Here is a 72,089-nt window from a genome sequence, read left to right as displayed (position 1 = left end):
GGCAATTATTCACACTGATTGGCTTGATAAGTAATGACTGGATTTGCACAAGCAACTTAAGTCGCACTATATCACCTCTTTGAGCTAATTCCTTCAATAAGGCGGTAAATAAATCTGAATATATAATATATATATATATATATATATATATATATATATATATATATATATATATATATATATATTTGGAAAGACAAAATACGAAAGATTTGGAAAGACAAAATACGAAAGTGCTAAACCCCTAAGAGAGAGGCTGCATTGGCTTCCAGTTGTACTCTGGTTCATAAAGTCATTCATGGAAATGCTCCGGCCTGCATGTCAGACCTTATTGATTTGCCATCCAAGAACGCTAAAAGATCAGCACGCATATTCCTGGGACTTCACTTCTTAAGCTGTAAAGGTCTAAAATACAAAACTAGTACATGCGTCCAGCTTTTTCTAGATTGGCACACAGCTGTGCAATGCATTGTCACTTCATCTGAAAACTATTCACGACCTAACCAACTTTCGAAAATCACTAAAGACTTTTCTTTTTAACAAGACTTACCATAATAATCAATAATAGGAATTCTAACACATCACTGCTTACTTGATATCCTGACTGTTTTCTGATTTACTGAATTGATTATATCCATTATGTTACACCTGTTCTTTATGTAACCAATTGTTTATCTACTCTTGAATGGCGCTTGCTATGATGTAATATTGTAAGCCACATTGAGCCTGCAAATAGGTGGGAAAATGTGGGATACAAATGCAACAATAAATAAATAAATATATATATATATATAATCCCAGGGATTACCCATATGATAATAGTCTTCCTTTCTATTTGATACATACACTTATAAAGTCAGATTTCCTATAGGCAGACACGCTGAAAAATGGATCTCTGCACACCCAAAACACGCAGCTACGCTAGCGCAGCCCATTTTTTGACGCACCTTAGTAAAAGGAACCCTTAGACGCCAATCTAATTATGCATAACTAGGTTCAGGCTTTAAGAAAGATGTTCTGCAAACTGAAGTACCTAAGAAGAATTTTTTCATTAGATCACTTCAAACTAATTGTACAAGCAACTTTTAGCTTATTGTAACTTATTTTGGGTCCTGTTTACAAAGGCATGATAGTGTTTTTAGCGTGCACTAAAAATTAGTTTGAGTTAGCTGTGTAGACGCCCATAGGAATACTATGGGCATCGATACAGCGCACACTAATTTTTATTGCATGCTAAAAATGCTAGCATGACCCTTGGCTGCTCAGGATTATGAACTAAGACTACAAACATCATGTAATACAGAGAAGGTGTTCCTCTTTTAAAATCATTGCATTGGCTTCCAGTTCAAGAATGAGCCCAGTTTAAGCTATATACTGTACTCTGGTGTACAGAATTCTTTCAGGTTTTCTTCCTAGCTATATGACTTTCTTTAATCAATTTTCCTCCATCAGGTACAACTTCTCAGATAAAGAGATTTCTCTTATTTTGCATTTTCCATCAGTGAAAAGAATTACATCAAAGAGAATATTTCAGTTCCTGTTTTCATACCAAGTGATGCTGTATTGGATCTCTCTTCCTACTGAAATTAGAAAGAAATTATACGGGCTTTAGGAAAAAATTACATTTTTATTCCAAAATTTTTCTTTTACAAAGATCTTGTTTGGCACTAACTGATAGGAAGAGTAGCTTTTGACACGGTTCCCCACAGGAGGCTCTTAAATAAACTAGACGGGCTGAAGATAGGACCCAAAGTGGTGAACTGAATTAGGAACTGGTTGACGGACAGATGCCAGAGGGTTGTGGTAAATGGAATTTGCTCAGAGGAGGGAAAGGTGAGTAGTGGAGTGCCTCAGGGATCGGTGCCGGGGCCGATTCTGTTCAATATATTTGTGAGTGACATTGCCGAAGGGTTAGAAGGTAAAGTTTGCCTATTTGCAGATGATACAAAGATCTGTAACAGAGTGGACACCCGGGAGGGAGTGGAAAACATGAAAAAGGATCTGAGGAAGCTAGAAGAATGGTCTACGGTTTGGCAATTAAAATTCAATGGGAAGAAATGCAAAGTGATGCACTTAGGGAATAGGAATCCACGGGAGACATATGTGTTAGGCAGTGAAAGTCTGATAGGTACAGACGGGGAGAGGGATCTTGGGGTGATAGTATCTGAGGATTTGAAGGCAACGAAACAGTGTGACAAGGCGGTGGCCATAGCTAGAAGGTTGTTAGGCTGTATAGAGAGAGGCGTGACCAGCAGAAGAAAGGGGGTGTTGATGCCCCTGTGTAAGTCGTTGGTGAGGCCCCATCTGGAGTATTGTGTTCAGTTTTGGAGGTCGTATCTTGCTAAGGATGTAAAAAGAATTGAAGCGGTGCAAAGAAAAGCTACGAGAATGGTATGGGATTTGCATTACAAGACGTATGAGGAGAGACTTGCGGACCTAAACATGTATACCCTGGAGGAAAGGAGAAACAGGGGTGATATGATACAGACGTTCAAATATTTGAAAGGTATTAATCCGCAAACGAACCTTTTCCAGAGACGGGAAGGTGGTAGAACGAGAGGACATGAAATGAGATTGAAGGGGGGCAGACTCAAGAAAAATGTCAGGAAGTATTTTTTCACGGAGAGAGTAGTGGATGCTTGGAATGCCCTCCCGCGGGAGGTGGTGGAAATGAAAACGGTAACGGAATTCAAACATGCGTGGGATAAACATAAAGGAATCCTGTTCAGAAAGAATGGATCCTCAGGAGCTTACCCGAGATTGGGTGGCAGAGCTGGTGGTGGGAGGCGGGGCTGGTGGTTGGGAGGCGGGGATAGTGTTGGGCAGACTTATACGGTCTGTACCAGAGCCGGTGGTGGGAGGCGGGGCTGGTGGTTGGGAGGCGGAGATAGTGCTGGGCAGACTTATACGGTCTGTGCCAGAGCTGGTGGTGGGAGGCGGGGCTGGTGGTTGGGAGGCGGGGATAGTGTTGGGCAGACTTATACGGTCTGTACCAGAGCCGGTGGTGGGAGGCGGGGCTGGTGGTTGGGAGGCGGAGATAGTGCTGGGCAGACTTATACGGTCTGTACCAGAGCCGGTGGTGGGAGGCGGGGCTGGTGGTTGGGAGGCGGAGATAGTGCTGGGCAGACTTATACGGTCTGTGCCAGAGCTGGTGGTGGGAGGCCGGACTGGTGGTTGAGAGGCAGGGATAGTGCTGGGCAGACTTATACGGTCTGTGCCAGAGCCGGTGGTGGGAGGCGGGGCTGGTGATTAGGAGGCGGGGATAGTGCTGGGCAGACTTATACGGTCTGTGCCCTGAAGAGGACAGGAACAAATCAAAGTAGGGTATACACAAAAAGTAGCACATATGAGTTTATCTTGTTGGGCAGACTGGATGGACCATGCAGGTCTTTTTCTGTGGTCATCTACTATGTATGTATATGATAGCAGTTAGGTGCAGGCATTTATACCAGTCATTCAGCGAATATAAGTGCTCATACATAATTGCTGATATAAAGGGTGAGGCCTAAAAAAAAAGTAACCCCCTATAGTTTCTTGCAATTTTCTCAGCAACCACTTTGAATTTTAACAAGAAATTTTATGTACGTATTTATTCATCATACTTACATGTTACTATTAAACAACATTTAATTATCTTAATCTATGTTGAAATTACTGATATTTTAGCGTTACTACCTAGCAATTTTTGCATGTTAAAAATGTTCAAGCTAAAACACAGTAAAATATCATTCAAACGATACAATTAACAATGTGTCAGAATTTCACAGTCACTGGAATGCTCAAAGTGGCCACCCTGACTTTAACCCAGGCCTTCAGATGCTTTGGGAAGTTCTTAACAGCCTTTTCGATCAGGCCCTGTGGTAGGCTGTCCCAGATCATCTGCAGTGCTTCCTTCAGATCCACAATTGCTTATAGCTTTGGGTGGAGCTTGTGCTAGGCCTCCAACATTGCTCCTCAAACATGTTAGTCCAGCAAATTTGTTTGTAAAAGTCTACATCACTGTGACATCATTAATAGTAAGCTGGTATCCCTTTTTTTTTTTTTTTAATTATGATAGTTTTACAGTACTAAGAGTTTTGAACTTGCAGATATCGCTGGGTGGTCATGCTATAAAGTCTGTAAATTTACTATGTTTAATCTCATTCCACTTGGCATATAAACTTAGATAGTAACAACAAATAAAACGTTAAAATTTCATGTTGAAATTCTAAGCAGTTGCTGAGAAAACAGCAAAATAACTCTAGGGGGGTTACTTTTTTTTGCCTCACCCTGTGGAATTCATGCATAGTGCACAGCATCCTGGCACCTAAATTTAGGTGAACTGTACAGATTTACTCCCTTCCAGTATAATTTTAATTATCCCATTTTGGTTGATCAGCCTAAATTCATCCAAATATAACTTAAATTGATTTTTTATCTTCAATAGCTATAACATGTAAATCACAGCTTCTAACTGACAACTTTTGACGTTATCTTCCATTTTTTATGTAGAGATTCTTGTTTATATACAATAAAAATCTACATATCACATTCTGTCACTTGCTGTGGCACCTGTGTTAACTTTCACGCAATAGTCAATGACTGCTTTCTGAAAAGTTCCGAGAGAAGAGGACATTTCTCTGGTAAGTGAACACTATTTTGCTTTGTGCTTTGGGAACTTAAAGATTGGGATTTAAAGGAGGAATTGTAGGTTAGTGATAGGCAAAATAAAAATATAAAAAGCAAATTTTATCAGCTAATCTCCATAGTCTTTTCCACTTAGTTTTAAAAACTTTGTACCACTGCATTAACAGATAGAACCTAGCAGGCACTGCAGGATCCTGGAAATTATAGACCAGTGAGACTGATGTCGGTGCCGGGCAAAATGGTAGAGACTATTATTAAGAACAAAATTACAGAGCATATTCAAAAGCATGGATTAATGAGACAAAGTCAACATGGATTTAGTAAAGGGAAATCTTGCCTCACCAATCTACTACATTTCTTTGAAGGGGTGAACAAACATGTGGATAAAGGTGAGCCAGTTGATATTGTGTATCTGGATTTTCAGAAGGCGTTTCACAAAGTACCTCATGAAAGACTCCAGAGGAAATTGGAGAGTCATGGGATAAGAGGTAGTGTTCTATTGTGGATTAAAAACTGGTTAAAAGATAGAAAACAGAGAGTGGGATTAAATGGTCAGTATTCTCAATGGAGAAGGGTAATTAGTGGGGTTCCCCAGGGGTCTGTGCTGGGACCGCTGCTTTTTAACATATTTATAAATGACCTAGAGATGGGAGTAACTAGTGAGGTAATTGCATTTGCTGATGACACAAAGTTATTCAAAGTCGTTAAATCGCGGGAGGATTGTGAAAAATTACGAGAGGACCTTAAGAGATTGGAGGACTGGGCATCTAAATGGCAGATGACGTTTAATGTGCGCAAGTGCAAAGTGCTACGTCATGCAAGGTTCCATGTTAGGAGTCACAGACCAAGAAAGGGATCTAGGTGTCGTCGTTGATGATATGTTGAAACCTTCTGCTCAGTGTGCTGCTGCGGCTAAGAAAGCAAATAGAATGTTAGGTATTATTAGGAAAGGAATGGAAAACAAAAATGAGGATGTTATAATGTCTTTGTATCGCTCCATAGTGCGACCACACCTTGAATATTGTGTTCAATTCTGGTTGCCGCATCTCAAAAAAGATATAGTGAAATTAGAAAAGGTGCAGAGAAGGGCGACGAAAATGATAAAGAGGATGGAACGACGTCCCTGTGAGGAAAGGCTAAAGCGGCTAGGGCTCTTCAGCTTGGAGAAAAGGTGGCTGAGGGGCGATATAATAGAGGTCTATAAAATAAAGATTGGAGTTGAACAGGTAGATGTGAAGCGTCTGTTTAGGCTTTCCAAAAATACTAGGACTATGGGGCATGCGATGAAGCTACAATGTAGTAAATTTAAAATGAATTGGAGAAAATGTTTCATCACTCAACATGTAATTAAACTCTGGAATTCATTGCCAGAGAATGTGGTAAAGGCGGTTAGCTTAACGGAGTTTTAAAAAGGTTTGGACGGCTTCTTAAAGGTAAAGTCCATAGACCATTACTAAATGGACTTGGGAAAAATCCACTATTTCTGGGATAAGCAGTATAAAATGTTTTGTACTTTTTTGGGATCTTGCCAAGTATTTTTGACCTGGATTGGCCACTGTTGCAAACAGGATGCTGGTCTTTCCCAGTATGGCAATACTTATGTGCTTATGCTGGTTACGATAACATGCTATTGAAAGCTATGAAAGTCTCTCCGTTGCTTTTACATCTTCATTGTTTACCAACAGAACAAAGTATTAAATTTAAAGTTGCCACCCTTATATTCAAATCTTTGAATGGATTGTGCTATACTAGTCTTGTTCAAAATTTGAATTTTTTTAGGTGTCTACAATGCTTCTCTGTTTTTTTTATTTATTTAAATATACATAAAACATAACAAGTATATAAAAATTATAGTCTGTGTATATACACAAAGAATTATGAAAAGTAAAGGATGACCATGCCACAGGCACAGCCACACACCAGTAAATCAGTATATTGCTCATAACCATACTTATTGTAATAGGTGCTTAAGTGATACATGCCCTTAATTGATGATAAATAACACATACAGGAATCACTGAGAAGATTCATTGAGGTAAGCATCTAAATGTGACTAGATTTTATATATATATATATGTACAACATTACCAAGTTTGTCTGCTAAAGAGAGTTCAAGTCTATGAATTAGTAAAACTGTCATCAAATATGTATTGAGAGTAGGGAATTATCTTTCTAATTGTTAAGTATAGACTTAATAGCAATAGCAAGTAAAATATTTAACAATTTAGAGTCTGAATGTGCCAGATCTGATTCAACTGCTAATGAGCCTAAAATTATTAGCTTTAATGACAAGGGATCCTGAATAGGGATAATGGATGTTACCCTTTCCCAAACCTGTTTCCAAAAAGGTGCTTCTCATTTTAAAACAACACTCGGATTGGGCTACTAGGAGGAATATTCATTGTAAATCAATTCTATTTTTTTATATATTTTATTATTTATTCATTTAACCAATCTTACAAGAAATTTCTTGCTTAGGAAAGTATCAATTAAGAATTTTTACATAAGAAAAGAAAAAGAAAAAGTAAATAAAATTTACAATTTCGTAGGTTACTAGATACTCAAGTCCATAAATGGAAATCCAAGATTTTGGAAAATCTAAGGGAGAAAATAATATGATAAGAACTATATAAAGGAAATTTCCTTCTCTGCTAAGAAGTTGTACAGTTTCATTAATGCTTCTCCATTTTGGCTGAGGCTATAAGTGATGATTCATGCTCAGGTTCAGTAAATACATATTTCTTTCCCCCAAGCCTTATTATGCACTTGCAGGGGTATCTTAAAAAGAAGGTACTCCCCAGGTGCAAAATTTCAGGCCTAAGGAGCAAAAATTGTTTCCTCCGTTGTCGTGTGTCTCTTTAGAGACATCAGGAAATAACATTACTCTTAAACCTAGAAAGGATTTCTCCTTATTCCGGAAAAACAATCAGAAAATCCAATTTTTGTCAGCTAATAATGCGACAGTCACCACCAAAGTAGCAGCTGTCGCTAGCTCAGTGTCAGAGGTCTCAAGCAAAAGAGAAACATCAATCGGTTTTTCAGTCTCTTGATTCAAGTTCTTCTCTGGGATATAGTACACTTGAGAAAAAGGTGGAAAATCCTTTTCTGAAATGTTCAAAACTTCACGGAAATAACGTTTTAACATCTCTAGAGGAAGGATATTTTGTATTCTAGGAAAATTGACAAATCTCAGGTTATGATTTTTAGTATAGTTATCAAACATCTCGACTTTTTGCCTGAGATTCGTTACATCTTTTATCACCGTAGTTTGTAGCGTTTCCAGCTTCATAATCCTCTGATCCATTTTTTCCATTTTATCATTTAACATTTTAATCTCTTCCTCTTTTTTTTTGCAAGTCAATTTCCATAGACTTTACTTTCGGTAAAAAGTCATTACTCTGCTTTAGGAAAATTTACCCCAGATTAGACATTAAATCCCATAGAACATCTAAGGTCACTTCTTTTGGCTTGACCGCTAACTCTTTAGGAAGTTCAAACCTTATTGAAGACTGTTCATGGCTCTCACTTGGTCCCTCAGCTCCTCTCCCCTCGTTCTGCGGCGACTCTACGGGAAAACTGCCCTCCATTCCTTCATCAGATGAAAGTGACGCTTCTCCCTGGCGTTCTTCTGGGCCCTTGCCGTCTTCCGTAAATCAATTCTAGAACATTCTTTTTCTTTTCAAGGTTCAAAAATTTGGAATAGTATTCCCAATCAAATTATACAAATTCAATCCTATTTACATTTTGAAACGCATTAGAAACCTAACCCCGAATATTCAAAGCTATTTAACTGGCCAGACACAGCCACTAACTGGCTAAATAGCATATCGGTGCCTAATCGCTAATATTCAGTGGGAGATAACTGGTTATCTCCCACTGAATATTGTCGGTTAGCACCTAGCACATAACTGGCAATTTTCCACGACTTATCCGGATAGGCACCAATATTCAGTGCCTAACCAGATAAGTTTAGCAGTCAAATAGGGCCACATAAATAGCTGTCCTATCTTTAAGTGCTAAAAAGGTAACAGGTTAGCGCTGAATATCGGCATAACAGGTTAACTTTTTGGCGGTTAAAAAAACCCCCAGATATTCAATGACGGTCACTGGAAACAGATCACCATTGAATATCCAGGTTTAATGCCGGTGGCAATCAGCAAAAACACTGCCATATTGGGCTCCTACTATTTCCTGATTGGATTACTATTTAATTAATAATTAGTATCATATTGGCTGTTGTTATATCTCTTCAGCCTGTAGAGGATTTCTTAGAGGTCCTTTTACTAAGGTACGCTGAAAATGGCTTGCAGTAGTGTAGGCGTGGGTTTTGGGCACGTGCAGAATCATTTTTCAGCGCACCTTTAAAAAACGTCTTTTTAAATTTTTGCCGAAAATGGAAGTGCGACAAAATGAAAATTGCCGCATGTCCATTTTGGGTCTGAGACCTTCCTGCCAGCTATTGACCTACACGCATCAAATACCACTTGGCACACGCCCAATATGCGCACCCGAAAATAAAAATTATTTTTCGGCCGCTCATATCAGATGCGCGCCAAAAATGTAATTACCACAGAAGCCACGTGGTAGACGGGTGATAACTCCATTTTGGTATGCGTTGGGCGTGCGTAGACTCTTACGCAGTTTAGTAAAAGGGCCCCTTAATCTGTACTCTGCCTTGAATCGTCATGTAACTGTGGATTATAAATTTGCTGAATGGAATATTGATACATAGAGAAAAATATCTTATAATTATTCAGAGTTTCATAATAGCTCCATTGTGAATCCAGTACTCACAAAGCAGGAGTGACTAGGGATCACTCCTGCTCTCAGTAGAATGCCAAGGACCCCAGTAAGAGCTCAGAAAGGAGAATAAGGGTGGGGCAGTGAGGAGGACTGACATAATGGGGGTAACATCAGGAGAGTATATATTTTGGGAGTGCTGTAATAGGAAGGGGCTGGATGTCTGAGTATGTCAAGAGGAAGGGATTGGATGTTGGAGGGGGTGTTCAGGGGGCTGGTTGCAGCCATTACCCTTAAACCTTTGAGCAAGCACTTATGCCTGCCTCGGGGCAGGTATTAAATGCCAACATCTAGACTTTTAATATTGATATGCATTCCCCCATGTAAAATGGAGAATGCATGTCAGTATTTCGGGCCTGCCCAAAACAGTCCCTCTATACTCTCTTCCCCTTCAAATCTGGATGTAGTATGGATCACCACATGTAAATGGTGGCTTTCTAATAATACTATTTGTATATTTAGGCAATCTACATATTTAGAAATGATTAGTTACATATGCAGATGCTTCCAAAATAAGGACCACTGAAGAAGACACTAAAGATTAAGGTGGCTATTCTATAAACTGGTGCCTAAATTAACATGCCATAAAGGAGTGTGCTTAGTGTCAATTCTATAACAGCATTAAGTCATTCCTAATCCATTATAGAATAATAATGCAAAGCCACTATGGCATGCCAAACCTTAGGTGGAACAACATATACCAGGTTAATGCCTAGGTTCATCTTCCAAGGCACGCAACTAATAGTTTTTTATAAGTTGTGCTTTGCTAGGTGGAACGTCCATGACATACTCATACTTCTCCTACGAGTACACCCCCTCAAAGTTACATGCCAAGGGGAAATTCTATAAATGGCACCCAAAATTAGGCACCAGAAAGATCCACACTAAGATAATATTCTGCATAGGGTGAACATCCTTTATAGAGCTTAATAGGAAAAGAAAGATTGGCGCTCAATCGTGATTTATCTATGCTCCCCTGCTTTGAGTAAGATTGTTTAGTTAATGGTCCCATCTGTGATTAATTTAATTTTCTATACTAATTATGACTTTACTACTTTTCTATACTATAAATATTAGAAGTCATATCTCTAATCTGTAAAATTTATGTACCTTACACAATGTAAATGTAAACATTTCTGTCAAAAATAGGGCAAAAAAACTACTTCCAGGTTAATTTGCTTGTGCATTTTGAAATAGTGCATATTGGTGGTCATTTACTAACAATGTTAGCTCATTCTATTTGCTGCAGAGCCAATAGGAATAAAATGGGTTCTGTAGCACATCAAGTGCGCAAATGCCTTATCACTTTGAACTGTTGGATTCGGTGCATATAGCAGATGACTAAGATGGAAAATATACAAAGCAGATCGTTGATGGATAAAAATGATTTTAATAATAAATTAGAATATGCATACAATAGCCCGACACAGGCCGTGTTTCGCCCTACTGGGCTGCTTCCTTGGACCCTTATAGCAGATGACTTCCTGTTTCACTTAAATATTATCCCCATCATTCTACGAGATGAATGCCTAAATGTATGTGCCATTTCTTTGTTCACGTTATAGAATACTAGCACTTACACACATGGATGTTGCAGATTCAAATGTAAGTGCTAGTTGGATGCTAAGCTGAATTCTAAAATCCTAGCACGCCACTTGCACAGCCTACAAATGCAAGGATGGCGTTCCTGTGGGCAAGGCATAGGTGTGGCAAGGACGTCTCCTACAATAATGCACACATGTTAAAAGATAGTGTCATTTATTTGCCTAAGTGCAATGTTTAGGCCCACTTATGCCTTTTGAATAATAAATCTGAGCACAAAGATCCAGTTATAGAATTCACACTTAGGGCTAGATTCATTACATGGCACTCAAAAAGTGGCACCAAAAACATCAGCACTCAACGCTATTCTATACTGGGCACTCAAAGATGCATGCCCATTATAGAAAAGCATTGAGTGCCAATTTTGGGCTCACCTGTTGAAACCAGGTGTACTTTTTGGTGCCCAATTTGGGGGGGCACATCCCCCGCATTCTATAACACTTCATGCAAATTTTAGGAATGCTCCTGACCCGCCCCTGCTCCTTCTATGGCCATGCCCCATTTTGGGCTGCACACTATCAGGCTCATTTTCGAAAGAGAAAGACGCCCATCTTTCGACACAAATTGGAAAATGGGTGTCCTTCTCACAGGGTCATCCAGGGTTGTCCAAAATCGGTATAATCGAAAGCCGATTTTGGACAACCCCAACTGCTTTCTGTCGCAGGGACGGCCAAAGTTCAAGGGGACGTATCGGAGGCATAACGAAGACGGGACTTGGGCATGCCTAACACATGAACGTCCTCGACCCATAATGGAAAAAAGAAGGGCGTCCCTGATGAGCACTTGGACGACTTTACCTGGTCCTGTTTTTCTTACAACCAAGGCACAAAAGGTGGCTGAAATGACCAGATGGCCACCAGAGAGAATTGGGGATGATCTCCCCTTACTCCCACAGTGGTTACTAACCCCTTCCCACCCTCAAAAAACATCTTTCAAAATATTTTTTGCCAGCCTCTATGCCAGCCTCAGATGTCATACTCAGGTCCATCACAGCAGTATGCAGGTTCCTGGAGCAGTGTTGGTGAGTGCAGTGCACTTCAGGCAGGCAGACCCAGGCCCAACCCTCTCCCTACCTGTTACGTTTGTGGAGGAAACATCGAGCCCTCCAAAACCCACCATAGACCCACTATACCCACATCTAGGTGCCCCCCTTCACTCATAAGGACTATGGTTGTGGTGTACAGTTGTGGGTAATGGGTTTTAGGGGGGGTTGGGGGGCTCAGCAGAAAAGGTAAGGGAGCTATGTTCCTGGGAGCATTTTATGAAGTCCACTGCAGTACCCCCTAGGGTGCCCGGTTGGTGACCTGGCATGTCAGGGGGACCGGTGCACTAGAAATGCTGGCTTCTCCCAAAACCAAAGGGTTTGCATTTGGTCATTTCTGAGATGGGCGTCCTTGGTTTCCATTATCACCGAAATCAGAAACGCCAAGTCTAGGGATGACCATCTCTAAGGACGACCTAAATTTCAAGATTTGGGCGTCCCCGACCGTATTATCGAAACGAAAGATGGACATCCATCTTGTTTCGATAATACTGGTTTCCCCACCCCTCCATCGGGATGTTTTTGTGAGGACATCCTCAACAAAACGTGGGCGTCCCTTTCAATAATGTCCCTCTATGGGATTTAGGCGCACATTGTCATAGGAAGATGTGCATGCAAACCCAAATTGGTGCCAATTAGCACCCAATTATTGACACTAATTGGATTGTGTGCCTATTTAGTTGGGTATACAAGTTAAATTGGCACCATATATAGAATCTAGGAGCTAATGCCCAGCATTTTGGTGCCTAACTTTTAGCACTCTTTATAGAATTTCCCCCTCCCCCCTTTTCAGATAGTGTACAAGTGCCTCCTAAGGTTCATTTTGAGTGAGCTTGCTATATTTCAGTATTAGTGGTGCTCTCCCCAGGAAAGGGTTTTTTTAATGTGATTTCTACATCTTATCTGAGATGAATATACCAGCCTGGTAGTGCACACTATGCTAGTCTACTGAACATGTTTCACAAATATCATCTTTATTGCAAGAGAATAAGGTGACAGGATCCACAAAATCCGACCAAATACAAAATCAATGCTTTAATTTACAAAAGATACGTATCAGACAGAGTTACACAATATCCCCTTAATTCTATAAAAGTCATCAAATGTTACACACGTAATTTAATTAAATAACGAGCTAGTTAGTGCCAATAATTGGCTTTTTAATAAGCAATTAGTGGCACTAATTAGATTTGGTATTTACGCATGATCTGAAAAGTGAGGTGCGGAAATGAGTCATGGGCATAACGGGTCATTCCTAAAATTAACGTGCATTGTTATAAAATAATGGGGATACGCACCTAATGGGTACATTTGTACCACATTTCAGTTGGTGCAAAGTTAGATGCAATTCCTGGGCATAAACACTATTCTATAAACCACACCTAAGTTTAAGCATTGCTGTGGAGGAGTAGCCTAGTGGTTAGTGCAGTGGCTTTTGAGCCTGCAGAACTGGGTTTGATTCCCACTACAGCTCCTTGTGACTCTAAGTAAGTCACTTATTTATACCTGGAGGAATGGAGAGTTAAGTACCTCTATATAGTATGTAAACCGTTTTGAATGTAGTTGCAAAAACCATAGGCAGTATATCAAATCCTCTTTCCATTTCATCAGCACTAATTCCTTTGACGTCATATATAGAATCTAGTCCTATGTCTCTGATAAATATATTAAACATCAAATCTTACCAAATGGACTTCATATTCGAAAGAAACTGGGAAGTTTTACTCAGAATGAAGTTTAATATTGCTGCTCGCTTATCTAAAAAATAAGTGTTCAGTGGATTTAATGGTTTTGTTTGCTGAAACCTTACAGAAACCACTATTGAAGTTACTAGGGAGGCAGAAGAGATTTACACATGCCTTCAGGCCATTTTCTCTTTTCCAGGAGAATCTTTCCACTTTACAAAAGACACTGGAACAATTTAGAATGAAGACAAAGCAAAATAAGATCAAGAAATTTCATTGGGACACATTAAATAGATCCTTTGGAATAATCTTTAAATGGTGAACAGACGCAAAGAGACAGAACCATAAAGAAGATCAATTTTGAGGGATTCTTGTATAGCAGTGATAGTTTGGGAAGAGAAGTGATGAAGGTAACAGAGGTCAATCCTCCAATTTTTGGCCTGGGAGGATGAAGTACCACTTTAGTAAGAACCTGGCCAACAACAAGGTGTCACCTTATTATCGAAGTTTGGTTGCTGTTGTCTGGATGCCATTTTTCCCACTGTCCCCGCACTCATGACATCATTTATTTTATTTATTTACTAGCCATTGAGCCCGTAAAAACGGGCTGGTATAGAGGTTTTCCTCCCCCCGCGGTCACCACCGCTCCCCTCCCCCCCCACGAAGTCGCCACCGCTCCCCCCCCCTCGAAGTCGTCACCACCGCCACCTGGTCCGGGCCCTCTCTTCACTTCTGAACTTACAGATCCATTCGCCGAACGCAGCAACGCACATCAGCTGAGCTGCCCCTTCTCTGCCTGTGTGTGTCCCGCCCTCGCTGACGTTACGTCACAGGAGGGCGGGGCCACAGGCAAAGAAGGAAGGGCTCACTGCAGCTCAGCTGATGTGCGTTGCTGCGTTCGGCGAATGGATCTGTAAGTTCAGAAGGGAAGAGAGGGCCCGGGTCGGGTGGAGGGGTGGCGGCGGCGACTCCGAGTGGGGGGGGGAGCGGTAGCAACGTCGGCGGCGCAGTTTCCCTCTCTGTCCCGCCCCCCCCCCCCCCCCGTCATCACGTATTGACGCGGGGGCGGGACAGAGAGGGAAGTCTCTACTGCGCATTTGCAGTGAGTACGGTCACTCGCCATTTATATGTTTGATTTGTTACATTTGTATCTCACATTTTCCCACCTATTTGTAGGCTCAATGTGGCTTATATAGTACTGGAGAGGTGTTTGCAGACTCCGGTGAGAACAAATACAAAGTGATGTTATGGTAAGATTAAGTTCATGTGGCATGGCCACATTGGGGAAACGTATATTGGAAGAGTTGAGTTTTGTCCATTACGTACTTTAGTTTTGTTGTGTTGCAGGGATCAGGCATTTACGTTGGATCGGTGGGGTATGCCTTTTTGAACAGGTTAGTTTTTAGTGATTTCCGTAAGTTTAGGTGGTCATATGTCATTTTCAAGGCTTTTGGTACTGCGTTCCACAATTGTGTGCTTATGTACGAAAAGCTGGATGCGTAAGTTGATTTGTATTTAAGTCCTTTGCAGCTTGGGTAGTGCAGATTTAGATATGATCGTGTTGATTCTGATGTGTTTCTAGTTGGTAAATCGATAAAGTCTGTCATGTATCCCGGGGCTTCACCGTAGATAATTTTGTGGACCAGGGTGCAGATTTTGAAGGCAATGCATTCTTTGATTGGGAGCCAGTGTAGTTTTTTGTGGAGGGGTTTTGCGCTTTCAAATCGCGTTTTTCCAAATATAAGCCTAGCTGTCATGGACCTGAGTATGACATTTGAGGCTGGAACAAAATATTTTTAAAGAGTTTTTTGAAGGTGGAATGGGGTTAGTGACCACTGGGGGAGTAAGGGGAGGTCATCCCCGATTCCGGTGGTCATCTGGTCAGTTTGGGCACCTTTTTGTGGCTTGGTCATAAGAAAAACAGGACCAGGTAAAGTCATCCAAGTGCCTGTCAGGGACGCCCTTTTTTTTCCATTATAGGTCGAGGACGCCCATGTATTAGGCATGCCCAAGTCCCACCTTTGCTATGCCTCTGACATTCCCCCTGTGAACTATGGTCGTCCCCGCGATGGAAAGCAGTTGGGGACGCCCAAAATCAGCTTTTGATTATGCCGATTTGGTCAACCCTGTGAGAAGGACGCCCATCTTCCGATTTGTGTCAAAAGATATGCATCCTTCTCTTTCGAAAATGAGCCTGATAGTGGAATTAGAAAAGGTACAGAGAAGGGCAACAAAAATGATAAAGAGGATGGGACAACTTCCCTATTAGTAAAAGTTATAGCGGCTAGGGCACTTCAGCTTGGAGAAAAGACGGCTGAGGGGAGATATGATAGAGGTCTATAAAATAATGAGTGGAGTGGAACAGGTAGACGTGAATCGCTTGTTTACTCTTTCCAAAAATACTAGGACTAAGGGGTAGCAATGACGCTAGAAAGTAGTAAATTTAAAATGAATCAGAGAAAATATTTCTTCACTTAACGTGTAATTAAATTCTGGAATTCGTTGCCAGAGAATGTAGTAAAAGCATTTGGCTTAGCGGGGTTTTAAAAAGGTTTGGATGGCTTCCTAATGGAAAAGTCCATAGACCATTATTAAAAAGGACTTGGGGGAAAATCCACTGCTTATTTCTAGAATAAGCAGCATAAAATGTATTGTACTGTTTTGGGATCTTGCCAGGTACTTGTGACCTGGATTGGCCACTGCTGGAAACAGTCTGTTCCAGTATGGGAATACTTATGTACTTATGCAACATATGCTATTAATGACCTCTTCACGTGGATTTATTTTCTTCCTTTAGCAATACTGGAAGCAAAGAAATCCATAGAAGTGTCAACAAAATCTTGTGTAAAATTTGTTCTAGTACTTTTGCCCAAAAGTCCTATAATTAAGTCTTAATTTTTGTCTTCTAGCAAATAAAATTGCTGAGCAACAGATGCACTTTTTATAAACTGTGCAAACAAACTGATTTCATTTTGCTTTTTTTTTTTTAATTTGTTTTAATCTCTTCCCCCCCCCCCCCCCCCCCCCCTGCTTTTGTCCAGAACATAAATCTGGCCCTTAATTCTATGCAACCTCTGCTTTAGCACTTCTCAAGCCAGAATGACTTCCAGTTTCATTAGTCTATTCTTATCTACCAAATCCTTCAAGATAAGAATAACTTTTAGAATTCATTTAATTCATTTGTGATCGACATGTAAGAAGAACAAATTCAGAAAGATAACTTAAGTAGAGGAGTGTTGTAGCTGTGTTAGTCCACTCTTAAGGTTATCAATAGAAATCAAACAAAATAAAACATGGAAAAGAAAATAAGATGATACCTTTTTTATTGGACATAACTTAATACATTTCTTGATTAGCTTTCGAAGGTTGCCCTTCTTCCTCAGATCGGAAATAAGCAAAAATAACTAAAACTGTGGTGAGTAAAGATATATATATTTTTTAAAACAGAAAACAAATACCTATTTTACTTTAAAGATGAAAGATGGTGCTAATCAATAAAACAATCATGCCATCAGACAAAAATAATTTTAGATTATACATAGTAGCGTCTACTGCAAAAAAAAAAAGTTTCTATAGATGCTGTGGAACTGCTGTTTATATAGGGACAACATTAAATAAACCTTGATTTCTCTGTGACCCCATGAAAGCGACAACAATGAAAATTGTCAATAAGATATTTCTTACATTTTATTTCCTTTGACAATAGCCATTCCATGTGATGTGATTAATATGGAGCATTCAAAAGAAATGTAACCTGGAAATCATAAGTAGTAATCAGTGCTCCACTGCAATGGGTTGCCATAGCAACAGCCCAGAAGCTGTGCACCAAAACCACTATGCTGTGTCTGAAAAATTGGTCCCTGCAATTGATGGAGATACAGATCTCAAAACAAAGGAGTCGGTTATTTGAAGCTGCTGAAAAATTAAGAATCCATACAACACGTGTGCATATGACTGGAGGAGTTTAAAAATTGACAAGCAAAATAGATTCCTTTTTTTTCCCCATGCTGATAATGCTGTAGAATGGTTTCAGGCTCAAACCATTCCCAGGGGCATGCCTCATAGTTGCTGTGCAAACATTTCCTGAATAAAAAAGAGATCTCAAGAATTCAGAAGGGTTTTTATTTAAAAATAAATCTGTCCGGCAGAAAGAATCACTGATATTGCAACAGTACACTGACTGTGAGCTTTGACCAAGTGAAAAAGATCCTACTGATTTTGAAAGGTTTACCAACCCATACTAAGGGTGCCCTAATTCAAGTTAGCTCAATCATATGGTAATGACTGAAAAGACAGCAATTAACTGAAATCAAACTAAAGGGCTCTTTTACCAGAAGGTGGTAGGCGTAGTGCCAGCTTGGTGTGTGGCAATTCGGCCTCACCCCATTTTAGGGGAGGGGAGAAAATTCTCCTGCTGCCACTAATCTGACCCTCAATGAAATAGGCAAACTACACCTATGAGACTGATCTACTACTACTACTACTACTACTTAGCATTTCTATAGCGCTACAAGGGTTACGCAGCGCTGTACAAGTTAAGACATGTGAAAGGACAGTCCCTGCTCAAGAGAGCTTACAATCTAAAGGTAATAAGCTATGTAGTCAGTGTAGGTATCATGAATGGGGAAGGTGGTTAGGCGCCAAAAGCAAGGGAGAAGAGATGGGCTTTGAGTAAGGACTTGAAGATAGGCAGGGAGGGCGCATGGCGTATGGGCTCGGGGAGTCTGTTCCAGGCATAAGGTGATGTGAGGCAGAAGGGGCGGAGTCTGGAGTTAGCGGTGGTGGAGAAGGGTGCAGATAGGAGTGATTTGTCCTGAGAGCGGAGGTTACGGGTGGGGACATAGGGGGAGAGGAGGGAAGAGAGGTAATGGGGGGCTGCAGATTGAGTGCATTTGAAGGTCATTAGGAGAAGCTTGAACTGTATACGGTAGCGGATCGGATCAATAAAACTGATCAATAAAACTCTGAGTAAAATTAGATTTTCAAGTATGCAATAAGTGTTCATTGGTTTCCAGTTAAATTCATTGCTTCTATGACAGGACACAGTACCAACAGTTGATGAATCTCCAGCTGTTTATTCAGCTCATGACATCTTCAGACAAAGGCTAAAATATGACTTGAAGATGTTTTGAATAAAGGGAACATAAGCAGCACACAAGCCAAGTTACTGCTCCTGCACTGGCATGATAGTGTGTGCTAATTCACATGCTAACCGCATACCATGTTTATAGGGTGGGAACTGACAGGTTATGGGTGGAGAATGGGCATGAACCCCTGTTCTATAAATGGTGCCCAAATTTGTGCACCCAAAAGTGCACATGATCCTGAGATCTCCATGCAAATAAATTAGTTAACAAACTGTTAATCAATAATAGGATGTTAACAGTTATTGGTGTTAATTGGCTATAATTTGGATTTGCATGCAGATCTGACTATGCATGATTCTATAAGGATCCATGCTCAAATCTTCTCATGTGAAACCTAAAAGCAGGTGTGGCTATGGGAGGGGCACGTTAGATCGGGGCATTCCAAAAAAATTACACACAGAGTTTGGGGGAACCATGCCTAAGTTGCACATCGGGATTTATACCAGGTTTCAGTTGGTGTAAGTCCTCATGCCCAAAGCTGGATGCCAGAATGTGCGCTGAACACCATTCTATAAAGAGCACTCAGCCTAGAACACCTGTTATAGAATAGCACTGAGCACAAATTTTCCTGGCACCTAATTTTTGGCATGATCAACAAGACTCTTCCAATGATACCAGGGAGAATAGCATATACATTTTATTCCATTCCATAAATGATGTTAAAAAATGATGACTCGACATGGCACCATGTTTCGGCAAAGTGCCTGCCTCAGGAGTCTTTATGTATATGATAGTCCACAAGTAGCAAAGAACGCTTCACAGAACAGCAACAAAAGGATGCAGTCTTTAAAAAGACTATCACTCAAAAAGGCACCAGAGTGGTATACTGCTTTGGCTGCGGAATAAACTGCTTAAAGCAAAGATTGCAATACATAAAAATGCTAAAGCTTTGTACTACTGTAATGGTTCAGTGATTCAGAAAGCAGTGATCTTCTTGATCACGCTACTCTTTTGTTTGACCAGGTCCATTCACAGTGGATCCTGTTACTTCACCTCGGTGGTTGACTTTTACCTAATTCTTGGCACCATTTACTGAATCCGGCCCAAACTGCACATGTGCTGTCACTCATGCAATTTGCGCAGATAGACTTCCTACGTCCTTAGCAGGAGGCAGTAGGTGCTCCCACACTAATTGCAAAATATTGCAGTTAAAAAAAATTCTGTGTGGTAAATGCAGAGGACATTCTGGGCATGCCATAAACAAATTACTGCACAGTTTTTGCACTTAACTGTGCATAACGTTTTGCACCTAATATGTGATAAGTTCAAAATCTTCACTGCCCTTTAGTAAACAGACCCCATAGAATGATAGTCTTGAGTCATTTTCTCACTCTGAGTGTGTAGAAAAGTCAATGCTAACCATTAAAGAGAACAAAAGTCATCAGTTAAACACATGTTGCCTGACTATCTCATTTTTGCCAGGCAAAATGGTGGAGACTATTACAAAGAACAAAAGTACTGAGCATATTCAAAAACATGGATTAATGAAAAAGCCAAAGCCAACTTGGATTTAGTGAAGGAAAATCTTTCCTCACCAATCTATTACATTTCTTTGAAGGCGTGAACAAACATGTGGATAAAGGTGAGCCGGTTGATATTGTGTATCTGTATTTTCAAAAGGCGTTTGACAAAGTACCTCATGAAAGACTCCTGAGGAAATTGGAACGTCATGAGATAGGAGGTAGTGTCATATTGTGGATTAAAAACTGATTAAAAGATAGAAAACAGACAGTTGTGTTAAATGGTCAGTATTCTTAATGGAGAAGGGCAGTGCTTTTTTTGTAGGAAAAAAGGTACCGGTACTCATCATAGGTGGAGCCACCACATATGGCTCCACCCCTATGGTAGCCACACCCTTGTTAGCCATACCCCTTATACCAACCATGGCGCATATAAACAGGCATCATTGAAAATATTATACCAGTATAGGAGAAAAAAATAACTTGAATTTTTTCATTATAAATAATTTCTGTAAGATGTTACAGCTTCAGTATACCCAGTGCAAAATAAGACAGCAGATGTAAATTCTCAAATTGGACATATTCCAAACACTAAAATGAAAATAAAATTATTTTTTTCTACCCTTGGTGACTTTGTTTTTCTGATCATGTCGGTCCCAGTCTCTGATTCTGCTGCTCTCTATCTGTTCCCTTAACTCTGTTTCCAGGGATTCCTTTCCATTTATTTCTTTACTTTCCTCCTTTCTTCTTCATTTCTTGCTCTACATCCATAGGTAAAAGCTGGGTCCTCCACAGACTTGACTGAAGGAGGTACAGAGTGGATCCAGTTTTTGCCTATTTTCTCCATCCATGTGCATTTTCTCCTCTTTTCCCTTTCCCTCATCTCCGTCAGTATGCATCTCCTTCCTATTCTTCCTTTCCCTCCATCCATATGCATCTCCTGTCCTTCCTCTCTCTTCCCTCTTATCCATCCATGTCCAGTATTTCTCCTTTCTCCTCTCCTCCATCCATGTACATCTCACTTCCTCTCTCTTCGCTTCCCTCCATCCATGTCCAGCATTTCAGCCCTCTTCCCTCCATCCATGTCCAGAATTTCTCATCTCCCCTAAATCCATATGCATCTCCTCCTCTGTCTTCCCTCCATCCATGTCCAGCATTTCTCCTCTCCCCCTCCCCTCAATCCATGTTCATCTCACTTCCTCTCTCTTTCCTCATCTCCATCCATGTCTAGCATTTCAACTCTCTCCCCTCCCCACCATCCATGTGCATCTCCTTCCTCTGTCTTCCCTTTCCTCCATCCAAGTCCAGCATTTCTCCTCCCTTCCCCTCCATCCGTGTGCATCTCCTTCCTCTGTCTTTCCTTCTCTCCAACATTTCTCTTCCCTGTCCTCCACTCCATCCATGTCCAGCATTACTCCTCTCTCCCCTCCCCTCCATCCATGTGCATCTCCTTCCTGTCTTCCCTCTCCTCCATCCATGTCCAGCATTTATCCTTCCCTCCCCTCCATCCATCCATCCATGTCCAGCAACTCTCCACTCTCCCCTGCCCTCCCCTCCCATCCATGTCCAGCAATATTCCTTTGCCCCTATTCTTCCCTCCCATCCATGTCCAGCGATTCTCCTCTTTCCCCTGCCCTCCCCTCCTATCCATGTCCAGTGATTCTCCTCTCCCCTGCCCTCCCATCCCATCCATGTCCAGCATTTCTCCTCTATTCCCTCCATCCATTTGCATCTCCTTCCTGTCTTCCCTCTCCTCCATCCATGTCCAACATTTCTCCTGCCCTCCCATCCATCCATCCATCCATGTCCAGCAACTCTCCTTTCTCCCCTGCCCTCCCATCCCATCCTGTCCATGTCCAGGATTCTCCTCTACCCTCTCCTCCCATCCATGTCCAGTAATTCTCCTCTCTCCCCTGCCCTCCCCTCCATGTCAGCGATTCTCCTTTGCCCCTATCTTTCCCTTCTATCCATGTTCACCGATTCTCTGCCCTCCCCTCCATGTCCAGCGATTCTCCTTTCCCCCTATCCTCCCCTTCCCTTCCATGTCCAGTGACTCGCCCCAGCCTCCACCTGCCCCTGAGATGGTTCCAACCCAAAACCCACCTGCCCGCTTCCCTGGCCTCTCTCAGCACAGCGTCCCGCTTTCCTCGCTTTTTTGCCCTCTCAGCATAGTATCCCGCCTTCCTCTCATGTAATTTCCTTTCCGCGAGGGTGGGACACTGTGCTGAGAGGGCAGGGAAGCAACAAAGGTGGGACGCTGTGCTGAGAGAGGGCAGGGAAGCGACGAGGAGGCGAGCCTGCCTGCTTGCTGGTTTCACTACTGCAGGTTCGCGCTGCAACTTCGGTAAATATTAGATTTGCAGAGGGCAGAACATAAAAACAGAAAAAAGGTTCCGGTACACCATACCGGTGCATACCGGCACAAAAAAAGCACTGAAGAAGGGTAAATAGTGGGGTTCACCATGAGTCTGTGTTGGAACTGCTGCTTTTTAACATATTTATAAATGATCTAGAGATGGGAGTAACTAGTGAGGTAATTAAATTTACTGACAACATAAAGTTATTCAAAGTTTTAAATCGCAAGAGGACTGTGAAAAAATTACAAGAGGACCCTACGAGACTGGGAAACTGGGCATCTGAATGGCACATGATGTTTAATGTGAGCAAGTGCAAAGTGATGCATGAGGGAAAGAGGAACCTGAATTATAGTTATGTAATGCTTGGTTCCATATTAGGGGTCACCGATCGGGAAAGGGATCTAGGCATCATTGTTGATGATACGTTGAAACCCTCTGCTCAGTGTGCAGCGGTGGCTAAGAACACAAATATTAGGTATTATTAGGAAAGGAATGGAAGACAAAAATGAGAATGTTATAATGCCTTTCTATCGCTCCATGGTGCGACCGCACCTTGAATATTGTGTTCCAATTCTGGTCACTGCATCTCAAAAAACATATAGTGGAATTAGAAAATGTACAGAGAAGGGCAACGAAATGATAAAGGGGATGGGATGACTTTCTTATGAGGAAAAGCTAAAGTGGCTAGGGCTCTTCAGCTTGGAGAAAAGACAGCTGAGAGCAGATATGATAGAGGTCTATTAAATAATGAGTGGTGTGGAATGGGTAGACGTGAATCACTTGTTTACTCTTTCCAAAAATACTAGGACTAGGGGGCACGCAATGAAGCAAGAAAGTAGTAAATTTAAAATGAATTGGAGAAAATATTTCTTCACGCAACGTGTAATTTAACTCTGGAATTTGTTGCCAGAGAATGTAGTAAAATTGGTTAGCTTAGTGGGGTTTAAAAAAGGTTTGGATGGCTTCCTAAAGGAAAAGTCCATAGATCATTATTAAAATGGACGTGGGAAAAATCAATTTCTAGAATAAGCAGCATAAAATGTATTGTACTGTTTTGGGATCTTGCCAGGTACTTGCGACCTGGATGGGCCACTGTTGGAAACAGGATGCTGGGCTTGATGGACCTTCGATCTATCCTATGGCAATACTTATATTAACAATACAGAGTGAGTGTAAGAATAACCATTTTTGGTTTATGTTAGAGCTCTCTCTTTGTATCAGTTTGTTCACTGTTAATAGCTGCTCTACTAAGATGTACTCTGAAGTTTGCTCTGTTCATATTCTATTCAAAATGGAACATTTTTTAAAACTAAAATGTATTTCTTAAATGAATTATTAATCAAAAATTAAATAAACAAAAGCTATCATTCCCAGTTGTAACTGAGTTATAGCTTCTTCTTCTTATTGCTGCTGCTGCTTCATTGTGCTTGTGAATCAGGATATGGCTGCCAGACTATTTCTGCCAGTGGTTAATGCTTCACGTTGCCCTATTTTGATAATGTTGTAATGTGTAGTAGCTCATCTAAATCAAATAATGGACTGAAAGCTGATCCTAAACTAAAACTAATCACGGTGCAAAATTAAAAATACAATGTATCAAACATAAACATTATAACATGGTGTAAAGCAAACCACTTCAAGGTAAAATCCCCCACATAAGGCTACTGAGATTGAAAATTCCCCAGGTAGGGCTACATTGAGGACAATTTCCCCAGATAAAGCTACTGAGATTTAAAATCCCACAGGTAGGGCTACATCAAAAAAAATTCCATGAGATAGGGCCACTGAGACTGAAAATGCTCCAAGTAGGACTATGTCAAGGACAGTTTTCATCCAACAGAGCTACTGAGATTGTTGGGTTCTATGCAGGTTTCTTGCACATTTTCTAGCTTTCCTGCATATTTTCTTCTCTGACAGTTTAGTTGCATTTTAATTCTCTGCTACAATTATATTTCTTGGAAAGGTCAATAGTGTGCTTTTGATTAACATCTAGGCTGCCTGTTTTGTTTTGTTTTTCAAGAAGGTAACTAGGAAATAATGTGAGATAGCACAGCAATTCTAGTCCAAAGCTTGAAAATTCCAGAGGAATTCAAGGAAGGAAGGATTAGGATCCAGATCATACAATAAAATAAATTGAAATATGTACTTAAAAACTTCCCCACAAATTTCCTACTATTTCCCAGCATCCCACTCAACTAGTTGATCAAATCATTAATACAAGTATTATATCTGACGGTGTGGATCTAGGACAGAAAGAAAGTGACATCACCATATCCAGTTCTATAATATGAGCTATGGACGCTATTATACTTCTTCAATGCATGATCTCTTGCTCTATTATCTATTTATAAATTATGGTGAGATAGGTGTAAAAAATGATGCTATAGAAAACTGAAAAGGGTAGTGTATATGGCAGAAAGCACATTGATCCTAGCTCTGGATACTGCTAGTGAAAAGAACATGCTACAAAATCATAAAGAGACTCCTTTACTAAAGCAAGGTTAGTTTTGCACATACTACACATTAAAAGCAAAATATTAATGGAGTCCTTTTACAAACATGCACTGGTGTTTTTAGCATGCACTAAAAATAAGCATGTGCTGAACGTTAGAGACACATATATTCCTATAGGCATCTCTCTAGAGTTTAGTGAGTCACCTAGACAGGATCTTAGATAGTGCTGGGGAGGTGCCAGCTGTCTTGGTACAAGTGGGTACCAGTGACATAGGAAAATGTGGGCGGGAAGTTCTAGAAGCTAAATTTAGGCTCCTAGGTAAAAAGAAAGAGATCTGTTTGCAGAAGCTCTGTGAACAGATATATGCCCTGATCTCCCCAGGTACTTTCTAGGAAGTATGCAAATAGTTTAGTTAGTTTTCTAATTGATCCATTTTTCAGTTACTTGTTACTGTTTGCTATTTTCCCTTTATTTGATTGTCCACTGTTACAAGTTTTGAGAATAAGCACAATTGTTTATTTGCCGTGTTTGTCTGGACTGATAAAGAATCCTTGTGGCTTGTGTGTTGGGTCTGTGAGTGCTTTCTGTGAACTCTAGGACCACTGGGAGTGTGGATCCAGTAACCTAGAAATCACTGGGGATAATCTGAGAGTGGGAGACGCGCCCATAGGCAGTTGTGACCCAGTCAGTGGGAGGAGGGTGCTAGTATAGAGCACAAGTGGCAGGTGTAGGCGGGCCTGAGCTGTGCTGGTGGCTAGGCATTTCATGACACTCCCCTGTCCATGCACAGGATCCAAAAGGCAGGCAGAGCTCCAAAGTCTCAATGCATGGTTGAGACGATGGTGCAGGGATGCGGGATTTTAGATTTGTTAGGAACTGGGCAACATTCTGGAAAGGGGAAGACTGTTCCGAAAGGATGGGCTCCATTTTAACCAGGATGCTGGTGCTAACTTTCAAAAAGGAGATAGAGCAGCTTTTAAACTAGAATGGGGGGGGGGGGCAACAACAGTCGTCCAAGAGTGCATGGTTCGGTGTGGAGTATCCTTGAAAGTTACTATTGAAACATGACATTTAGGGAATCCCAACAGAGAGGTTTCAACAATGCTGAAATTAAGCCAGGTGTGCTTAATGAAAGAGCAGGATAAAGGATGCTCATTATCCCCATCAACTTCTAAGCAACTTGTAGATCCAAGGAAAAACACAATTTGAAGTGCCTATATGCAAATGCTAGAAGCCTAAAAAATAAGATGGAAGAGTATATAGCACTAAATGATGTAGATATAATAGGCATCTCAGAGTCTTGGTGGAAAGAAGACAATCAATGGGACACTGTGTTAACAGGGTAAAAATTTTATCGCAATGGTAGAAGGGATCAAATTGGAGGGAGGTTGTGCTATATGTTAAAGAGGGAATTGAGTTAAATAAAATAAACATTTCACATGAAATAGATAGCAGTGTGGAATCATTATAGATAGAAATTCCATGTGTGAAGGGAAGGAGTATTTTTGTAGGGCTGTACTACCGTCTGCCAGGACAGAATGAACAGGCAGGTGAAGAAATATTTACAGAAATTAGGAAAGCTAGCAAATTGGGCAACACCAAAATAATGGGTGATTTCAGTTACCTTTTTGTTTAAAGAATCAGTAGAACTCAATATCAAAATTATATGCTTAGTTTTCTACTCTGTCCAATGAGTGGAAAAAAAAAGACTTCAGTAAATATCAGGGTCACTCCTATTTGCAAGGACCAAGTCTTCAGAATTGAAGGAGGCTCTGTTCCAGACCTGACATTTTGGCTGGGTCCTTTTATCCAGCATTTCTCCTGTTTCTCTCTCCATCTGACCAACCAGGGTCTCCCCCTTGCTCCCCTTCCTTCTCCCCAACAGCTTGTCTCTCCCCTGCCCTTTTCCATGTCCCCTCTTTCTCCCACCATCTTTCCATTCATCTTTCTCTCTGTACCCCTCTTCTATTCAGCATCCCAACTCTTCTTTCTTTCCATCCAGCTTCTCCCCTCTCACCTCCATCCAGCATGTCCCTTTCTCTCTCTCTCCCTTCCACCATCTTCCCTCGCTCTCCACCTTCTGTCCAGTGTCTCCCTCCTTTCATCCATCTCCTCTCTCTTCCTCCTTTCATCCAGTGTCTCCCCTTTTTCTGTACCCATCCAACATCTTTGATCTCTCTCCCCCCCCCCACCACCATGCAACATACACTGTGACACACTTTCTTCCTCCTCCCCTTCCAAACAAAATATTTTTCTATGCTCCTCCACCCCAGCATTTTTTGTTTCCACATACCTTTTATTATTATTATTACATTTGTACCCCGCGCTTTCCCACATGTTGCAGGTTCAATGCGGCTTACATAGTAAATACAATTACAGTCATGAAAAGAAACATACTAATTGTAGTAAAGGAGTAGTTGTAGGGTTTGATATAAATGCAAGCTAAGATGGGATAACAAACAGAAAGGAGATAGGGAAGGCTAAGAAGTAAGAAGGATGGTAAAGAAAGGTAGAGTGATGTCATTATGTGAGTGTTTGCTCTTTCCTATCAAAAAATGGAGTCAAAGCAGAGGAGAGCGCAACATCAAGTCCGAAACTGGAGATGATTTGGGAGTTGGTACACAATGAGGCAATATCGGATCACTAAAAGTATGCAAGGATACCTGCTTACAAACATCTATGGGGAAGCTCTGTGAAGATGCGCTTTTGTACTAGCCAAAGTCCGAAGACGAAGAGCCGTGCCATGAGGGATTTGCATTTTTCATGGGAGAGAGAAAAAAATACAAGCAGCTATCCATTGCGACAAAGTAAGTTTTGTGAATGAGTTGCCAGATAGCGTTAAAATTCCCCAGCCTAAAAACAGCGACATCCCCAATCCCCATCTTGCTCACCTTTGTGCTCTGCCTCTTCCTCCACATGTGGCACTAGTACTGCTTAGCTGGCCAGCCCGGGCCCTCTTTCTGCTTCCCCCCTCGCCCGCAGCAGCCTTCAGGCATGCACTGTTGGTCTGCCGGTCCTCAGCCCTCGGAACAGGAAATTGACGTCAGCGGGGGCAGAGAACGGCAGAGTCGACAGCGCATGCCTGAAGGCTGCTGCGGCTCCGAACTTCATTTTCTTCTTTTGCGGAGGCTGCTCACAGAGACGCAGCGGCGGCGGTAGTGGCGGAGCGGAGGATCATCTCAGACTTGGCAGGTGGGCGGGCGGGCCTGGGCCCACCCAGGCCCACCCGTAGCTACGCCCCTGCTCTGTTCAATCATGAGTCATAAAACAACTCCACTCAGATTCTGATAGACAATGACAAATATCTTCTACAGATACAGAATAAATTCAGTGAAGCTAAATATTGATGCCCACAATGTGGTACTTCTCTTGGATGTTCGCTATTGTAGCTCAGTTGCCACCAACATCCAGTGTTCTTTCTGAACTGCAACTCTATAAATCCCAACAGGGGATATCCTGTATCACCTTTCCAGGCTGCATCAGGGGAAAATCAAGGTGAATAACTCAATCTCCAAGAGTCCAACAATTCTCCACTCGAGCCAAACTTTCAGTGCTGCACTACTTCGGTACTTCTCAAAAAATGGTGGAGGGCTTGAAAAGACGCCCAAAAAATGTAAACCACCCAGCATCATATGTCAAAAACGCCTCAAGTTTCTGATTGGTTACAAAAAAGCTTTCCATTCTAAAACCACATTTAATCCCCATGGAATAACCGTATTTAATGTGAATATCCATCTCTGCTCTCGTTGTCTTAATATGCGACGGACATCTCCTCTGCATTCTGTTACAGTCCGTGTTTCGGCCAAAAAGGCCTTCCTCAGGGGTCTAGAACAAAAATATAAGATGTATATAAATAAAAACATAAAGAAACATATTTCATACATAGTGCTTTGTGTAATGAAAGTGACATTAAAAATAAAAAAAATTATGTATAATCGCAAGTCATTTATGCGAATGTATCATAAGAACATGTATGTGAATCATAGAAATGTGACATTTAAAATAATCTAGACAACAAATAAAAACAAGTTTATATAATAAAGGCAAGAGGACTTATAAAAGTAATGTTATAGCCAAAAGTGTATGTGGCCTAGTGGTTAGGGTGGTGGACTTTGGTCCTGAGGAACTGAGTTCAATTCCCACTTCAGGCACAGGCAGCTCCTTGTGACTCTGGGCATGTCACTTAACCCTCCATTGCCCCATGTAAGCCACATTGAGCCTACCATAAGTGGGAAAGCACAGGGTACAAATGCAACAAAAAAAATTGGGAATATAAATGCATCATAAAAATCCATGTTTTTGAAAATGTATATGCTAATAAATTGACACTAAAAATTAAAAATTACAAGCAGATATATAAAGGCAATATCTAAAATCTCAAACAAAGGCACTAGAAATGAAAAAATTGAAAAATTACAAACAGATATATGAAGGTGATAACACACTTAGTTAATAAATGGTAACATCATATACGATAGACATTTCATAGATGTCATTCAAAGTATATCATACCTTCAAATTGGCATATATGGATAATCCTTCCAAAAGGTTTTTATGAAATGAGACGATCTGGACAAAACACATGCTAAAAATGGAAAAATATGAAAAAATAAATGAATGAATATGAATCAGAATTGGGAAAAAATGAAATGAAAAAATGGATGATGATCATGTTATGATAAAAATTACAAATAACAGATGATGACAGATGCAGTGTAAAAACTAAAAATAAAAATGGAAAAAAGAAAACCTACGATGCTAAACGGCAAAATATCAATATAATACAAAAATATGATATAATAATATATATATATGTTTGTCACGAGTATTTTAATATAATGCACTGTAAATGTAAACTACAATAAAAGAGTATAAGTTGAACAAAAATGTCCGACCATCGAGGCATAATTGAAAATCAGTTGGAAAGTAAAGCGTAACGCAAGACAATATGTAAATTACATTGCTGGAAGCACATGAAGTTCCGGTAAACAAACCAAAAGTACGCCCAGTGTGTACGTCTTTAAATTCAGCAGTATCCCACATAATGTGGCATACTGAACATTGTCCACATGCCCCGTGATGTCCTCTGCTTCTCTCTTCCATCTGCTCTCTATTCCATACCTCAGCTACACTCAGTTTATCATTAAGATTGCTGTTCCTCTTGTAAGCAAAAATCACTCTCATCTGTCTAAAGCAAAGATGAACATCCAATATCGAAGTGTGTTTCTTAACTGCTTTGATTATTTTATAGGTGTGGGCATTATAACGAGTTACAAATGTTAAGACATTTTCATCTTTTGGATCTTCATTCTTTAAGGCTATGTTCCCTGTAATTATAAAGGGCTGTCTTTCTTGCATTTTTTACCAAATTGTTAGGATATCCTCTCGTTACGAGTTTTTCATCTCTGAGCGCCCATTATAGAATAGCATGGAGTGTCGATTTTTTTTTCAGCGCCAATTTTTGAGTGCCATTTACTGAATCTGGCCCCTGTTGTCTAACTTGCTGTAGTTTTCCCCAGTCCCACAACAGCCAGAAGCACTTTCTCTCTCTTTTCTTCCTTCTCTTCCCTATGTGGCCACTTTCCTCCTTAGCTCTTCCCAGTACTCCAGTGCTGTTTCTACACTGGTGCAGGGCCTTCCTGTACAGGTCCACAGTCAAGCGTGTTGCCCCGTCCTACCCTCTCTGCTGCATTTCCTGTGTGGCAGAGGTTGGAATGCGGCAGCACTCTTGAGCGCAAGCCTATACAGGAAGGCCCCACGTTAGTGCTGAAACGCATTGGAGTCAATAAAGATATATGGAGAAGGGAAGAGGGACAATATGTTGCTGGCTGCTGTCTGCTGGACCGGAGGAGACCACAGGAAATGAGGTGGTGGATCCCAGGAGTATAGGAAGGGGAAGGGGAGATTCTGGAACCAGCATGGGTGGATAGAGAAGGAAAATGTTGGCAGACTTGTGTATATGTTACCCTGTCCTATTTTTGTGACCTCTATATGAGTATATACAGTAATTAGACCACTTGGAAATGGGTAAGAGTCAAATTTAAGCTAAATCTTAATTCTCTCCTTTTCATCCTGGAAAAGTAAGAGCTTCTGCTAAGCTTACATAATTCTACTTTTATGAAAATGTTATAATAAAGGAATAAGGACTAGTTTGCATATTATTAATAAGGAATCTAAAATATTATGGACTTTAGTCATTTAAAAGAATAATTCCAATTCTCAAATACTGATTTTTATAGAATTTTGCAGCTTGTGTACAACTTCAGGCGAAGCTTCAGGAAACATTTGACAGTGATCAAAGTTGAGTTTTTTTTTTACTCAGACAAACCTTATGTCAGCAATAACAGCAGGATGATTTGGTTAAGTGTTTTGTACAACTTTATTAAGTGGGTGGGGTGAGATAATTTAGTTTATGGTACAAAGATCTGGCCTTTTTCCTGACCATCTTCACAGTTCTGGAGATGAACTAATCAGGTAATATCAAACAGTCTTTCTGGCCAACTAAAGTCCTATTTAGTTTTAATATTTAATACTATCTACGTAATAGTAGGTAGAAATAGTTGAGAAAAACTAAAATTTAGTAGATTTTCTTCTCATGCAAAGCCAACATCTTGAGTGTTGTATTGGCAGAGGGTAGATCCTTACTTAGCATGGGGCAAAGAGCAGTTTTGCTTCAGTTTATTTTATTTTTTTGTTACATTTGTACCCCGCACTTTCCCCACTCATGGCAGGCTCAATGCGGCTTACATGGGGAAATGGGGCAATGGAGGGTTAAGTGACTTGCCCAGAGTCACAAGGAGCTGCCTGTGCCTGAAGTGGGAATCAAACTCAATTCCTTAGCTCCCCAGGACCAAAGTCCACCACCCTAACCACTAGGCCACTCCTCCCAGTTTGATCTGTCCTGTACATTTGATCTGTAAAATTTTAAGATTCTACATCCGACCGTTGGATTCCATATTATGAAGTGCCACAGGGTTCCCCTCTATCACCAATTTTATTCAATATATTAATGAGCTTATTGGGACATTGGCTGAACTCAACTAGCTTTAAGACCTACATCTATGCAGATATCACTGTACTCCTTCCTGAATTACCATCAGCCAATAAAACATCCTTGTCTAAATTTACTGGAAGAGTGGATTTCTAATCATTTCTTAAAACTGAACCAAGATAAAACTAAATTTCTGTTGTCAACCAAATGGCATATGGGACAATTCTATTTTGAAATTAAGAAATCCAGACATTAGATTTGGATCCAACTTGAAAATATTAAGAATAACACTATCTAATGTCCTATCACCAGAACAACACATAAATTCTCTGGTTAAAAAGACTTTCCTAATATTGAAGAAACTGAGAAGAATTAGAGGTTATAAAGATCACCACACATCACAACAAGACTGAGGATAGACAACAACGACTTTTGGCTAAAGTATAGAATGAATGAACAAACAAACATAACACCAAATACCATTCACTTCATGAAAAACTAGAATGAATTAAGCAAAGACACACGAACAAAATAACAGCACTTAAAATGAAAACAAGAAGCAACAAACAGTCTCGCCCCTGATTCAAGGGTGAACTACTAGAGTTGAAAGAACTGTGCAGGAAATTGGAAAGAAACTGGGCCAAAAACAAAACAGAACTGAACAAACACAGCATAAAGATATCTAAAGTAGAATACTATAACACACATGTAACCGAAGAACAGATCAACATGAAGAAAGTATATGAACTTATAAACAGCCTACTACACACCCAAAACCTATTAACATCAAATGAAATACCACTAGGGCCGCCGAAAGGGGGGGGCAGGGGGGACAAAATTCCCCTGGCCCGGGGTCTGTCTCTCTCCTACTCCTATCGGGAACCGGTCCAGGCACACTGGAGCAGGTGAGAGACAGACTGCAACACCGGGCCCCCTTGGAGGCTGGGGAGGAGCAGACACACTGACGTAGGGGGCCCCCCATGTTAGTGCATCAGCTCCTCCCCAGCCTCAAAGGGGGTCCTGGCACCAAGATTTTGTAGCAGCCCGAGAGTAAATAATGGGCAGCAGTGGTAGTTGCATTCCACGTTGGGCCCAGAGGCTGCGTCCCTAGTGTGGGTGGGGAGCCCGTCAACTTCATCCCAAGTGGGGGGGGGGGCTTGGCGGTGGTGACCCTGGCCTGGGCTCGGCTCTGTCTCTCAGTGGCCCTGAACTCCACCAATGGCAGATGAGCTCGCTCAACATTTTGAGCAAAAAAAAATAAAACTAAGATCAACCCTTACCGCATCAAATACATCCCTCACAGAATTTTTACATGAAAATGAAACCAACAACAACCATATCATGGCAGACAGAAGGGAAAGGAGGAAAGGGAAATGGAACTTGATATACCGCCTTTCTGAGGTTTTTTGCAACCACATTCAAAGTGGTTTACATATATTCAGGTACTTATTTTCTACCAGGGGCAATGGAGGGTTAAGTGACTTGCCCAGAGTCACAAGGAGCTGCAGTGGGAATTGAACTCAATTCCCCAGTATCAAAGTCCACTGCACTAACCACTAGGCTGCTACTCCTCATCATCATCCTTTAAAACACCAACAACCAAATCAGTCAAAACAATGTTAACAAAGTGTGCATGCTGTCCACTAGACTGCTGCCCTAACTACATGATGAAAAACCCACCAGAATGGTTCATCCAACAATACATGGAACACATAGAATACATGCTCATGAATGGTAATTTCCCCTCAGATAACGGCAACATCATACTCACCCCAATCCCTGAAAATGCCACATACAAAATCAGCGACCTCACTAATTACAGACTGCACTGAGGGGGAGGTCCATTTTGTATTGTTCATTATGTACAGCACTGTGGAGGGATAGGTCACTAGTTTGTATTTTTGTTTCTATAATAAACCTCATCACCCTTTTCACAAAAAATGTGTCTGGCTAAGGTTATTGCAAACTTGACGACCTCCCCTGCATGCCAGAGGCAGTCACAGATCCCTCCATGTGTAACTGGGGTCTTTCTAATTCACTGCCACTTTTGTCCTCCCTGGCCTGTTCCTCTGCTTCTGATATACACCTGATAATAGCCAGATTGCTGCACTCTACACACAGACCTTTGTCAGGCAGAGAGAGCAGATCCAGGTGCATGAGAGCAAGGGAATCAAGGAGCCTACAGCCAGAGAAGAAGTACACAGATATGTGGCTCAAGGCTCAGCCAGTCAAGTGTGTGTGTTGTCAGGACCCTGCACAGCCCGAGGACGCCGCTTACGTTGAGGTAGGGGACATAACAGCTATATAGAATCCGGGGGTTAGGGCCCGATATTTAGCCGGTGATGATCAGCATTATGCTGACCATCATCAGTGTTAAAGCCATAAATCAATGTTGGGCCATGTGTGGGCATCAGCACTGAATTTCCAGGTTTCTGGATCTCCCTAATGCATAGCCTGTTAAATGCAATATTCAGCACGTAACTGGCTGTGGGTTACCACATAAAGATAGGACTGACTTTTATGCAGTTCTATTTATGTGGTTAAATGGGCCCCGTTAATGTTTTGTACTTTTTTGGGATCTTGCCAGGTATTTGTGACCTGGATTGGTCACTATTGGAAACAGGATGCTGGGTTTGGTGGACCTTTGGTCTTTCCCAGTATGGCAATACTTATGTACTTAAGACAGTGCTGAATATCGGCACTTAACCAGCCAAGTGCCAACTTCCGCCCCTGAATGCCTCCAAAATAGCCAGTTTTTATTTCAACATTAACTGGTTAAGTGCTGCTGAAAATTAGTGGTTAGCCCCAAACAGGGGTGGAGGAGTGGCCTAGTGGTTAGAGCACCAGTCTTGCAATCCAGAAGTGGCCGGTTCAAATCCACTGCTGCTCCTTGTGATCTTGGGCAAGTCACTTAACCCTCCATTGCCTCAGGTACAAACTTAGATTGTGAGCCCTCCTGGGACAGAGAAATATCCAGTGTACCTGAATGTAACTCAACTTGAGCTACTACTGAAAAAGGTGTGAGCAAAATGCAAATAAATAAATAAACCGGATCCTGGCTGGTGAAATTGCTTTGAATATTGACTCCTAAGATTATAGAATTAGGGGGTTATTGTGCACTAATTTGTGGTGTTAACTGTGTGCTGTTTTAGGGGTGGGAGCTGGGCAGGTTACAGATAGAGAAAAGGCATGAACTTCACATTGTAGTTAGTGCACTTACAATGTGATATCACTTGTGCAATTAGCATGGGTGCCCTTATTGCCCCCTCAAGAGTAGGTGGCAAGTGCCTCCTTCCTACTTGTGAATAGACTTAATGTGTGGTAAAGAACATTTCTGTGTGGTAACTGCAGAGGACATACTGGGCAAATCCCCAGCAGTTACTGAACAACCCTTTGCATTTACTGCGTTGTTTGCTATTAAAACACATAAGTGGAACAAGCTTCAAGTGGCACACAGTAAAGATGAAAAAGATTAGGGAATATGGCTCTTCTTTACCCCAGGTACAAATGAGCAGTGGTATTCTGTATAACCTGAAGCCTTTTAAAGTTAGATTTAGGTCATCTCTGATATAAGTGGAGTGGCCTAGTGGTTAGGCTGGTAGACTTTGGTCCTGAGGAACTGTGTTCAATTCCCAGCACAAGCAGCAACTTGCGACTCTGAGCAAGTCACTTAACCCTCCATTGCCTGCAGCACTGAGCCTGCTATGAGTGGGAAAGCACAGGGTACAAATGTAACTAAAAATATAAGAAATTACAGTAATCCAGTTACTAATTATGGTAGAATGATTACCAAAGCCAAATTGTATGGGCTAAAAAAAGCTTTAAGACAAAATAAATCATACACAAAAAGAAGCAGGAACATGCATCCATATTAATTTGCAAATTCATTTTTAATTGGTCATCTACTATCACTTCAAGACTAGTCATAGAAATGGACACTTGCATGAAGTAACCAACTAGAGTAGGAGGACTTGGCAGCTGGCGATTACCTTTGCATATCTCCACAATGACTGACTTTCCCTACTGAACCACCAGCAGTCATGAATTTAGTTTTCAGTTGCCAACTTGTGTTCATTCCTGACATAAGATACCAGCTGAATATTATCAGCAAAGAAATAAAAATCAATTCCAAATGACTCAATAATCCTAGCTAAAGGCAAAGATATAAAATAATATCAGTGAGAGAAGCAAACCAAAGGGCCAAGCTTTTAACATTGAACTCCTCTGGGATACTTACTTGAGAATGATCTGATAAATAAGATGCAGACCAGCTAAGAACTGCAACTCTCAAATACCAAAGCTATAAGCCATGATGAAATGTATCACATGCAGCTGATAAAACAAGCTGGGCTACTACGACATCCATCTCTTGGTCAGCCTTCAATCTGATGCTATTAACCATGGCTAACATTAGTCATCAACATCTGTATACACATAGGGGGTCTTCTACTAAGCAGTGGTATGCCCAACGACGGCTTACCGCTCGCTAAACTGGAAGTACCGCTGGGCTACTGCAGCAGCCTGATGGTAGTCCCACCCCCAGCGTGCACCATTTTCGGCAGTACAAAAATAGACTCCTGATGCAGGCTTTTTTAGCGAAACACATCTGTTTTGAGTCTCGTTTGTATTATCTAATATAATAAAACGCACCGTGAACGTTCTGAAGACAACGTTCTGTGAAGCCGGAAACTTGAAGCCGGAAGCTTCAAGCCCTGAAGCCTTGAAGCCTTGAAGCCATCTGACGTCACTCCCAGTGAAGCCTTCAAGCCAGCCAGCCGTCTCTGCCCCGCCCTCGCCTCAAACCAAACAAATCGGGAAGCGAAGCGTCAGGGAAGGAGGCGGCGCTCCCGACGTCTAGCCTTCCCTTCGCTGTGTTCGGGCGGAACACAGCGAAGGGAAAGCTAGACGTCGGGAGCGCCGCCTCCTTCCCTGACGCTTCGCTGCACGAACCGCCACGGAGGTAAAGTTAAAACGAAGAAGAAAAAAAAAAAAGGGATGCATGTATGCGAACGGGGGGGGGGATGCATGGATGCGAAGGGGGGGGCATGGATGCGAGGCATGGTTGCGAAGGGGGGGGGGAGAAGAGGGCGGGCCAGGCTGGGACATGGGAGAGAGAGTAGCATGGATGCGAGGGGGGGGTCATGGAAGGGCAAGAGGGGACTTGCTGGAAAAGGATGAATGGAGGCGGCAGGGGACAGAGGAGCATGGATGGGTATGGATTAGGAGGCAGGGCACAGGGAGAGAGGGGAATTACTAGAAATGGATGAATGGAGGGGGCAGGGGAAAGAGGAGCATGGATGGGCATGGATTGGGAGGGCAGGACTCAGGGAGAGAGGGAAATTGCTCGATAGGGAAAAATGGAGGGGCCAGGTGACAGATGAGCATGGATGGGCATGGATTGGAAGGGGCAGGACACAGGGAGAGGGGAATTGCTGGATAGGGATGAATGGAGGGGACAGATGGGCATGGATGGATATGGATTGCAGAGCAGGCCTCAGGCAGAGAGAGGGAAATTGCTGGATAGGGAAAAATGGAGGGGCCAGGTGACAGATGAGCATGGATGGGCATGGATTGGAAGGGGCAGGACACAGGGAGAGGGGAATTGCTGGATAGGGATGAATGGAGGGGACAGATGGGCATGGATGGATATGGATTGCAGAGCAGGCCTCAGGCAGAGAGGGGAAATGCTGGATAGGGAAAAATGGAGGGGCCAGGTGACAGATGAGCATGGATGGGCATGGATTGGGAGGGCAGGACTCAGGGAGAGGGGAATTGCTGGATAGGGATGAATGGAGGGGACAGGTGGGCATGGATGGATATGGATTGCAGAGCAGGCCTCAGGCAGAGAGGGGAAATGCTGGATAGGGAACAATGGAGGGGCCAGGTGACAGATGAGCATGGATGGGCATGGATTGGAAGGGCAGGACTCAGGGAGAGGGGAATTGCTGGATAGGGATGAATGGAGGGGACAGATGGGCATGGATGGATATGGATTGCAGAGCAGGCCTCAGGCAGAGAGGGGAAATGCTGGATAGGGAACAATGGAGGGGCCAGGTGACAGATGAGCATGGATGGGCATGGATTGGAAGGGCAGGACTCAGGGAGAGGGGAATTGCTGGATAGGGATGAATGGAGGGGACAGATGGGCATGGATGGATATGGATTGCAGAGCAGGCCTCAGGCAGAGAGGGGAAATGCTGGATAGGGAAAAATGGAGGGGCCAGGTGACAGAGGAGCATGGATGGGCATGGATTGGAAGGGCAGGACTCGGAGAGGGGAATTGCTGCATAGGGATGAATGGAGGGGACAGATGGGCATGGATGGATATGGATTGCAGGGCAGGCCTCAGGCAGAGAGGGGAAATGCTGGATAGGGATGAATGGAGGGGGCAGGTGACAGACAAACATGGATGGCCATGGATTGGGAGGGCAGGGCTCAGGGACAGAGGGGAATTGCTGGAAAAGGATGAATGGAGGGGGCAGGGGACAGATGGCCATGGATTGGGAGGGCACGGCTCACACTCTCTCTCTCATATACAATGTCTTTCTGACTCTCACTCTCACACACTCTGTCTCACACTGTATCACATTCACTCTCTATGTGCCACACAGTCACTCACACACTCGCTTGGTCTCATACACTCACTCAAACAGAGAATCTGTGTCTCACACACACTCTCTCTCTCGCCCACACACACACTCTCACTCACACTGTGTCTCACATACACACTTGCACACACTCTCATTCTCACACACACACTCTCTCACAAACACACTTACACCCAGACTCACGCTCTCTCTCACACAATCACACTTTCACTCTGACTCTCAAACAGTCACTCTCACATACACTCTCCCAAACATACACACTCCGAGGAAAACCTTGCTAGCGCCCGTTTCATTTGTGTCAGAAACGGGCCTTTTTTACTAGTAATAAAATATTTGACCATTTGAAGCATCATCTGTCTGTCCTTGAGTCATCTTTGCTGTTGTGTTTCATAAGTACTAACTTTTGAACATTAAGAATTCTGATGTTTTCCTGAACTACATGTAGTCACCTCAGCCTAACAGAGCCATGGTATCTCTACTCAGCTATTTTCAAGTCTTATATTTAAAATGTTGAGAATAGCCAGTTTTTCATGTGATAGGCCCATAACCAGTATGAAAAAGTTACATATTTGAACTTCAGTAACTTTTTAAGGAAGTTACTGAAGTTTGAATGCCATATATAGAATTAGGATAATGCCCCGCCCTCATTTCCTGTTTCTGCAAGGACAGGACCAGAGCTGAGAGAGAAGGGAAGGCTGAAGCGCCGAGCCTGCTCGCCTTTCACTGCTGCCGAGGTAAGATGAGTTTTAAATTCTGGGCGGCACGCAGGAAGGCGATGGCGGAGGACTGATGATGGAGAAGACGGTGGGCAAGTCGGGCTGGCTGGGAAATTCCGGCGGGTCAAAATATTGGGGGTGCTCAAGCACCCACAGCACCCATGGAGTCGGCGCCTATGGATAGCCCTGGTCTTCCTTGTTAAAGAATTTGATCATTTGATTAAAAACAGTTCTCACAGTACATAATCATCCTAATTCTATATATATGACATTCAAAATTGTGTGCGCAAATAATGGGTACACACCCAATTTGAGAGCATAATTTAATTGATAAACATGCCAATTATTGCCTATAATTGGGCACTAATAATCAATTATCAGCACTAATTGGCATTAATTTAAATTTTACATACACATCTTTAAGTGCAGGTACCCATGCATAAATTTTATGTGTGGATCCAAAAAGGGGACATGGTCATGGGAAGGACATGGGCAGATCAGGGCCATGCCTGGAATTTGTATGTAGTTTACTGAATAAGTGAGATCTGTGCCTCAGTGGCGTAGCTACATGGGGCCACGGGGGCCTGGGCCTCCATAGATTTGGCCCTGGACCCTCCTGCTGACGACCCTCTCGACCCCCCTCCTGCCGCCAACCCTCCCCCGCCGTGGACTACCTTTGCTGGCGGGGATCCCAATCCCCACCAGCCGAGGTCCTCTTCTTCCTGCGAAGGCTTCATTCTGTTTCTTGGAAGGCTTTGTTCTGTTTCTGACGTCCTGCAGGACGTCAGACTCACAGAAACAGAACTTCTCGGGAAGAAGAGGACCTCGGCTGGCGGGGATTGGGATCCCCCGCCAGCAAAGGTAGTCCACGACGACGGCAGGGGAGGGTTGGCAGCAGGAGGGGGGGTCGAGAGGGTCATCGGCAGGGGTCATCAAAGTTGGTGGTGGCGGCGGCGGCGGGGAGGGGGGGTCGGTAATGGCAGGGGTGGTGTCGGCGGCACCGGGGGGGGGGCTAAAATGTGCCCCCTCACCTCGGGCTCTGGACCCCCCTCCCGCCGAAGTCTGGCTACACCCCTGCTGTGCCTAATTTAGGTGTGAGAATTTACAACCGGTTTTTGTTGGTGTAAATCCTCATGCCCAAAATTGGGCACAGATCCGAATGCCAAATGCTATTCTATAAATGGTGCCCAACTCTAAGCGTTGTTTATAGAATAGTGCATAGAGCTAATTTTGATTGGTGCCAATTTTCCAGCACCATATACAGAATTCAGTCCTATTACTACTACTACTACTACTACTATTTAGCATTTCTATAGCGCTACAAGGCATACGCAGCGCTGCACAAACATAGAAGAAAGACAGTCCCTGCTCAAAGAGCTTACAATCTAATAGACAAAAAATAAATAAAGTAATCAAATCAATTAATGTGAACGGGAAGGAAGAGAGGAGGGTAGGTGGAGGCGAGTGGTTACAAGTGGTTACGAGTCAAAAGCAATGTTAAAGAGGTGGGCTTTCAGTCTAGATTTAAAGGTGGCCAAGGATGGGGCAAGACGTAGGGGCTCAGGAAGTTTATTCCAGGCGTAGGGTGCAGCGAGACAGAAGGCGCGAAGTCTGGAGTTGGCAGTAGTGGAGAAGGGAACAGATAAGAAGGATTTATCCATGGAGCGGAGTGCACGGGAAGGGGTGTAGGGAAGGACGAGTGTGGAGAGATACTGGGGAGCAGCAGAGTGAATACATTTATAGGTTAGTAGAAGAAGTTTGAACAGGATGCGAAAACGGATAGGGAGCCAGTGAAGCGACTTGAGGAGAGGGGTAGTATGAGTAAAGCAACCCTGGCGGAAGATGAGACGGGCAGCAGAGTTTTGAACCGACTGGAGAGGGGAGAGGTGACTAAGTGGGAGGCCAGCAAGAAGCAGATTGCAGTAGTCTAAACGAGAGGTGACAAGGGTGTGGATGAGGGTTTTGGTAGAGTGCTCGGAAAGAAAGGGGCGGATTTTACGGATGTTGTAAAGAAAGAAACGACAGGTCTTGGCGGTCTGCTGGATATGAGCAGAGAAGGAGAGAGAAGAGTCAAAGATGACCCCAAGGTTTCGAGCTGAGGAGACAGGGAGAATGAGAGAGCCATCAACAGAAATAGAAAACGGGGGGAGCGGGGAGGTGGGTTTGGGGGGGGAAATGAGAAGCTCGGTTTTGGTCATATTTAATTTCAGGTGGCATTGAGACATCCAGGCAGCAATGTCAGACAAGCACGCTGAAACTTTGGTTTGGATGCAAGGTGAGATATCAGGGGTAGAAAGGTAGATTTGGGAGTCATCAGCATAGAGATGGTAGGAAAAGCCATGGGATGAGATTAATGAACCAAGGGAAGAAGTGTAGATAGAAAAGAGGAGGGGACCAAGAACAGAACCCTGAGGTACGCCGACAGGCAGAGGGATAGAAGTAGAAGAGGATCCACCAGAGTGAACACTACAGGTGCGGAGGGAGAGGTAGGAAGAGAACCAGGAAAGGACAGAGCCCTGGAATCCAAGTGAGGACAGGGTATCGAGAAGTATGCTGTGATCGACAGTGTCAAAAGCAGCGGAAAGATCAAGAAGAATGAGGATGGAATATTGACCTCTGGATTTAGCCAGTAATAGGTCATTGGAGACTTTAGTGAGCGCAGTTTCGGTTGAGTGGAGAGGGCGAAAACCAGATTGTAATGGGTCAAGAATAGCATGTGAGGAGAGAAAATCAAGGCAGCGGCGGTGAACAGCACGCTCAAGTAATTTGGAGAGAAAAGGAAGGAGGGAGATGGGTCGGTAATTAGAGGGACAAGTAGGGTCAAGTGAAGGCTTCTTAAGGAGAGGTGTGACCACATCATGTTTAAAGGCAGCAGGGACAGTCGCAGTGGAAAGTGAGAGGTTGAGAATGTGACAGATAAAAGGAATAAGAGTAGGAGAGATGGCATTAAGAAGGTGGGTGGGAATGGGATCAGAGGAACAGGTGGTACATTTTGAGGAAGAAAGGAGAAGTGTAGTTTCCTCAATAGTAACTTCAGGAAAGGAGGAAAGGGAATGAGGGGAAGGAGAGAGAGGGGAACGGACTAGTGGAGGGAGAGCTGGTGAGGTAGAGAAAGCAAGGTTTATCTTTTGAACCTTGTTGTGAAAGAATTCAGCAAGGGTCTGAGGAGAAAATGAAGGGGGAGTTGGGGGAGGGGCACCTTGAGGAGAGAGTTCAATGTGGTGAAGAGAAGTCGAGGATTAGAGCCAAGAGAGTTGGTCAGTTGGATATAATAATCCTGTTTGGCACGTAAAAGAGCAGATTGGAAGGAGGTCAGCATGAACTTAAAGTGTAAGAAATCAGCAAGGGCCCGAGATTTCCGCCAGAGGCGTTCGGCGGAGCGGGTACAGGAACATAGGTAGCGGATATTAGAAGTCAGCCAAGGTTGGGGTTTTGTACGCCTTACAGGGCGGGTCATCAAAGGTGCAAGAGTGTCTAAGGCAGAGGATAGAGTATTGTTGTAAGAAGAAACAGCCTCGTTGACAGACGTGGATGGTGCCACAGTAGAGAGGAGGTTTGAAACATGGGAGGATAGAGATGAAGGGTCAATATTGTGAAGATTCCTAGATAAATTAGATAGGATAGGATGGGACTGGGAGGGCCCCTTTTACCAAGCTGAGGCAAGGGGGCCGGCACTGCCATCGGCGCATGTTTTACACATGTGCCAAGGTCCCCTTTTATCGCAGCTAATAAAAGGGAAGGTCTCGCTTTCCTGCAAGAAATGGCCGGGCGGCAAGTAAACCACTTGCCACGCAGCCATTTCAGGGGGAGCCCTTACCGCCACCCATTGAGGTGGCGGTAAGGGCTCCCGCGCTAACCCGGTGGTAACTGGGCAGCGCACAGCACTGCCTGATTACCGCTTGGTACAGTCTGGCGCTACAAAAATAAATACATTTTTGTAGCACCTGAAATGATGGCTCGGTAGGGGGTAGGAAGTACCGCGGGGCTGCTGCAGTAGCCTGGCAGTACTTCTGTTATAGTGAGCGGTAAGCCTGTGTTGGACTTACCGCTGCTTAGTAAAAGGAGCCCTTAGTAATTTGTTTAGAGTAGAAGGCATTCTTTGCCACTGTTGCCTTATAGGCTTTATATTCAGAGGCCTATCTCTCTTTATCAGGTTTCCTGTACCTCTCTACACTTTTTTATTTCAAAATATTTTAAATATAAATCTTCATTGTAGCCTTTGTGAAATGAGTTGGTAGTCCTAGAGGGCAAGACAGGCATATGTTTTTTGTGAATGGCTTAGTAAGAAAACCCTAAGAACAGGCACCAACATTTCAAAATGATTGAGGGTGCAAAACACAATACAAATGACCCCTCACTAGACATAATGAAGTTGCTCAATATTGGGAATACTCAGCACCTACTGGTATCCTCAGAGCTGGCTCCCGTGCTATTGATGAATATTAATAAGTACTTATGCAGTTAGGAATGGATACATACCACATAAGTGCTTTTTCTTGGTTATTATTTGGACCTCACTGATAGTTAATTTAGGTGAGACAGCTCCATGTCCTGCCAAAATTTGTTTGCATTTAGGAGAAGCTAGGATGCTCCTGGGGAGGGCCCAACATTGAAACAGATAATGGTCATATTGAGTCACACTTCAGATAAATTTATTCCAATAGAGAGACTGCACAAACAATAGTTTAGTACTCCATATTCGGCAGGGCTATCTAAAGAGACAGAGCTGCTGAATGTCAGGGTACAAGCTGTAAATGTGGAGTTGCAGCTCTGAATATTGAAGCCAATAAGAACCACTTGCAACTATATTGGATGTTTTCATTTAACAAGTATGCGATTGTCAAATGAAAATTAGCTGAGGTACAGAACAGGCATATTTAGACACATAAATTGACTGAAATCATAGAAACTGACAAGAATACTGCATTCATGAAAAAGGACACTTCAAATGACAATTTTTTTCAAAATGGCAATAATGCATTGACTATTTGCCAGAGAGGCAAAAATCTTGTTTATTATACTTTCAAAAAATATATACATGCACCATGTGGTCCCTTTTAAAATCTAGGGCATTAGTAGTAAATGATTGACACATTCCTCTGAACTATGTATATGAACAACTACACTCCGAGGAGTTGTGGTAGTTTTTTGGGATTGATCTTGAATCTTAAGACCTATGGGACCAATATTCAAAGATACTAATCTGGTTAGCAGGCAATGTTAACCAGATAAGTGCAGGTGAAGGGGGTGTTCAACGGTATTACCCAAATAGTGCTGCTGAATATGTCTGATAGCCTCGACACTATCCATGGGTGGAGCTTGAGCAGAGTCTTTTTGCTGTCCTAACTGTATCTAGTTTCTATTTGGATAGTAATCTGAATGTCAGGTTGTAAACTGGATAGCACTTTCAGGTCAGGATAGAAACAAGGTATTCAGTGCCAGCTGGTATCTGGGTACTATCTGATTTCATGGGTGGTCAGGGTTTTACTAAACTGCTTACTGCCATGGTTACATATCAGGCCCAAATTTTGTTTTACTAAGCTGTCCATTATATTGTATTTAAAAATCTGATAATTCAGCATAACATTTAGAATGTTATGTTGTCGGGGTGCTTGCCTAAAAGGGTGCTGATATCATTATATGGATAATGTGTCAGAAAAAAATCCTATTAACCCCCCACCCCCCATCACCACAATTTGTCACTGATTGGCAGCATTGTTAATGATCTTAACAAAAATAACAGTAATAGACAGGCACAAAACAGAATGACCCCCTCACCCTTAGAGCTGGTCCTTGCAGAGTAAGGCAAGCACATTTGCAGGGCAGGTTGAGGAAGCCTTAACTGTCAATATCTCTGTTCTACCCCTTCTGTCAATAAATAAAGAATTTTGTTTGATGTAACTGCAAAGCAAATTATCTTTAAAAAAAAAGTCATAATTACCGCTGCTGCTTTAAAATCTATTCTCTGTTTAATATAGAGTTTTATGAAAGTGTTGCTTTACTTAATTCTCTTATTGGTTTGAAGAATAATTAAAGCTTGGTGTTCCAAAAGCTTTGAAAAATCTAATAAAAGCTTTAATTGTATATAGTAGCTGGCTTGGCAGTTGGCACTTAGTTGTTTAATTGTGCATCTACTGCTATGTAATTTCATTAATTTGGAATGTACCGTATAATACCCTATGATGATTTGATTTGACTAGTGGAGAAAAATAGCCACATTCTCCTGAAGCCAAACAATAAGAAAAGATTCTAGAAGACCGCTCTCCTCCCATTTCTCCTCACTTCCATTTTCTCCTCCCACTTGTATTGTTCTTTGTTTCTACCTTGACTATTCATTGTTCATCTCAAGCACAATAGCTTGATAGGGAAGGGAAGATGTACAGAGTATTTTCCTCCTACATTCCCCTATATTCCCATCTAGAGGGGAGTTACTAGTCAATCAGAAAACAGAGGGACTTGATGAGCCACTCATCTTTTATCTTACTGTGAATGTCTAAGAAGAATGTAAATACATTTTGTTAAGTAGTTTTACTGCAGCTTATACAGGAAGTTCTTGGAATATGGCAGGCACTTAAGTTCTGAAATACATCTACACTACACTAATCAATAACAGATGACAAATATTTCAAAAGCAAACATTACTCTAAATTATTAATTATCATTAGTCAGTGAAAATATGAACTAATATATTGATTATATCTAATATTAGCATAACAGGGACATCACCTGATCCTCAACAATTCCCAAGCTGTTTAGTCATCACAAAAGTCTTTGTAATCACTATCGTCTTCATTCTATAACTTAGAGGCTAATGTTATAGATTACTAGCAGTTATGCAAATGGGGCTAGATTCTATATTTGGCACCTAAAAAATCAGCGCCAACCCCTCCTGCGTAAGCAGTATTCTATAAGCCATGCCTAATATTTTGAGCGGTTTATAGAACTAATGCTTAAGCGGAAAGGCCGTGCATAAATTTAAGCACAGCCATTTGCACCAACCAAAACGTGGTGCAAATGCCCATGCCTAAATTAATGTATGGAACACCGTTATTCTACAATTATGCGTGTAACCCAAAACCACTCCTCAATCTACCCCAAAATAACCATGACCCTCTCATTTCCACGCCCCCCCCCCCCTTTATTTGAAATGTGGATCCTGCATCTAACTTTTTTGCAGAAAAAGTCCCAATTAAATCTAATTATTGTCAATTGCTTGTTAAAAAGCCAATTATTGACAATTATTGGCTCATTATTCTATTAAATTGTATGCGCAGATTGGGAATATGCCTAAATTTACACAAGCAATTTTTGGCAACCTTTACAGAATCAGGGATGACGGTTACTTTGGGCACTAACCCCTGGAATCTATATAGCGTACTCTATAACAACGCATGTAACTTAATTGGATTAACAAGCTAATTAATGAGCACCAATTGGCAATAATTAGAATTTATGTGCACAGGTCACTAAGCATATTCTGTAATGCACTGCGCTCAACCTCTAATGCACACAGCCAAAAAAAAGTGTGGTTATGGGCGGGAAAATGTGCATTTCATGGGCGTTCTGAAATTTATGTATGTAGTTATAGAATATGGCCTAGTGCGCCTAAATCTATATGCCAGGATTTACATCATGTTTTCATTGGTGTAAATAGATGTGCATAGTTTTAGGTGCTGGGCTATCAACTAATCATAATTCTATATACTGCACCTAAATGTAGGTGCCACTTCTAGAATATGCTTTGGTGAAAATGTTTTCCGCATGGATTTTTTAGGAGCCATATATAGAATCCCCCCCCCCCCCCCCCCCAAGCAGTATTCTATAATTATATCATGCAGCTCGCTTAGGGATCCTTTTACTAAGCTGCGGGTTGAAAAGTGGCCTTAGTGCATCCTTACATGGCTCTTTCCTGTGTGCTAAGACCATTTTTAATGTAGCTAGATTAGTGTGCAGCCATTAACAAAAATTAGCACATAAGCACTTATTGCATAGGTGGTAAAAGCTCACATGCTAATCCTGTGGTAACCCGTTAGCATACAGTAATGTAGCTGCGCTCATTAGTGCAGAAATGCACACTCTCCACCTCCCCAGACATGCCCCCTCTGCAGCAAAATAAAAATTATTTTGTAGTGTGTGTGCACACACATTGCAAAGTTACCATGGGACACCTCAGCGCCTCTTGTGATAAGAAAATTTAAACTGCAGTAAGCATGCACTACTGCTTACTGCAGCTTAGTAAAAGGAGCCCTTAATATGCAAATACAAGGAGGCGTTCAGAGGAGGTGGCACATGGGTGGGGCCTAGGTGGTTCCAACATTCACATGTATAACTTAAAGAATATTATGCACTAATTTGTCACCTTTTGGTGATCACATTTAAGCTTTTCATTGACATGGCGTAAATGGGCATGGCTAAATGTTGGTGCGTAATTGCCAACTTATGCTAGTGATCTTTGACAGAATCTGGGCCCCAGATGATGTTATAGAATTAGTGCTTAGGGGTCCTTTTATTAAAGGGCAGTAGGGATACTGTGCGGGTAGCGTGTGGGAAAACAGCACCACCACCGGGTGCGCCCAGGCACCCAGCAAAAGTACTGTGTTCAGCATGTGCTGCTTCCGGCATTTTCTAGCGTGGGGGGCATGCCCAACCGTAATGGTCAGTGCATGGCCATTGCCATGCACTGCCCGATTACCACGTCAGCAGCACGTGAGCCCTTACCACCTTCTAAAAAGGAGGTGGTAAGGGCTCAGGCAGTAAATAGCCATGCATCAATGTTTGTATTAGAGCATTGGCCATTTATTGCCTTCATTTAAAACCAGGGTTTTTACGTCCATGGTAAAAAGTGGCCAGAGCATGCAGGAAACCCACACATTAAACTACCACTGGCCACTTTTTAGCAGGGTTTAGTAAAAGGACCCCTTGCTGCACTGCATCTTGGCACCTAATTTTTATTTCTTGGTGCCCTTTGTGGAATTGAATACTATCCTCCAGATTCTATATAGTGTGATTTAAGATTCGCCTGCAAATCCAGTCATATTCTGGATTTGCACATGCACCTTAATTAGTTAACAAGCCAATCAGTGCTAATTACCATTTAATCAATTAGACACTAATTGACATTAATTTGAATTTACACATAGAACTGTCTAAGCGTATTCTAAGTATTATAGTTGAAAAGGGGGTATGGCCATGGGCATGGAATGGGCGTATCATGGGCATTTCTAGAATCTATGCATGTGGTTATAGAATACATCCAGTGCACGTGTAATTTAGATGTCAGCATTTACACCAAGTTTTACTTGGCGTAACTGCCTGTAACTAAAACTTTAGCCATGTGGGTAATCACTCAGTGTATTCTATAAACTGCACAGAAATGTAGGCTTATTTTATAAAGTATGCCTAAATTTAGGCATATTTTAGAGAATACGCCTAGGCGTATTTAGTTTCAGTGCTGATATTTTTAGGAGTGATATATAGAATCTAGTGCTATATAACTGGTTCCATGTAATATTTATATATACATATTTAGACATGTTTCTGTTGCAATTCAAAAACAGTCACTTATAAGTTATATATTTAGATATTAGATATGACCAGTATATTAGTTGGGAGTTTATTTATTCGTTGACTGATAATCCTCAATGAATAATTATTTTTAGTAATTTTTGTTCTTGAAATATTTGCCATCATCTCTTATTTTTTGCATGATAGCTTCCTTTTTTCCTTGTTGTTAGATTTATTCTACACTAATTGCATTTCATCCAATTCATTAACTAATAAATTTATTCTTGCAGTTTATATTAAAACAAAAATAATTATAATGTTTTTTTACTGCTCATCTCAGGATTGCCGCCATATTCCCTTATTCTCTTTACCAGTGATAGGATGTTTCCTAAAATTCATCTCTCAGAAATTTTTGTTTCTTTTCAGCTTGAGTTGAAATGTTTATAGAAAATGTTGCTGTGTCTATTATAAATGATGAAGAACATTACATCCCTTATGCAAAACTATCATGTCAGTATTATGATTTCCCAAAATACGGTGGTTGACACAGAGGTGCATAATCGAATGGCGACGGCCATCTATATGGGCGGCCATCTGTAAGGCCAGTGCCATAAAGAGGTCTCACGAACCGTATTATCGAAACAAGATGGCCGGCCATCTTTCGTTTCGATAATACGGTTGGAGCCGGCCATATGTCAGAGATGGTCGGGTTTGAGATGGCCAGCATCGGTTTTCGCTGGTAATGGAAACCGATGCCGGCCATCTCAAACCCAGCCAAATCCAAGGCACTTGGTCGTGAGAGGAGCCATCATTTGTAGTGCACTGGTCCCCCTCACATGCCAGGACACCAACCAAGCACCCTAGGGGGCACTGCAGTGGACTTCAAAAATTGCTCCCAGGTGCATACCTCCCTTACCTTGTGTGCTGAGCCCCCCAAAACCCACTCCCCACAACTATACACCATTACCATAGCCCTTATGGGTGAAGGGGGGCACCTACATGTGGGTTTTCAGGGGGGGGGGGGTTGGAGGGCTCCCATTTACCACCACAAGTGTAACAGGTAGGGGGGGATGGGCCTGGGTCCACTTGCCTGAAGTGCACTGCACCCACTAAAAACTGCTCCAGGGACCTGCATACTACTGTCATGGAGATGGGTATGACATTTGAGGCTGGCATAGAGGCTGGAAAAAAATAATTTTTAATATTTTTTTTTGAGTGGGAGGGGGTTGGTGACCACTAGGGGAGTAAGGGGAGGTGATCCCTGATTCCCTCCGGTGGTCCTCTGGGCATTTGGGGCACTTTTTGGAGGCTTGGTCTTAAAAATAAATGGACCAAGTGAAGCCGGCCAAGTGCTCGTCAGAGCCGGCCATCTTTTAACCACGCCACCATTCCGCCTTCGGTACACTGCCAACATGCTCCCTTGAACTTTCGCCGGCTCCGCAACGGAAAGCAGTTGAAGCCGGCCAAAATCGGCTTTCGATTATACCGATTTGTCCAGGTTTAGGAGATGGCCGGTCATCTCCCGATTTGTGTCGGAAGATGGCCGACCTTCTCGTTCGAAAATAAGCAGGACATGGTCTAAACCAAAATAACAAAGGGGCCCTTTTCCCACACTGTGGTAAAAGTGGACTTAGAGCATCCTTACATGGGTCATTCTTGCACACTAAGGCCATTTTTATCACATAGGTAAAATGGCCACTTTTTCTATATTTGAATTACGTGTAAATGGCCATGTGCTAATTTTCCCATTAGTGCATGGCCATTAGCAAGTGAGCACCTACTGCCACTTATTTTGTGGCAGTAACAGCTCTCACTTTGTGGAATTTTTTGCCACTATCCTTAAGATTACAACATTCCCATTCAACTTTCAAATCGGAGCTGAAAACCTTCTTATTTCACCATGTGTTCCACAACTGAACTATAGTCCCTATTAATGCTAATTACATCTGCTCTCCTGCTGCCTTCACCTTCTGGAAGAGTGGGCCACCAGCCATTACTGAAGCATTCTTCTAATCCTGTAGATATCTCTTCTTTCTGGTTCTTTCCTATTGATATCTGTAGTTCATTTCTACTCTTTTGTATGAGACTATTGATTTATTGTAAACCGCTCAGATAGTTTGCTCTTGAGCGCTATATCAAGGTATAAATAAACTTGAAACTCACACACTAATCATGCGTGAATCATTTGGCACAGAACACACCTACTCTCTGCTCCCATAAAATCTATTTTTTAGCATGTGGGTAGTGCAGCTATGCAAAAATTACTGCAGGATGCCTGAGCATGTCCCATGGTAAGGCGTTTTTTTGCCATGGTATGTTTAATATTTTAAAAGACTTGGGGGGCCCTTTTACTAAGCCATGTAGGCACCTACGTGCACCTAATGTGTGTCAGTTTAGAGTTACCGCCTGGCTACCACGTGGACCTTGCGGCAATATCATTTTTGGTGCTCGTCCGCTATGCGCGCCGGAACATAATTTTTATTTTCTGGCACGCAGCAGAAACATGGCGGAAATCGTCATTCTACACATGTGGTTAATGCGTGAGACCTTACTGCTAAGTCAATGGCTATCGGTAAGGTCTCAGACCCAAAATGGACGCAAGCCTATTTTTATTTTGCCGCACGTCCATTTTCGGCAAAAATTTAAAAAAGGCCTTTTTTTACAGGTGTGTGGAAAAATGGATCTGCGTATGCCCAAAAGATGTGCCTACGCTAGTGCAGCCCATTTTTTGGTGCACCTTAGTAAAAGGACCCCTTGATATACCATTCTTCTAACATAAAATCAGAGTGGTTTCACACATTCAAAATACTTTTAAAATCCAAAAAAGAGCACCATAATTAACAGTAAAGCTCACTCAACAAGTAATTATATCTTCCAATCCATTCTTACAGAGAATTGTTTTTCGGATTATCAGCCGTTGCCACTCTCAGACAAACTATTACCACAGCTTAGAAAATGGACCCCAAAGTAATTAAGCGAGTTTCCCATTAACCTTTAGATCTGCTTGGCTTCAGGTGAAGCTACTGGTGGAAACTGTGGAAGAATGCATTAAAATAATGGGGGTAATACTGAGCCTGCAGTGGTCAGTAACTGGATATTGGTGGCTGCTAATCTGGATTTTGTGATCATTGCTGTGGCTATCTGGACAACAGCAATATTTTGCTGATATTGAATAAAATTTAGTCTTTCTATCACTAACACAATTTAGTATGTACCAACCACCCATAATCAAGAGTGATAGAAGACAAGGCTACGTACATGAGAAATACAGCTTCTTTATTTCTTTTTCAAATACAGATGCAATTAATAATTTCTCATGGGAAAATGGCTCTGCGATACAAAGGTATTATCTGAACCCATCTCTCCACGTAATGATCTGGATCAGCTGTTTATATACTTTTATGTTAGACAATGCTTCACATTACTTTAGCACTTATCTTCCTCAGAGATCATTCTGTTCTCTGTTCTCACCATCTATTTTCCCTTAAGTTGCTGATCCACATTCTCCTGTTTATTTACACTGGCCTCTCTCTCATGGCTGCTTGCACGCAAGAATATCTTATCAGATCATGAGTCTCCGGCTCACATGCTTTTCAGCTTTTGCCTTTTTACTCTGTCCAGTTTCAAAGTGCCCTTTCGCTTTGTTTCAAATGCACACCAGTGCTCTTTATTTACAATATTCAGATAGCCAATCCATATACATAAATGACAGTGTTTATTCTGTCCTAAGCTATGCATATTCTTATCCAGATAAAGGTACTTATGATTACCACAATCCCACACTCCCAGTGGTCCCACAGTTTCCAGAAAGCACCCACAGACCCAAGACACAAACCACCAAGATTCTTTATCAGTCCAGATAAAGAGGCAACGAACTAAATTGTTTATTGTCTTAAAAATATTGAACAATGAACAAAAAAATGCAATCAGCAAACAATAATAGGTACATGAAATATGGATCAATTATAAAACTAACTAATCATTTGTTTACTTTCTAAAAAGTACCTGGAAAGATCAGGAAATATGCTGTTCACAGATTATCAAATATAACTGATCACAGAGCCTTAGCAAAGAGTTCCTGCTCTCTTTTCTTCCTGGCTAAGACTTGAGGCAAAACCAGTATACTCTAAAGGAAATGAGTTCCTGGGCCAATCAGAGCCCAGTCAACAAGATTTCAAAAATATACTGCCCCTTACTTCATGTTTGTGATAAACTAAAGAAAAGAACATTCAGTTCTCTGTAACAGCTTTACAGCAAAGAAACATCACCCACTGGCCAAATAGGAGAAATACACTTCAGGACATAATTAAGGCAGGAAAATATCCAATACATTTTACAGGCTTAAAACACACTGTTTCTTCACAGTATGCATACAACTTTCTAGGCATATTCTATAACATGGTATGCATAAATTCTTATGCATATAGTAGAAAAGGGAGCATGGCCATGGGCATGGAATGAGCGGGTTGTGGGTGTTTAAAAAAAAACTATGCACACTATTATGGAATACACTCGATCTGCGTCTAACTTAGGCACAGGTTCTAGATGACTAAATGGATGCACCTAAATTTTAGTTGCAAGAATGGCACATGAGCATATTCTATAAACTATGCCAAACTTTAGGCATAGTTTATAGAATCATGTTAACCACATGGGTTTTGTGACAATTCTTAAGACAACATTCATAGAATTTGACCCTTAATAAATATCAACAAATAAATAATATGTAATTATTACTTTATATTTTTAACATTAAGCATACCTTTTTTATGTAAAATTTTGTTTGCCTGATTAAGAATGAAAACCAAATTATAACATATATTTCAAATCATAATTGGATTGACTACAGTACCTTCATTCCTTTGAAAATCTTATCATATGTTGCATAAAGTAGATAAAATACAACATCCTATCTTCAAGAAAATAATGTCTAGTACCTTCCCATCCTCAAGTACTGACAGAAATGGAGCGATGATTGACTTTTCCTACGACTAAAACCTATATCTTATTGATATGTCCCAAAAGGAGGGACTTGAGTATCCTTTCATCAATTTCCAGTATGGAAACACTTGCAACAAGTGTTCTGGTATTGGTCTTGGTTTTATCAGTTTGTAACAGACAGCCTCATCCCTTAAAAATTTGACCTGAAATAAAAATTCTGCCCCAAGTATCTACTGTCAATTGTGCAGAAAATAGGAGATGACAGCAAAGTCCCTTCTGCATACTGAATTAGATCTCTTTCCTTCATCTTCTAATGTCATTATTAGCACTCAAATACACTATGTCAAAAAGTGTCTATATAGGGTGATGGGCTAGACAACATTAAATTTATTTCTTAGTCAATATGACAGGCTACCTTTGACACAAACCTTTGAATATAGATTTAAAATAAAAGTGGCTATGGTATTTTATCATGAAGAATTGTTATGAATGATTATACTATAACATAGGTATATGGTTGCCTGCAATCTATTGATTTAGGGCCCAATTATTCATTTTAATCATTTTATATAGTTTATTATAAGATGTTTACAAATATATTTTGATATGATTGTTGATTGTAATTCATTTATTGTAATATAAACCACCTAATCAAACTGTGAGTAGTGATATATTAAGTAAATAAATGGAATGGAATTGACAAAGACTTTTCTCCCACTCTTTCCATTAGCTATGTGTGACATTTCAATAATTTCTTATATCATTTGATGTCAGTTTTTAAATGAAATGTTGTAAAACCACAACCAAAATGTAGTTTCATGAAAATAAAACTAATGAATTTCCTCCTCTTAACACCACCACCAATTAATTCTGCTGAGGCTCTAGTGCAGTGGTCCTCTACCTTTTTTTTCAACTAGGGCACACCAGACAGACGATGATCACCAATGTTGTACATTGCATACATTACTATTATAGACCTTTGATCTGTCACAGTATAACATTATGAGTTAAATGTTAACATGAGCTGCATCCACAAAAATCCATCTCCCCACCCTCCTCCCAACAACAGATGCAGATCAGATATAGGGCATTTCTCCATGGAATATTAAAAGAAAATTTGATTCTCATATTATCAAATGTAATCAATAGAAATAAAATAATAAAATAAAACAGAGAAAATAAAATAATTATAAATATATATATATATATATATATATAATACTGCATATTATCAAAGCAATAGCAAAATAAATCTCTCTACTACCAAGTACATTGTTAAACACAAAACCTAAGAAAAATATTAACATGCATGTAGCAAATATGTCATACAATGGTAGCACTAATCCTATTATACAATCAGGAAGAACCCTACCTATGAAAAGGCAGCACTACAAATATTATACTGGTAAAACATAAATGGTGGGACTGCTACAGACCTCTACACAGAAACTACAGAATACCATACCTCTGTCACATGCAAAGCACAGGCAGACTCACCAAATACAGAAATAGAAAAATAAAGACAAAACTTGAACTCTAAAGGCCCTGTTTACTAAGCTGTGCTGTAGGTGCGCTAGCATTTTTAATGCATGCTAAAAATTAGCGTGCACTAATGCTAGAGACACCATGGGGTGCTAGTACACTTTAGTAAACAGAGCCCTAAATATAGCTGCTATTTCAGGCAGCTTTCTTCTTTTGCTACAAAAGGGCCAAGGAATCCCCTAGTTCTTGTTTAGGCAAAGGCCTGTCTGACAGAAATTACTTTCTTTTCTTGAAGTAACTGTATTCCCTTAGCAAAAGAATAATGTTAATTTCAAAGTAAGTGCATTCTTTTTTTTTTAATTATGCAGAGGGAGGATAGGAATATATGCCAGATAGCAACACTGAATGAAAGTCCTTTGGCCAAGGCTCATGGCTTCAGAGGGGCAGCAAACCCTTCTAGGCTCAGCTAGGAGAAGGATTGTAATCTAACTTGTGAGAACCTACCCCATCCAACCTCAGCCACTGGAAAACAGGTTGTAGCATTCATCCAGGGGAGTCAGGTTTTCTACCACAAAAATCCTGCTGCACCAGTACAACCTATACCAAATGTGGGAAGCAGAGAAATACTGGTAGGATCCTGAATGAACCACCTGTTACACCAGTGATGTTATTAAAAATCTTCAACGTTTTTCTCTGCCTCCATCTGCTGGTAAGGGGATGTAGTCTACTAGTCCGGACTGTATAGCAAGATAAGGAAAAAGGGATCATAAAAATCAGGTCCTTTATGCTGCAATTTTTTTTCTAAATCTGTGACTCAAGTCCTAACTACGAAGGAATACTCTCTACCTTGTTCATTATAGCTTGTGTATAGCTTTAAAAAAAAAAATCTCCAGAGGTGTTGTCTTTGCCAATACCCTATTAAATTGCTCAGCCTATGTTCTCAGCAAAATGGGATGATCACACAGCAAGTAATGAGCAAAATGTGGGTATAGTAGCACAGTAAAATCTGAGAAAGACCTGGATGAAAGGATAGGTGTATTGACAGTAGAAGTTTCCATTCATGTGGGAACTCACTTCAGAAGTGACTCACCAGTTCATTAGTGAATGTTGCTAGTTACTCTGCAATGTTTAAAAAAAATCAGCTCTAATGAGTAAATCACATTTCTGCTGCATACACTCTCTTTAGTAGCTACCTCTTAGCAAGCTGACCCTTTGAACAGACTTTGGGTCTTACCTAAAAAACTATATTTTTGAATAAAAGTAGCCACTTGAAGCTTCTATCAACAGCATTCCCTGGGAGTTATATAGAAGGACACCTATTGTTGCTGTGTTGTCAGTTTTGCTAATTATTGTATAGGGGTTCTGGTTGTAGGTTTTAATGAATAAACACTGATAAAACACCCCAATGCAAAAAATTAAAATAGATGCTTGATGCAGTGAGCTAAGAACCTAGAGAACCAGGTTCTATTCCCACTAGAGCATCTTGTGACTCTGGGCAAGTCACTCAACCCTCCATAGCCACAGGTACAAAAAATACCCCCTTGTTTAATAAGCTGCACTAGCGGCTACCCTGCACTAATGCCAACACAGTCCATTCACTTTGACTGGGCTGTGTTGGCATTGCTAAGCGGCAGCTGCTAGCGCGGCTTAGAAAACAAGGGGGTTAGATTGTGTGCCCACTAGGGACAGAGAAAGTACCTGCATACAATTTATTTAAAAAAAAACACTTTAATTGTACCACAGAAAGGCAGTATATGAAATCCAAAGTGGTCCTGCTTTCAAATGAACTCTATGTTGCTATAGCAAAATTCAGGCAATGACACATATTATCAAGGACTGTCTACCAAATTTACCATCAGCCTAACATCACATTGGTAGGTTTTCACTTGGCTTTGTAGTTTTTGCATTTGTTAAATAAAATAAACTGAAGAAAATTTACACTTGGGGTGGTATATAATGAATACGTGGGGGGGGGGGGGGGCGGTTTAGTGAGGCAATCACATAACCTTTTGTCTCTCCTCTCTGCCAAACATGTCATCAACACTAAAAATAAATTTGGCAATACTACAAAACAAATTGTTGATATAAAATAAGTTAATTCTCCATAAGCCTCTCCACAATATCAGGAGCCGTAGGCCCTGACAGCATCTTATGTTCTGCACTTTACAATGACGTTTTTGAAGTGATAATGGATGAAAGAGGATTTGCAAGTGCCGTGATAGTGTTAATCTGCTTCAGAGATCTCACTACATCCCTTACCATTTATTCTAAAATGCTTTCAATTCTTAAATCCACCCTCCAAAATTAGTAGGGGGTTACAGCAAGACCCACTGGGAGGTTACATTTGTTTAATATTCAGCCCTTTCTTGGATGAAATATTGCAGTCTATTCTCAAAGGTATTTGTCAAGCCATTAGAGTAATGCTTTATAGCTATTAAATGAAATTGCAGTTCTGTTTGTAAGTTCCATTTACACAGGGTAAGCAAAGTGCATTCATTTAGTTTTCAAATACCTGAAATCCCAGCTGCAGGAATGAAGCATAGAGTGTGCATGCTGTTAGCTAATTCCTAGTCATTAGTTAAAAAAGCATAGAGGGGCATTTTCAATATGACGTTCAAATGGCAAAATAAATGTTTTCCAGAAAACGTTGAAAAACACAAGTCCATAATGGAAAAAAATAAATAAACATGTTGCGATATTCAAAAATACACAAAGAAAATGTTTAGAAAGAGGACGCACTGCAAACATCATAGGCGTTCTAAGATAAATGTCTCCATCAATTGGAACTACACTACGCAAAATGTGCAATGGCGGTACTAGTCCCTGCATTGAGAGAACATCTGCGGCAATGGCAGCACATTCTCGCCACTTGCAAAAAATGCTTATATTCCTCCTGCATATGGAGGAACATTCCTCAGTGCGTACAGGCACCTCAGATGGAGGAGGGGGAGTCAATGGCAGCAGAGGATCCACAGGAGGGCAGAAGACACCTGCAGGGGAAGAAGAGAAGGACGAATCCTATGGTGGTGTGTGCTGGGGGGGTGGGGTCTTTATGTGCTGGGGGTGTGCTGGATGGGGAAGAAAGGGGAAGGTGGTGGTGGTAGTGGGGATAGAAAAAGATATGGCAAGCACAAATAAATACTGCACTGACCTTTACTAGAAATTGGTCTGTATGAGTTTTTGGTGCAGACCCCCAGATGGTGTGGTCCTTGGTCAGCTCTGTGGGCAGGGTGGGTCATCATCCTCTTGGTCTGCCTGATGCTGCTGCTACTACTGTATGTCTTCTGGCAGGGGCTGTCTTTGTTGCAGTGCAAAGTTATGCAGCAGGCCATGAATATCTTGGCAACCTTATCTGGGTTGTAGAGGAGTTCCCCTCTGGAATGGTTGAGACATCTGAATCTGTTTTTCAGCTGGTCAAAGGAGCGCTCAGTGATGATGTGGGTATTCTTGTGGCTCTTGTTATATTCCTCCTCTGCCTTATTTTGGGGGTGGACAATAGGAGTCATGAGCCAGGTTCGCTGGGGGATAACCTCTGTCACCTGTGGTGGGGAGGGAGCAGGATTAATAGATATGGGTGTGTATTTGTATGTGGATCTTCTGGAGTATGATTCATGGGTATGGGTTCTGGGAGCATGATGAGGGAGGGTAGGGTGGTTATGTAAGGAGGGAGTGGGTATGGGGGTTAGGAATTCCAGTGCTGCTTACCTAGGAGTCAGCCACCAGTGATCTCCCTTCAGTCAAACCTTTCTGTGGTACAATTAAATGCTGCAGTGAACCTCAGGTAGAAAGCACACATGTCCACAATCTCCCCCTGGGCATCACTTATTTATTTATTTGCTGCATTTATATCCCACATTTTCTCACCTATTTGCAGGCTCAATGTGGCTTACAATATAATACAATTGCAATCATATTGATGGAATAGAAAATCAGAGCATGTTCATGGAGTGATATGATTTTCTATTCCTATAAGTCTCCTCGTATGCCCGGGGGGAGAGGGGGGTCTAAATGCGATATGTGTGCAATCAATGACGCCAATCAATACGGGAAATGGTCTGTGGTGTCAAACTGAGCCATATTGTTCTGGAATGCCTGGGAAGTAGTAGAGAAGGTAATATAGTCTAAGGTGTGGGTGATGAAGGCATTGAGGAACTAGGCAAGGCTGTTGGAGATGGCGAGCTGGGTGAGGCCTGCATTGACTGCTAGCACTGACTAAAAAGTGCTGATGGCAAGAAAGGCAAGGGACTTTAAGGTGGACTGACAGTGTCCTGGCCTGGAGAAGGGGTTGCAGCTGTATGGCACAGAGGTGCTGTATGGCAACCCTATCAAAGCGGTACCTAGTAAGGCATTGCTGGTCAGTGAGATCCATGAAGTGGGTCTTGGGCCTAAATATTCTGGGATTGGGGTATCTCCTCCTGGGCCTCAACTCCAAACTTTGATCCACATCCAGCAATGTGTCAGCCACAATATCATTCAGTACGTCCATGACTGAGATGCAGGTGTCCCCCCACCACAGGTGCAACCCACTAAGCCCAGTAACACCACTGTGCATTCCTCTACCTAGTGCAAACAGTGAGACCCAGCACTCACTTTACCAGCACCATCAAATAGTCCTCACACAAACAGCAGCAACACAAAGCACTGTGACAAACTGGGAGCACACAAACAGATGAACACTGAGAGAGAGAAGACAAGTAGGTAGGGGGTTTCGATGGGAGGTGTGGGGGTTTGGAGACAGTGAGAGTTTGGTGGGGGAAGGGGACAAAATACAGAACAAGGGATGGGTATGGCTGGAGGGCTGGTAGGTGTGAGCAAGGACTTGAGAAGGTGAGACACAAACCAACAATTCCACCTCTCCACTCTCTAACTCAGCAGAATCACAAATGGGTCCAAAGACGAGTTTGCTCTTGATCTATTTGCTTTTAAAGCGGGTCTAATTCACAACATTTTTCTTTCCAGCACAAGGAAATTGTTTTGCTATCTGTTATCACAAAACACATACATCACATAACAATGCCCATGACATGCCCCTGAAACGCCCACTCTCAAAACATTTTTCTATCAGCGAATATCGGACTTCATTTTTTTTAATTACCATATGGTTTCAAAGTTTTCCTGTGAGAATCACATCCATCTGATCCTTGTACCACTTTTTGTACATTCCTTTCTTTTGAAAATGAGCTCCATAATGAATAAACCATCTTTAAATGTTTGTTGGAGAATGTAGAACTGCATCTTTATTCAGCATACACACATGTAATCCCAGCTTGAGACACATAAAATGAAACTAGTTCTGGTGGTGGAGTCCAGCTACCGCCCCCGGTTATTAGGGTTCTTTAATGTGGTCAAGCAAATGTTATAATGGACTAGGCCCAAGAGATTTCTGGATTAATTTCTTTTTTCATAAACAAGAATACTTAATACTCTGTTGCCAACACAGATTAGACACACTCAGGCGTCCTGTGGTAAGTGCCAAATTAGTGCGCACTAACCACTTGCTAAAAAATATTTTTAATAGAGAGGCATGTCAGTGGGTAGAGAGTGGGGGTTCCTGCGCTAATCGGTTAGTAAAGCTATATTACCGCATGCTAACTGGTTAGTACAGGAATACCATGTAAGTCCTTAAGGCCTACAAAATAGGTGGCGGCGAGTGCTGCTTATGCAGTAAAATATTTTAATGGCAACATTAGCGCATGGCCATTAATAAAAAAAATACAGAAAGGCCATTTTTACATCTGTAGTAAAAATGGCTTTAGTGTGCAGGAAAATGGGCACGCTAAGCTCACTTTCAGGCTCATTTTCGAAAGAAAAGGTCGTCCAAAAAGCAACACAAAAGGCACATGTGCATCCCCATGAAAGAAAGTCGCCAAAATCCAATAATTGAAACAGGGCCTAAAGGCATCCTCAGCGTGAGGACGCTCATCTATGGTCATCCCCACAGGGAGCGTATTAGGGGCGTGCTATGTGTGACATTACGAGATGGGCGCCCCCAGCGTATAACGGCTAGCGAAATGGTTTCGCATGGGTCAAAACATGGGCGTCCTTAGTTAGACCTGAAATAAAAGCGACCAGGGTAAGGGGGAAGTCATCATTAGACCCATTAGCGATTTTGTGGAGTTGGAGAGTGGCGAGAGCGTTGTTGGGAGAGAAAGCTGAGAGTTTGCTGAGTACCTGTTACCTTCCATTTGCAGTCTTTCACATCCCTGCCACAGTGGAAGACCATGTGGAGCCGGTCCCTTACTGCCTCCCATTCTCTCTGCTTTGTTGTAGCAGCCAGCCTCTGGCCTATGGGAGCAAAGAGATGCATGTGACTCCTCTGGATTTCCTGAACCAGCAGTTCAATTTCAGGGTCACTGAAATTACCCTTGCGGGTGGGTGGTTGCTCTGGTACCAAAACGTCTGCAAGATACAATTTTGTACACCAGGAGTCAGGGGATGGCCCTTCTTGCCTTCACAACACAAATTCATTTGGCAGCCAAATTGTAGAGACACATAACCAGTGCTTTTTTTGTGCCGGTATGCGCCGGTACAGCGTACCGGCACCTTTTCCCTGAGGTCCGGCTCATCTGCCTGCTCCCTTCCGTTCGTGCACCCGTGCTCCCTGAGTTGAAATCTTTTGTTTACCCGAAGTTGCGGCGAACCGGCAGTGAAGGCAGCACTGATGATTGGGGGGGGACACTACATTGGTACAGGTGATGTCGTTGAGGTGGACATGAGGACAGAGAGTACTGTTTGTGTGCAGTATTGTAAGGCTGTGGGAATGGTTTTCCTTTCTAGTACATAGATTCTATTAATGAATGTGCATGTGCACATATCACTGATTACCCTTGAATGCAGACTACAGTTAGTGCTTACAATGCTGAGGGAGCTCTTAAATGTGGTGCTACAGGAGGGTGACCTGATAGCCCAGGACCAGTGGGGGGGGGGGGTGAAAAAAAGAAGTTACCTTTCCAACCTCTCTCTTATATGTGTCCATGCTCGAATAGACACAGTCCTGGGGGGCAGATGGTGGTGGTATATAAATAGCCTGCGACGGTGCCTCAGGCACAGCTGCACCAGGAGCAGACTCTCAGCGATGCTGAAGTTTGGCTCGCGTCTGAGAGACATGTTTCTGAGTGAATAACCGTTGGAAAATGTGCATTGCCTTATATGGACGCCCATGCGTGATGGACGTCCCTACGTGTACACTTCCATATATGGATGACCATCCCATATATGGACGGGTCAGCACGTGGACGTCCATGACGTGCATGGACCATCGTCACGCATGCGGAGTCTGGATGAGTACGTGTTCACACGTGCGGAACCTTCCTTATATGGATCATTATCAAGTGTGCGAACCTGTTCATATATACACAATAAAATATGTATGTTCCTTATATTTTCCATAGCTCCATGTTCCACAAGTACAGCGCATGTAGTTGTGCACATCCAGATACGGGAAATATAAGGAACATTCATAAGTGCAAAGTCCAGTAAAAAGGACGTGTTTCTCACAGAACTGCCAAAGGACGTCCCTCTTACAGGCCCGCCGTCCTTCAGCAGGCCTAGTAAGATGGACGTCCTTCTACAGTTCAGTGAGAAACACGTCTTTGTTACTGGACTTTGCATTTATGAATGTTCCTTATATTTCTCATACCTGGATGTGTGCAACTACATGCGTTGTACTTGTGGAGCAACCAGGTACATCAGAGAAGTCCAAAGTATAGTAATAAGGACGCATTTCTCGTAGAACCACCGAATGACCTTTGTTGGCAAGTACAGTGAATGTTGGGGATGTCCTTTGACGGTTCTGGAAGATGAGCGTCCTTTTTACTATACGTTGGGCGTCCCTGATTTGGGCGTTTCGCACTGCAATAATGGAATGTCTAAGGACGTCCAACTATTTTTAGATTATACCTACCTGATTTTGGCCGACTTTGTGAGGGCATCCTCATTCATACTTGGATGACCTTTCAAAAATGCCCCTCTTTGTGCTATAGCTTAGTAAAAGGACCCCTTAGCAGGTAGCCTCCAGCTCATTCAAACCCAAATCCTGGAAAATGAGTTCAGCTAATATACTAGGTTGGTGGATCAAAGGGACCAAATTAATCTAGCAGGGAATGTGGGATGTCTGAAAAAATGCAATTACAGCTAAAGATTAAAGCTAATAGCCAATAGGGAAAGCTCACAAGGAGTCAATCACAGGATACTACAACTATAGAGAGGGGGGAAGCCCCAGTACACAGTGCTACCTATTACACAGACAATGCAATTGAATACAAATAATACTCATATTAAGTATACATCACAACATATCCTGCATCTATGAATATGGAAGAAAACACTCCTCATCTGATATCGGTAGGTACCACTATTTAACTCCTCAAATTACAAACATTATAAGCATGCAAAAGCCTATTTATATCTAGTTCTTAAACTTGGGGATGTCTTGTTTGTGTCTGGTTCACTGTTGCTCTGGCCACTTCTCTCATTTTCTCACAGAAGCTGAAATGAGAGACAGACAGCACAAATAACAAACAACACAAAAGAGAGAGAAAAGTCTTTGAATCTCTGGAGTGGACAATGGTCCATGATGTCCTCATCTCTTTGTGGTGTGGATCACTAGCTCAGTGATGGCTTTGTTGAAGAAGTTTCTTCTTTTCCAGGGAAGCCTTGTGTCAAAGTTCTCAGGTGTTGCCAAGTAGTCATTGATGATCTGTAGTTCTGTATCTCTGATGGCACTTTGATGAATGTCCACTCTTTCATCAACTGGTTGATGAGATGAAGATGCAATCTCTTTGTGATAGGCAATACTGAGGGCTTCAGGGATGTAAGTGCCTAGGATATGCAGTTGTTCCAAGGTCTTTAGAGAATCTTTCTACTTTTCCCATTCCTGTCGCATTTCTGATGATAATGGAGCATCCCACTCATCAGTACTTTGGGAAAGTTCCCTCAGTAGAGATCTTACTTGAATGGTGACTGGAGCCACAAACCCCCAATAGATTGTACAGACTATTGACTGTAGATAAGACACCTCTGCGTGTATATGGTGTCTCTTGGGTGGAGACTTGAAAGGTGAAAATATTTATTTATTTGTTGCTTTTGTATCCCTCATTTTCCCACCCATTTGCAGACCCAATGTGGCTTACATATTACTGTTAGCGGCGTTAGCTGATTGAGGTACAAGTAGTGTTCATTGCGGTCTTTGGTTACATTGTGTCGCAAGTGTCCAGGTTTTTTATGTTGGGTTGGTGGGGTATGCTCTTTAGTGCTTTCCGGAAGTTTAGATAGTTTTTACTTCTTTTGGCAATGTGTTCCATATTTGTGCGCTTAAGTAGGAAAATCTGGATGCATAGGTGGATTTGTACTTGAGTCCCTTGCTGCTTGTGTAATGGAGGTTTAGCTATGATCGTGTGGAATTTGTATTGTTTCTGGTTGGCAGGTCGATGAGGTCTGTCATGTATCCCAGTGCTTCACCGTAAAGTATTTTATGAACGATCGTGCAGATTTTGAAAGTGATACGTTCTTTGATTGGTAGTCAAAGCAGTTTTTCTCGGAGTGGTTTGGCACTGTCAAAACGTGGTTTTCCAAATAATAGTCTGGCTGCTGTGTTTTGGGTGGTCTGAAGTTTCCTTATGATTTGGTCTTTGCATCCTGCATAGATTCCATTACAGTAGTCTACATGGCTTAGTACCATTGACTGTATCAGGTTCCGGAATATTTCCCTCGGAAAGAATGGTTTCAAGCGTTTGAGTTTCCACATTGCAGCGAACATTTTCTTTATGGTGGATTTTGCTTGGGTCTGTAGTGATAGATTACGGTCGATTATTACTCCGAGAATTTTCATACTGTCTGAGATAGGGAGGGTATATCCTGGGATGTTAATGTTAGTGGGTTTGTTTGTATTGTGTTGGGATGATATGATGAGACAGTGTGTTTTTTCTGTATTGAGTTTGAGTTGGAATGCATTTGCCCATGAATTCATGATGTTTAAGCTGAGCTTGATTTCGTTGGTGATTTCTGCTAGGTCATGTTTGAAGGGGATGTATAATGTAACATCATCAGCATAGATAAATGGGTTAAGGCCTTGGATGGATAAGGTCTTGGCTAGTGGGGTCATCATGAGGTTGAATAGGATCGGTGATAGTGGTGATCCTTGTGGTACTCCGCATTCTGGTTTCCACGGTGTCGATATGTTTGTTTTTTATTTCACTTGATATGCTTTTGTGGTTAGAAAACCCTTGATACAATTGAGAGTATTCCCACTGCTTCTGAAATATTCTAGGATTCTTAGCAGTATGTTATGGTTAACCATGTTGAATGCACTTGACATGTCAAATTGAAGGAGGAGAATGCTCTTGCCTACTGCTATTTCCTGCTTGAACCTGGTTAGGAGAGTGAGTAGTACTGTTTCAGTGCTGTGTAGGGGTCGAAACCCTGATTGTGACTCGTGTAATATATCAAATTTGTTTATGTAGTCATTGAGTTGTTTGGTCACCAGTCCTTCCATTAGTTTGACTATTAATGGGATAGATGCTACTGGGCGGTGGTTTATAATGTCGTTTGTCTTTTTCTTGGTGTCTTTTGGTATTGGGGTGAGCAGGATGTTGCCTCTTTCTTCAGGGTATTTACCCTGTTGGAGCATAAAGTTTAAGTGGGAAGTGAGATCTGTTATGAAACGGTGAGGGGCGGATTGTAATAGGTAGCTGGGGCAGGTATCCAGTTGACAGTGGGTACTGGAGTATTTTTTGATCGCCTGAGTAACTGTGTTGGTGCTGAGGAGTGCGAAGTTTGACCATATTTGGTCAGCAGGGTATTCGCCAGGGGTTGGGTCTAAATCATTTATGAAGTTTTCTATGTCCGTGTTGTTCTGAGATAGAGTTTTGCGTAGGTTTACGATTTTTTTCATTGAAATATTTAGCAAGGTTTTCAGCAGATGGGATGTCGGTATTGGTTGAGGTGACTGGCGTGGTGTCTAGTAGTTTGTTCACGAGGTTATATATTTTCTTCCTGTTTTTGTAGTCCAGCCCAATTTTAGTTTTAGAGTACGATCTTTTGGTCTGTCTTATTGCGTATTTGTATTTTCTTTGTAATTGTTTCCATGCATTGAGTGTGTGTTCATCTTTTATTTTTTTCCATGCGCGTTCCAGTTTCCTAGATTGTGTTTTTAGTTTTTTCAGTTCTTTGTTGAACCATGGCATTGAGTTGTGTCTGTGTGAGGTTCTTGTTTGTAATGGTGCTATTTCGTCTAGTATGTGTCTGCATCTTTTGTCCCATTCTGAGAGGTAAGATATGGATTCAGTTTGTGCTGTCCAGTCGTCTTTGTAAATCTGTTGCCAGAAGGTAGTCGGGTCTACCTGGCCTCTCGTGGTGTGAGTTGCGTACTCTTGTGTGTGGAGAGGGCCCCTTTTTCACCATTTTAGGAATAAATTTAGTTTGTAATGGTCGGTCCATGGTGTTTCTGCCCATCCAGTTTGTGTTATGGTTAAGTTCTGATCAGTGGATATCTCTCTTTAGATCCCAATGTAATCCAAGGCTTCTCTGAAGTGGAAGCATATCTACCCTTAAATCTAGATCCTTGAAATCTTTGGCATGATCATCTGGCCTCTGCCAGCATTGCTTTTGCTCTCCTTAGCAAGTCAATGGCTTCTTCTGCAGTAGGTAAAGACTTCAAACCATCATCTACGTAAAAGCCTCTCTCAATGAAGCATCTGGCACCTGTTCCATATTCTCTTTCACCTTCTTGGGCTGTCCTTCTAAGCCTGTAGGTTGCTATTGCAGGTGATAGAACGTTATCAAATAAATGAACTCGCATTCTGTATTCCACGATTTCCTGGTTGATGTCGTTGTCAATCTCAAGTAGTTTCTGTAGTCTGGGTGTACAACGAAACAATAAAATATTTGCTGGATATCTGCTGTTATGCTGATGGGGTCCTTTCTGAAGTGGATCAATACTCCTAATAGGCTGTTAATCAAGTCAGGCCCAGAAAGCAGTGCATTTTTAGTGAGATTCCTTGAAATTGAACACAATTCAATCTGGCCTGGTTTTTGTGATTAATATCAAAGGTAGGTAAGTAGCAACATTCTTCATTGTCTTCTAACAGTGAAGCTGGCTCTGCATAGCTATTATTCAGCACGTTCTGCATGAATGATGTAAAGTGCGGTTTTCACTCTGGTTTCCTTCTCAGAGTCTGTTGTAATGAAGACGTGAGAGAGCTTGCTCTCTGTTGTTAGGTAGCTATATTCTGGATGTCTGGAATGGTAGTGGAGCCACCCAGTTGTTGGACTCATCCTTATAGAATTCCTTATCCATAATTCTCAAGAGCTCTCTGTCTTCTACTGAAAGAGTTGGTTTGTCATTATCTTTGGTAACTTGAAACACCACATTTCCCAAATGTTCTCCTAAATCTAGTGGAGAGGTGCCCTGACAAATAGTTGAGCCAGGGTCTGATTTTTCCCAGCTGTAAACCTTCTTCACATGTGGATGGTTAGGACAAGGCTTGAACAAGGTGGAGTGCCTATTTCCAAGACATGTGTTTTGTAGACAACTACACTTGGTCTTCTCAGTCTGTTAAGACAGACATCACCTACTTTCATCCATCCCAGGGCAAGTCAGTAGGCATATGGGGCATCAGGTGGACCTGCACATGACCCTTGAACTCTGATCAAAGTTGGGGCATCTCTTCTCAACAAGAGTAAGATCTTGGCATTCGGGTGCAAAGGCTGCAGATACTCCACTATAAGTTGGAGATGATGATGGTGTTGCACAAATTTTGGTGTGGGAATTTCTTCTCAGTTATCAGGTATCTGATTGCATTCAATAAGAGTCGGTAGATGGGTCTTGTTGCTACCATCCATCACTTCTATCACATATCCATTTGCTCTTCTCCCCGCCATCTTTGTCATCCCTGTACAGGTCTTGAGGATGTAAGGATAGAAAGCTCCATGGATGTCAAATAGGTCAAAGAACTCTATCCTTGCCAGGGACTGGTTACTCAGCTCATCTATGATGACATACATCTTTACTGCCTTTTCTGGTTGCTCTTTCGGATATACCTCAACTGTACAAATCTTGATGCATGACCATCCACTGCAGCCTCCTCCACACACTTGTGTACAGTTTGGAGTAACTCTCAGTGGTGATGCTTGTTCTACCTCCTTCTACCCACCATGGCTTAACTCTGAGGCTGGGGTTCCTGTAGAAGTAGGTTTACTCTTGTCAGGATGTAAGGCACTGATATGCTGGTCACTACTGCACTCTGTACACTTTGTGGCTGCTATATAGTCTTTAGAAATGTGCTTTGATGAAGAGCAACATTTGAAGCAGATTCTGTACTTTTTCACCAGATCATTTTGTTCTCTCAAGGTTTCCTCTTAAACCCTCTAAATTTCTTGAGAGGATGAGGTTTCTTATGTATACGACACTTGTCTGTCTGGATTCTCTACTTTCTCTGTAATAGAAAGATGATCAGTTGCTGGGATTGCTGTGGGTGGCACATCCATCATACGCACAGCTATAGGTGTCTTGGTGTTGCCATACTTCTTGACTGGCCTTTCACTCAGGAAGTAACCTGTCTTGACTTCTTCAGGTACATCAAACATGAAGCTGGGGTCATTTCTCCTCTTTGCCAAATCTTGGATGAACTTCACAAAGACTGTGAATGGAGGAAATATTTCTTGATTGTTGTCTTTATACTTGGCACTTATTGATGACCATTTTTCTCTTATGTCATATGGCACATTTGATATAATCTCATTTATGCCCCAAGCTATATCCAGGTAATACAAGCCAGGAAGGTTTGGATCAGCCTTGAGTGCTTCCAGGAGATATCCTAATTTTTGTAACCTGTCATTATCTCTATTTGTCACCTTTGGGTAACTCCTTATTCTTTTTATCAGTGCCTGTTGAATAACTTCTGTGCTGCCATAGCACTGCTCCAGTCTCTCCCACATTTCTTTCAAATGTCTCAAGGGGTCATGCAAATATACATCTGGTAATCTAATAAAGTGACCGATTCAGTTCTCAGCCACTTTATCAGCAGATTCATGTCTTGCATGGGTTTCAGATTCATAATTGCTGTGGCATCCTTAAAGTTAGATTTCCACCCTCTATACCTTTCTGAGCAGACATTGAATTGGTAAAGCCCCATATTCACCATCTTTTTGTGAGCCATGTATGTTGCTAGATCTTCTCTCTGAAGTCTCTAGAATGCCAGCAGAAGATATCTGTGGTTGGCTGTGTGCTGGGGTTTGTCTGGAGAAAGGCTCTTGCTTAATCACAGGGCATTTTTCTGGGTGTAACTGCTCAACTTTTATCTGAGCCAAGTTCTTGGGTGGTGCCAGAGTCTGTGGTTGAAAAGAAGTGTTTCCCTTTCTGTGCTTTCCTGGAGTGAGAGTCCATGGTAGTGTATCCACATACATGTGTATGGATCACTGTGGCAGCAGCTCACCTCTGTAATACTCTTTGCCTTAGGCTTGCTTCTTTTGGGTGAATTAGACTCTGCTGTAGAGGAATGTGCTTTCTCAGAATCTGTGGCTGTGTGCTTTAGTGAGCTAGGGTTTGAACCTTCACATATTCTGCTGTTTGCTGGGCAGAATCTTTGGCAATCATGTGACTGAGCTGCCTCTCCCTGTCATCCTGCTTTGTGACTTCTTCAAGTGCTTTAACTTGGGCTTTGAGGACTCCTGCTTCTTTCTCTTGTTGCAGCATTTCCAGACCAACATCTATTTCTTGCTGCATCATCTCCAAATTGACATCCAGTTCAGCCTTTTTACCTGATGCTTTGGCAGCCATTCTAATCTTCTGCAGCTTTGTGGCTGCTTCTTGTTTACTATTAAGAACCTTTGATTTGGCAGCCACTACATCCATTTGCAGCTTAAGAGCAATAGAAGACCTGCTGGAATGCCTTGTCCTGTGTGATTTTAGGAACCTGGAACATCTAGAATTTCTAGAACTATTTCTGGAGTTGTCTGAATGTTGAGACTAATTTTCCCCTGCAGACGCAACGTGTGCCTCTGTGCCTTTCATTTCTACTTCAGTTTCATGCATATCTATTGCTTTCATAGGCATATATGGTCTTCTGGATCTTTCTGACCCCTTCTCACTGCACAAACTGGCTTGTGCTGTACCCCCTGTATCAGGTTGCTCAACTAGTTCAGAATTTGCCATTGCCTTCCACTAATAATATAACCCCATTTTATTTTCTTTCAGAACCCCTTTGCAGAGTGAACCTTGGTTTTCTGCCAAATGTTGCCTTGTAGAAACAGCAGGGAGTGTGGAAGGAGAGGATGCAGGCAGCTCTCTATTCTCCTGTTGCAGGTAGCAGCTTAATAGGAAGTGCTAAAATAGAAATCCCTTAACTTCCATTTGTATCTTGCAGGCAGTGAGGGGAAGGGGTAGAGATTCTTGCACTTTGCAAAGCACCTGCTTCAGCTAAATGATTATGCAGATTTGCCTGTCTTTGCACAGAAGCTGGCACCAGACTGTCTGGAATGCTTATGAAATCTGTACAACCCTTTGCTTATAGACTTGAATACAAGCTCCACAATTCTCAGTTTATTCAAACAGACCAATCTATCACTGAAATTCACACAGTAAAATTCCAAGCCATACATTTTTTTAGCTTACTAAATTTCCTCAGAGTGAGTGTTTCCTTGAATGCACCAGAACTGCCTTCTATATAACTCTCCAGCAGCAAGTGTTATCAGGCTTTTTACTTTAACAGTCCAAATTTCCCCTCAAACTGACACCACGAGTACTTTAAGCAAAGCAATTTACTTTAACAAACATTTATTTGCTCTGCTAAAGATAGAGCTGAGTCTTAGGGCTTTCACACGGCACAGTTCTTCTGCACAATTATTTTCACTTGAAATCACACATTAGAAGTTTTTAAGTAATGAACTTGTAACTCTGCTCTTTCTTTCATATTGAGGAATGCTTATAATTACTCTGCATGCCTATGTCCACTAAAATCTTTGTCAGTAGAATCCACTGATTGACCATGATTTTTCACTCCCCCCCCAAGATGTTTACTGTAGTGTCCAGCTTAAACCATCCCCAAGTAGAAGCTTTACCAGTAGACTCCCAATTCTTAAGCAAATCTTCTTTATTGTAGTATTCAGAATAAACAAAGAAAATCCAACTTACAGTTCAGTTGCTTAGAAGTGAATTGTTGCCTTCTGCACATAATCTGTAACTAGCCATCCCAGAGGCAAAGAGATGGCCAGAACCTCAGCCTAGCTGAGAGGAAAAGCTGTAACACTCAAAGGAGAATAAGGGGGAGAAACTTGGGGAAAATAAATACAGAATGACTTGTGGAAATGGTGAAAAGTCTTGATGGAATTACAGTAAATTAAGGGGGGGAATCAGCCCTAGAACACCTGCTGATCACAAAGCATACAAGAAAAACTGGGCTCTCTCACACAGCCTGCAGGGGAGGAGGAATGGCTGGCCCTAGCTCAGAGCTAATAGCCAATAGGAAAAGCTCACAAGGAACCAATCACAGGATACTGCAACTATAGGGAGGGAGAAGCCCCAGTATACAGTGCTACCTATTACACAGACAATGCAATCGAACACAAATAATACTCATATTAAATATACATCACATTATACCTTGCCTCTATGAATATGGGCGCAGAATAGATAGATAGATAGATAGATAGATAGATAGATAGATAGATAGATAGATAGA

Source organism: Microcaecilia unicolor, chromosome 6 (genome assembly GCF_901765095.1).
Source record: "Microcaecilia unicolor chromosome 6, aMicUni1.1, whole genome shotgun sequence".
In the NCBI taxonomy this organism is placed as follows: Eukaryota; Metazoa; Chordata; class Amphibia; order Gymnophiona; family Siphonopidae; genus Microcaecilia; species Microcaecilia unicolor.
Note: the sequence above shows the minus strand (reverse complement) of the source record.